This window comes from Conger conger, chromosome 18 (assembly GCF_963514075.1).
Source record: "Conger conger chromosome 18, fConCon1.1, whole genome shotgun sequence".
Taxonomy (NCBI): Eukaryota; Metazoa; Chordata; class Actinopteri; order Anguilliformes; family Congridae; genus Conger; species Conger conger.
Genome location: NC_083777.1, coordinates 10,346,717 through 10,407,794, shown reverse-complemented (window position 1 = coordinate 10,407,794; position 61,078 = coordinate 10,346,717). Strand labels below are relative to the sequence as shown.

Sequence of the window (61,078 nt, the reverse complement as noted above, 5' to 3'; positions counted from 1 at the left end):
GTAACCCTTAAACAAAACATGCCCTGTCTGGCAAAAGTAGTAATCTAATGGATCATTTGCATCTATTTTATCTTTAACTTGTTGGAATGTGGCAAATGCAGCAAACTGGCATGTATGCAAAGTGAAACGGCTGGGTATGGCTTCACAGCAAATTTAATTCTGACACAACAAATGTCTCACTTTTTCTAGTTTATTTTTCAGCCCTGCAAAATAATGCCGAAGGCCGTTGATGAACTCTTGCATTTGTTTTTCTGTGCAGTGGCCAACAAAAAATAGCAGCCTTTTAGTTAAATGTCATTCTTAACCATGGGGAATCTAGCACCAACAGGAAGAGTAAAGACATTCCATGAGACAGAGAACACAATGAAACTGTTTGCAGTTAGATGTTTTGTAATGTATTCTTAGCAAATGCTTAATTGGGTTTTTTTTTTATAAGTCAAATCAGTGAGTAACCGTTTCACCAGTTCCTTTCTTTTGGAGATGGGTGTGGATCTTACTTTTACAGTAAGTGACATATTTCTCACAGCAGATCTGGTGGACTCAGACAGACATGTCCCTACAGTACAGGCTTGGCCATACAGTAGAGGCGTAGGCTGTGTTCAGAACAAGCTGACTCAGGGCAGGTAACTTCCTGTATAAGACTCGTGGGAACATCACTCTAGTAAACATGTTGGGGATTCAGTAGTAATAATTGTTTTTATAAGTACAGACTTATTTGTAATGCAGTTGACACCGGGTAACTCCTGAGGCTCTATTTTAGGGAAGGGAGAGGGGGGTTAGGGGGCGGTAGCTTGTGAGATCCAGGTGTTCTGATGGTATACATAGCATAATCTAAAAGCCACTATTTCAGTATTTCATTCCTTTTGCATGTAGATGAGCATAAAGAAAATGTAAGTGATTACCAATGCATTGAGCTGTCAGTTGCGTGAGATGATGCAATTAGAGTGAGTAGTAGAGTGAGTGGTGATGGTGTGTAATTACAGTGGTACTATACGTGCTGTGTGCATGCACAAACATGTGTATTGTATGTTTATTGTAAATAGACAGCTTTAAAGTAAAGAATATGGTAATTCCAACAAGCCATTGGTGGTGACATGGATGGTTCCAATGGTTTATTTATGTATTCATTTGTATTCATAATGAACAATTACTGTGCGTATCTGTGTGCTTTACATGGATTTGTCATGCTCCATTATCAGAGAAAAACAGAGAGCAGCCTTCAGCATAGTGACTATGGAGCCGATTGAAAGTGTCCCACATTAAGCTACTCTTTGAGTTGTCTGTATCTACTCTTTAATGAGCGCCACAGGATATTAAGCACCCAATTTGCTTTCAGGTAGGGGGTATTTTTTCAGGGTGAAAACTCTCAGCACATTCCTCCCCTGAACTGCCAGCCAAAGCTGACTTCTGAGATTGTCGGCCAGTCGCTGGTAATTGGGTCAGTTGCAGCCTCGACTATTTCCTCTGGTCCAGGGAGATCACGCTGAGCTGTGAGGCAGCTTTTTTCGAGTTCTTATGCAGAGTGAGTCTTCCAGCGCTGTCTCACCATCACACGCATTACACATAAAGGGTTAGGAAGTGTTTATTATAACTTATCTCACACTGTCGCCAGATAGCCAGATGCATCTGCGCGGCTGCACAGCGTCGGTCGTGAAACGAAAAACAACCGAAGGCCTGTTAGCATGCAGAGCGGTGCTTAAGTTAGAGAGCTATAATTAGATCCTGATGGAAGTCTTGGCAGGAGGGGTTTGGACTAGGTGTTTGGACTCCACGGATGGAACACACAAAGCTTACGCACGCTGTGTTATTATTGAAATTCTATGCTTTAGCTGATATTATTTCTAAATTGTTCCTTTTTGTACAGGTGTTTGCATTCATTTCTTTGGAACCCAATTCCAACATTTTGTAACATTTTGGAAAATTTCAGTTCTGCTTTGCTTGTACGTATAATACATAATTTTGTGGTTGAAGTGGAGATTTGACGATTGAGTGGAGTATAATTTAGCAGCACAACAGTGGGAGAAATGTGTGCCACCTGCCTTTCACTGAAATGCTACAGTAAAATGCTTTCAGTACGATACTATATATTACTTCTAGTAAGTACAAAGAAAGTGCATTTTAAATAGCCTCTGCTCTCTGGGATTTTTTTCAGAAAAAGTATTTCAGGAATATTTTTCTAAACATCTTTTGTAAGGGTTGACAGCTCCGAGCAACCATTTTCTTGGGGTTTCAGGCAATAGCCAGATGCGTCCATAACGTGTAAAAACTTAATTCAGTTATCTGAGCCCAACACAGTCAAGTGAAATTTCGCAGTACTTGGTCACCCAAAAGTCCTTTGTTTACAAATTCCCATCAATGCACTGACTGAGAACACACACATATTTGTGTGTAGAAATGGGTAGGCTATCACACGGTAAAAGTCGGCATCACAAAAGGCATAGCCTATGTGATTTCAGAGTAGGCTATGCTATTACTGAAAACTAGCCCCAATGAGATTGGTTTTAGTAGCCTTGATATTAGTACTTTAATAATTGTCTCATGTCTAGTGATAATAAAGTAATGGACATATTATCTTATTAAATATATCCCAATGAAATGAGCACATCAACAATCATCACAACTGAAATACATCAATATGCAGTCTAAATGTTACTTCAATATGCAATTCTACTTGTCACTCAAACTTAATATTTGCCTCCTTCCTGATTTCCTATTATTGCGTATTTCTTTCACACTGAATGGCATCAGGTTTTTAGGCCCAATGCAATGTAAGACAAAAGGAACCTGAGTGTAAACAAAACACATTTTGTTTACGTATTTAATGAAAACAGTTATAAAACACCCATATCACCCCTGTAAAAAAGTTATTTGACCCTTAAACATAATAACTGGTTGTACTACCTTTAGCAGTAATAATTGCAACCAAACACTTCCTATAATTTCATATCAGTCTTTCACATGGCTGTGGAGGAATGTTAATGGTTTATGACCCTGATGTTTCCTTTGATCTTTATCTCTGGTTGTTTGAGACACGAGTGATAAGAAGTTCTGTTCCTGCCATCAGAAGTCTTCATATTTCTCTAACCAAGAATTTAGTAGGAGTGCAACCCAGGCCAGTGACTGTTATTTCTAGGATGCATAATAGTATCTGCTCAACATGAAGATGAATAGACCAATCACTGGAGGGGGGATAGTTCACTTATGCATTGTACTAAGTGGTACATGTGAAAATACATTTTCTTTTTGGTTTTGTTTTCATTCATTTCCAAAGAAAACAAAATGAAAGATAGCACATAAATACTGAATGTAATACTGTTTGGACTAGGCTTAAGCAGCATTAGTCTATTTAAGCAGCATTGGAAACTTAACCTACAATACATAGTTTTTTTTTTTTAATGTCAAAAGGAAAATTAATTATTTAGATATAGAAACATAATCTTTGTTAAACATGAATGGGCCCCAGTAAGTATTTTTGTTCTTCGTGTTTTGCAAGGAAATTTGTTTCGTGCAGAATTGTAATTTGTCATTTTAAATAAGTACATTCACAGCTCTTGATCTCCTGATGTGAGGTTAAAGGGTTGACGCTGTGGTTATTATTTAATGTTTAACTTTTGTTTCCACTTCCTCCAAGTATTCAGATTGGAGCTTGTAATTCCCGTCCTACCGGGGTTTAAAAAGGAGTGGCGCTAGCTCACGTTTATCAACGAACAACACTGAACCTGCATTACACTATTAAAAATAATGTCATTTTAATTTACAGTGGACAGTGTGCTTAATTTAAAAACAAATCTCATCTCTTTGTAGTGGTATTCATAGTGCACATTCTAATCTGACAGTCCAGTAAGAATATGTACTCTATTACAGTTAAAAGTAGTCTGGGGGAATATTATGTAAAATCGAAGTCGATATTACACTGACTATTTGCCTTAAAGAAGTACACATTTATTCAAATTGGGCATTTAACCGAGGTCCAGACTCACCGCGATCATTAAAGGTGTCACTTCACAGAGCAGGGGTGTTTCCCGGCGTCAGTCTCTGAGCCGAGTCATCCGTCTGTTTAATTGGCTTAACTATCGCTTCTGTGCCACCCCAACTGACGTGTGACGAGCGGTCCGGTGCAGCTGCCAGGAAACACCCCAGGTGCCCAAGCGAGTGCTAAAACTGGCAGTGGTGGGTGAGCTCCACGTCCTGCTATTATTATACCGAGGGAATGTCACGTCTTCGTTTTCCTCTGTATGCAACTTAGTTCAAGTCAAATCTGTTTCGCGATCATTCATGGATGGGAGGTCTAGAATTGCTGGTTCTTGTGTGTGCATATGTGCATGAATGCGTGCGCGCGCGCGTGTGTGTGTGTGTGTGTATATGCGTTTTGCAATTTGGTTGCACAGAAGTAATTGCGTCTCTATGCTGGTTTAGGTAATGCTAATTTCCAATATTTTAAAGGGTATTTTTAATATTAGGAATGTTAAAATTAATTGCCAATTTTGGCAAGCAACAGGAGGTAAGAAGTGGATATGTGAAATTCTCACATCCAGCATATTCATCAGTACAGAATTTGTATTTGTTTTTTATGCATCATACTGTATATAGACTGTACAAAAAAATATCTGTGACTTGAAATGATAACAACCAAGATACAGCATGTAATGGCAGGGGGGGTGCTTTGCTGAATTCAGAGACTGCTGAGAAAATATGGCAATATATTCCATACTGTAGGTTATGGTTTTAATTTACTTTTTTTGCATTGTCAGGAGTAAATGTGTCAAATGTGTCAAACAGTTGATTAGTCACTGTCAGGGTATCTGGGGGATGAATTTCCAAATGCCACACATGCCCACAGGACATCGTTAAAATACAACTGACTCTGTTTTAAAAATAACATTTTGAAATACTATTAATTAATTCAGGCAATTCATTACTGCCAAACTTTGGCAAACTGACAAAGTGCCACTGGGTTTCAGGAACTGCTGCTTATGTCTGGGGCCTGCGGTGGTGTTGACAAGGTTTCATGTGTAGGAAATGTGTGCAAAGGTTATACTGGTTGTGTTCTGCTGACACCGTCCTGCTGAGACTGAAGTGGTACATGTTTGCTGTATAATGGGGCTTCTGTACATGCGCTTCTGCTGGGTTTGTGCCTCACTGGTCACAGAAGGTGTTAGAAAAATTCTAATGTGACAATCCAGTAGTGTGGACCATGATGTCACTACACCGCTGACCATGATGTCACTACACCACTGACCATGATGTCACTACACCACTAACCATGATGTCACTACACCACTGACCATGGAAATATTTGCCTGTTGTGAAATGGCCACAGACAGAGGGAATCCTCTCTTATGCAGCTAATGCCCAATACGCATGAATAATTACAAGCTGATAGCTGCACAATGACACAGCATGTGCCCTTACACACTCTTATAGCTGCACTATGACCCGACTTCTGCTCTTACACACTCTTATAGCTGCATTATGACCCGACTTCTGCTCTTACACACTCTTATAGCTGCACTATAACCCGACTTCTGCTCTTACACACTCTTATAGCTGCACTATGACCCGACTTCTGCTCTTACACACTCTTATAGCTGCACTATGACCCAACTTCTGCTCTTACACACTCTGATAGCTGCACTATGACCCAACTTCTGCTCTTACACACTCTGATAGCTACAGTACGATGCAACCCAGCAAGACTGATATAAGCAGAAATATTATACTTTTTTGTTGCTAATCAAGAACAAAACACTCATAGTATTTTGATTTTAAAAAGATGAGGATTGAGTGAAAGTGAAAGGATAATAATTGTAATGGTTGAGGAAATTGCTCACTTTTTATTCAGACAATGAGATCCTGATGAAAGAGGCTGAGGAGGTAGGAGAGCGATCACTGCTTTAGTCTCGCCTGCCACATTACGAAACGAGAGTGTAAAACTACAAAACCTCAAAGTTAAGCTTTATCCCAGCCTATCCCAGCATACATTGGGCGAAAGGCAGGAATACACCCTGGACAGGTCGCCAGTCCATCGCAGGGCACACACATCATTCACTCACACACTCATACCTACAGGCAATTTAGACTCTCCAATCAGTCTAACCTGCATGTCTTTGGACTGTGGGAGGAAACCGGAGTACCCCGGAGGAAACCCACGCAGACACGGGGAGAACATGCAAACTCTGCACAGAGAGGCCCTGGCCGACGGGGATTCGAACCCAGGACCTCCTTGCTGTGAAGCGTCAGTGCTACCCACTGCACCATCCGTGCCGCCTTTATGGATTTTTTAAAGATTTTTTTAATGTTCAAGAGAGCGTAATGATGCAGCTGCATTTTGCAGAAATATCCATGCTTGATAATTGAAATAAAGAAATGTAACAAAGCTGTTATGCGCCTCTCCTGACTCTTGAATTAAATTTATTTGCAAATTAACTGTTATTAGGTGGGATGTTAATACATATTAACATGATGCTGCAAGAGTTTCTGAGGCTACTCCTATGATAATCATCACAGATAAAACAATTATGGATCTTATTTTAACCTGCCTTTTAACTGGCCCAAGCTTTAATTTTGTTCGCCCTTGTTTGTTGTTTGTTTGTTTGTTTGTGAAGCAGTCAATCAATGAGAGTTAACCTATGGTCATTACTGCATATCCCAACAGAGAAAAAAGAAAAAAGAAGCGAACTTAAAGTTTGAAAGTTGTTTTGTCAATTCATAACAAATACACATCCAACTTAATAAGCAACTGAGTGAAGTAAAGATTTTACGACCCCAATTCTTTGTATTAAAAAAATAAAATAAACCATGACAGAGTATTTTATCTCTGAGAAAACATGAGGATTGGGCTTTGGTTCAATAAAGTTTCGTACAGCAGACATCTTTAGTTAATTGAGATCTATTTATGCTGTTTAACTGCCACAACTATTTAAGTTAGATGACATTCAAAATGAATTATCTTGTGACAAATGAATGATAATAATAATAATAATAATAATAATAATAATAATAATAATCATAATGTAATGTAAGAACCACTTGTTAGGTACCCAGAGAGATGTGTATGATGGTATATAACCTAAAATAAAATCAAAAATAAATTAAAATGGCAGTAACTGGCAAAGCATGCCATTAAAATGATAAGGTCAGGTAGATTTCAGCTTGTTATTAATGTCCTGAGTGTTGCCACTAAATACAAGAGAGGCAGGTGCATGCATGCCTTCTTTGGAATGATGAAAACAATCGATGCCAGTTGTGTACAAACCACCGGCCAAGACTGGCATTTCCAAATTGCTTTTTCAGGCAAAAGTGGAATTATAATTGCGTGATTTGAGGCAAAGACACACATTGTGCTGGTAACAACCACCTACTTTTGTTCAGAGACTGTGCATATGAGCACATTTAATCTTATTCACAATTAAATGTTATTTTGTGTTGGCCTAACTTTCTCTGGGAATGGTAGTTTCAGGTAGGATGAGTCATAGGAAAGTTCCAGCATAGTTCCAACTGAAAATTGTGAGATTTACAAGATGTCTGAAAAACAATCAGGTGGCACATCCTCTGTAGGTATGACGTGACTATACAAATGTTTTTTGTGTTTCTTCAATTGTATTCTGTTGCTTAAAATCATTTTTACCCCTAATACCAACCATTGTGAAGCCTGCAGGTCTTCAGAAACGTTCAGCTAATATATCATCACACACAAAAACGTTCTGGACAACCGGGGAAAATAGTGGAAAGAAGGATAATCGCAAGGAGTGCTGACAGCCATCCTATAAACATGAAACAAAAATGAAGAGAAGTTAATTAACCAGGGAAAAAGAGGTTCCATTGAGTTAGGGCCTGTTAAAGTGCCAAAGAGGAGTGTCGCAAGATGGCCGACATCTCTGCTGTTCTGACTGCATGGCAATCTCATTACACCACCCATGAGCCAGGCAGACAGCAGGTAGGATTGGAAGGTTTTACTAACTTAAAATTACTTAATTTAATCATTTTCATAACATAATATCATTTATAATATAATATAACAAGTCAATAATTGAATTTGCATTGGACACATGGAGTTTAAAAAGTTGATTATTTTACATTAATGTGAAAGATATATTGTGCCTTTACTGCCATGGCCTGTCTGAAAATAACTGGACTTGGCAGGCACTGTCATCATAAACTGGCCACCATTATTATACGCACATTATTCCCCATAATGAATGTGCAAGTAATCTGTCTCTGATGCCAATATGGCTGCTGGCCGCAAATTCCCTGGATCTTATCAGTATTATAATCAGTCTGTACAATGGTAGAATAGCTGCCGGGATGGAGAGATCAGGAGTTAACGGACGTGCTAATTCTGTCACACCACGGTGGCCAGTACGAGACGGCCTGTCAGAATACGTCTCATGTATTTCTCACAGCTGCCTTTCCTGTAAATAGACATCATTTTCATCAAGTTCCAGAGACCTTCCTGTTTTTCTTACAAATGTTAGCATATTGATTCAGGTGCTCAAAGTAGATCGAACAGATTAAATAAAACACAGACGGTACAGTTCCATGTTTTGCTGGGCATCAAATTTGCTGTGATGCAGTCAAATCGAAACTATTATTTTAACACAGATGTGTCTGCATTATGGCAATATGAACAAACTAGGAATTATTGGCTGGACTATTAACTGGGGCAGACTAATGGTGCTTACTCTAGTTGAGCAGAAAACCTTTTGTACCAGGTGACATAAAATGAGGTAGGGCAGTCACACTGAAGCATCCATTTACCCAGAAATCCGCCTAAAGCCAGGATTATCCTGCATTTACTGTATGGGTCATACCATTAAACTGGTGCGTTGGCATTGAGCGTTATTTTGTGAAACACGATGAAAAAAACAGATTATCATTAATGCATACGCATGTGTCAATGGTGTGATGCCAGATTGGTGGACATATGCAAATACATTCATTTTATTTTACAATCTGATGCAATCTAAGACTGCAGCAATGGTTAATTTTGGGTTTGATAGAAGAGGCACAGACCTGCATCAGGGAACTAAAATGATGAGGGACAAAGTATTTTTCTACTCAGACGGCCCTCTACCAGCTGTTAGGAATAAAAGTTTATCTGAACACCTGAGAAATATGCATGAGATGGCATAGAACAGCACAATGGATAGAACCGTTTGAAATGCACGACAGCTCACAGCGGAAAATACCTAGTTCCTTTTCATCAATAGAATACATGGGCTGTCACAGGGGACAAATATTCTGTTTGTGTGAGACAAAACTAGCAATTTCACTTCCACCCAGGGGCATTTGCATTCGCGTTGTGACCAAAACAGGACCCTTTGTGCGGATATATCTTTAAGAAAAATAACAGCGTAAAATAAGAGATGGTTTGGCAGCACTAACCGTCGCTGGCAGTCACGCAGTGTCATCATGTAAATTAACAACAGGTTACAACAATGACAACTTGTCGACAAGCTTTACTGCACACTGAAAAATAGAAGTGGCATGAATAGTAATGCGGACGGGCACCGTGTACTGTACCCAGTGAAATAGCTCTGGTGAATTCGCTGTGGGATTACAAGGGGGTATAATCCCTGTGGGATGAGAGCTGAGAGGGCCTTTCAATTTCATTAACACCACTGTGGTGAATTCCCGGGGGGACACCCAACTGTGAGCACCAGAGTGCGAAAACAAAATCATGAATCATCACAATAATGACATTAATAAAAACACAATAATGAAACACTAATGGGGAAAATTATAGCATTACATTACATAACTAAAACGTTTACACAACGTGACTTACACTTGATTAGACTAAGCAGGGGACAATCCACCCAGGAGCAATGTTGGGATAAGGGCGTAACAGCCGTGCAAATCTCATTACAAGCACACGGGGGATAGAACCACCAACCTTGCAGGTGGCAGTCAAGCACTAGGCTACAGGTAGCTCCCTATATCAGGTTGGAAAGATACAGAGCAAAACTAGTGATTCATAGTCACATTGTTTGGCAAACATCCTGTGGTGAACATGTGGTACAACCACATGTTGAAAACCCAACATGTGAAAAGTGCACATGAACTATAAAGACAATCCAAGCATCCATGTGATTAAATTTCAAGCATCCATGTGAATTTTCATTCACATGTAAAAATGTTACATTTACATGGGAAAAAAGAAATATCACATTATTAACACATTAAGGGCACTGTGCCTTTACTGTATTTTTTTAAAAACGTTTTTTACGTTCCATTAAGTGTGTTATGCAATTACTGCCAATTCCTGCCTAGCACAATGACAAATCACTGGTGGTCATTGAGATATAGCGGCTATACTGTACCTTTTGTCTGATAATCACCCATAATATGTTTGTCATTTTTAGGCAGCTATAATGTACCTTTTATCTGATAATCACCCTGAATTTGTTTTCTTTTCTCATGTTTTAATAAGAAGCAGAAGGATGTGGTTGCAGCATCGGGCCCCATTCAATAACCTTTGAAATTAAGTGTTGGGAAATCTCTTTGGAGCGGATAACGCGTTTTCTTTTCTTCATTAAAACTATAATCACTTTGAATCAAGTGCATAAAGGCCAGCTGCTATTTCATCAACATCAGTGCTTGCGCTGCACATCATCTTTTGGGATTCGCTTCAAATGCATATTCAACAGAAACCTTTCCGGCTCTGCTTTGGGGCGCATGTTGCAGTGTGATTATACACGAATTCACTCCCAAAGAGACATGTCTGGGCTCTTCTGCCGGAAACAGATGCTAGGGCCAGGGCAACGGAGGCATCCACAGGGACGTACTGTAACAGGTTGCGTTCACACAATGAACAAATACATTTGGTACTGTTTTCGCAGTCAGGGTACAGTTGTCAAACGTTAGCAGTAACGTAAGGCGGGCGGCCAATTAGGATCAATTTCGGTTATTTGGTGACTCCAGGCTTTAGCGCGACTGCGGCACAGTTGTAAAAGAGGCTGGTTTGATAAGAGCAAATTAACTGTGGGTGTGTGGTGGGGTTGTTTTCATTAATGCCAATCAGATCTCCCCATTTCTTTCCCGTTAAAAACAAGCGTATTATGAGAAGTATCTGCACGAACTGTCAAATGCGATATCAAAAGAAGGTGAGACTTAATCGTTTTACATGGATTTTTCCAAACCAAGTATATTTTCTATGTATGTGCCAGTGCTAAGAACTAGGATAAAGTGTTGCCATGAACTGTTTCTCAGGGTGCATATTCTCAGACAGGCCATGAGCTGGAGGCCGTTGGCAGACAGGTCCAGTCGGCCTCTCCGCTGCGCTGGTGCCGTTACTGCTTCAACTTGGCAGCCGTTACGCTCACAGTCCGAACCAGAGAGTGGGGAAATTGAAAAATGATTACTGCATCAGTCATTATTTGGTGGTATTAAACCTTTTAAAAACTTTACACCTTTAAGCTGAAAGTTTCAGAAAAAAGTTGTCCCAGTCATGTTGCATGCAAGGAGATACGTAAAATTAAGTAAAAAGTTATTTTAACCCGCTTACTCTTGGTAAATAGTTTGAGCTGTGTTGCCTTGAACTTTCTATAAAAGCATTAGGTTTGTTTTACACATTCAGAAAAGTACTGATCAGATTTATCTCATGAGTACTGACCAAAAATGTGAATCAATAAAGATATTGGAAAGTTTATTTATGAGTGATGAAACCAATTTTAGGAGAATTTTATTTCGTTCTGCCATCACATTTATATCAATGGAAGATGACACAAATATATGATGATAAATGTCTATGTCATTTATAAAAATATAAATGATTTCTTATTCAATAAATGTTGTTGGCGTAACACAGTACTGTACTATGTTTAATATGTGTTTTAAAAAGCATGATACATAACAGCATGGACCAAAACGCAGTCCGACATGAAAACAAATAAACATAGATACATGTTTGTATGTAAATGCATGTACTGACATTGCGTCCTGTCATTCCTTGGCCCTTCAACCTTTACTCAATGAAATATCACGGGGGCTAAAGTCTGTAGAGTGAATGTGATATTTACAATGTCCTCCATCTTCTCAGACTGTTCTAATACTGCAGCGGCAGTATATAGTCAGCGGCATAGCAAACATCAGCAGGTGTGAATGTTGACAAAACATTATAAGAAAATGTTTTGAAAACTTTTCCTCCTCCTGGTTCTAGAACCCATGTGGCAGTCACTCAGCCTGGTAAAACCAACAGAAGTGCAGATGGAAACCTGAGTCAAGCTTCATTTCCCCAGCTGCTGTTTAGCAGAGAGTGTAGAATGGTTTATAAACAGAGGGCACAATTCAACAATTCATACTTTATTTATTTCTACCTTGATTTGTATTCTTTGTGCAATCTCATGTGCCGTCTGCATTCATGCAGGCCGAACTGCTACCATTGATATTTTAGCATTCTAAACTTAGTGAAAGGCCAATCAAATGTCACATAGCGAGGTGAAAAAGGGTAAAACTGAATGACTGTTGCAACTGTAATCTTTTTCAAATTGGGAATAATTATTTGTTAACATGATAAGATGGCCAAGGACTGATGAGAATTTTTGCCCTGAAAACATATCTGTCGGTGCTATTCTACTGGGCTTGTGCAGTCAATGGTGTTTTGGAGCAGGCAGGGAAGCAGACCCTTGAATGAATGACCATTGAAATGATAAAGTCAATGACACAGCATGTTTTGAGTCTTTTGCTTTTGAGTCCGCAAAGCACATTTCACCAAAGTTAATAGCTTTACTGTATACACTTTTCTAATTTTGGCAGGCTAGCTGGGGCAGGGCTTTCTTGTGGGGAAAAAAACTGGAGGAAAGTGGAAGGAGAGACATGTTATATTCTGAAGCTTTAGTCATTTTTAATATAAATTTTCTGTTCAGGTATTTTTGAGTGACAGCTATACATATAACTTCCTTGACTTCGGTGATATGGCATAGTCAATTTGGGACGTGTCAAAAAGCTGAGAATTTCTGACCCCCATTTTCTTTTAATCCTTCATTTTGGCAACAGCTCATTTCAATCAGAAGGAAATGTTGCATAATGAATTGACTATTTCCAAATAAAATAAGATAATGTAAGTATGTGGCATCAGCCTGGCTGTGCCTAGAGGAACACTTTGCCTCTTAGTTAGTTTTAGATTACTTCTTTCTCAGAAGGAAGAACTTTTAATCTCATTATGGATCATCAGTGGAATCACTATGAAGCGATGATGCATAAAGTCATTTCGAAGTGTGGGGAAAAAAGAGGTTTGAAATAAAATATCAGATTAGGCTCACTTCAAACTTATTAAACTACAAAGTGTTACACATAGTGTCAACCTGGGATACTTCTAATTCTAATAAATGTATGTTTCCTGCTGTGGACTCATAATCACACAGAGAGGAAAATAGTGTAATACTAATTCATATAAGCTTAGAACACTGCACATCCACATACAATACAACAATGGAGAACAAATAGTATTCTCCATTAAATAAAGCATTTGAAGCCTCGGTAATGGCTTGCATTTTAACCTGAAGAATGAAATTAGAGTACCTTGTCTGATGATGCACGACATCCTTCTCAAATAATAACAAAAACTAGGTACCTGAATATACCATTTAAGATGTTTTAAGCAGTGATTCACAGTATTCATTGGAATAAATTTGTGGAATGAAAACGTGTTCACAAGTCTATTCTAGAGGTTCTATTTAATTGGCTAGGGGACATCAAGAAATAGGAAATACTCTTTGCTAAAAACTACAAAATAAGCAGGTGTGGAATAGGAAGGAGACTGAGGGAGAGACTTTGTGTTGTGTAATGAGATGTTGTCATCCCAGCTGACTGGAACCGTCAGAAAATCAAAGAATGATATGTAATACAGTTTTTGTGTTCTGTAATAGGACTCCTTAACCAGATTTCACAGAGAGTAGACTGGAATAAGCAATGCTGGAGCCCATAGAGCCATAGAGCTCCGAGCAATAGACACGGTTTAATGAATAGTAAGACATTGTGTACGAGTGTGTGTGTGTGTGTGTGTGTGTGTGTTTTACCTCAGCACGTAAGGGTACAGAATGGAGGTACATCCAAATCTATGCCACGTTGTCCAATACCGGTCATATTTAGAGCAGACAGTGATGCCTTACCTACTCTGATGCAGAAATTAGAATTTATAGAGGGCTGACATTAAGGGCAGTGGTTGTCATAGTTGCATTGCAAATAGTGTATATTTCTATGTCTTAAGGTAATATTTGAAGAAGGTTAATAAAAATAAGAATGAAATGTTACTTACCTGAATTATTCATTGGCCTCTGATATATATATTTTCAGATATTAATCATTCCTCATAATATGAATTCTATACTTTTTTTTCTCCAACCTTAACTTTGTCAATTCACATGCAAATCTAAAATATTAATACCCTTTAGGCGTCTTAGCCAGTACAAAAGATCAGCAGACAAGATGGTTTTATTCAAAAGCCAATTTATGTGTCCTTCAACATGACGTGTCCTTAATTAATTGAATACAGTTACATAATAGATAATGATATGTTCTACAGAATCAAACTACAGTATTCAAAATTCAAATTATAAATATGCAGTAAATCAAGCATTGGTTAGTTATTTGCATTTAACACAGTGGCAGATAATTATCTCATCCAACATAACTGCCTCCAACACGATAGACAGCTTATTTATGCAATAATATCAATGTAGCTTTATTGATGGGTTTTCTTTGTGGAAGGTCAGACATACAATAAACTGCTTTATTTTACAGTTTATATTCACACTGATAAGAACGTGATATTGGAAAAATGAACACTTTTAAATTATTTTGATGTACCACACTCAAATAATTATTCATCCTTATTCTATATTTCTGTATTGAGAAATATGTTTCTGTGTGGGTTTTAGCCAGTGTGTACATCAGTGATTTTGTGATTTTAAAATGAAAAAGTAAAGTCCATGGCTCAGAGACATGGATTCATTTGTCCTTCATTTTCACAATGGCATTCAGTGGTAAGAACTGATCAAAGTCAAAATTAATGACAAAATGTTTGCTGAGTTCAGGTCAGGGTGTTTGCAGGTACCTTTCCTTTTCCAAAATCAAAAACAGTATTATTCAACAAGGCAACTGTGTTTTACATTCTACATAAATACTGACTATAATAATTTTTTTAAATCAGATGATTTGGATGAGTTTGATACGCCATCCAAAAATATTTGGATATGCTAATATGTAGTATATTACATTATTAAGTACTCGCACATTCAATTTGGAAATTAACTATAGTTTCAAAAGTTAATTACACCTGGAATAATCTTTTAATGTAATTTGAAAGTGTTTAGTACATGTGACACACTCAAGAATCCATTAGTACTGGATAAAACTCTACATTTTTCTTTAGAAAATGACATGCTGTTAGTATACGGTATGCTCCTGAGGGACAGATATATAAAGAGTAATAACTGACCGCTGATAGAAGGCTTTTTGTCAGCAAAATGCTTTTCTGTTTTAGAGCCAATTCACTAAAACATCTTTTTCAAAGCAGGCTATTCACATAAAGGCAAAATGTTCATGTTGGTCACAGCTAGCAAAGACAAAAAATATATATATAAATAGCGTAGCAATTTTTAACAAAGTCTACGTGTGACTATGAAACAGCATTAGACAGCATATGTACACACACAGTGTTGGGAAGCAACAGAACAACCTGCTATCCATATCAAACTGGTTTCTGTGCTACCCCAACTAAAGCTCTAGCTTTTGAACATTGTTGAAGGGAGTCATTAGACATGTGCAGTAACTGTACAATATATTTACTTTTTATGTTTTTTATATTAGGAAGTAATTATAACACATCTATAGTACCAATTGAGTCTTCAGCTCATTGTAAATCTGTTTGTGTCTGTGTTGTTTTGTCTTGAGGCTGAAAAGCCATTAGTCATGAAACATTTTGAAGCGGTGTCTCCTGCTAGTCTGTTCTGTTGACAGTGCTCTTATGAAGGTGTTTGCATTCTCAGTCTGTGCTTCCACGGCTGACAGTAAACTGTTGATGTATTCTCATGTGCTAAGCACTGTTTCTTTACCCTAAATTGAAAGGTAAATAAAAATGTGTAAAATGCATATCAAATGTTCAATATGTTCTCAGCTCAGTTTGTGGTTAAGCAGATTTTTTTCATGGATCCACCTCCAGTAGCTCTACCTCTGAAATAAGGTCCTCTTTGGTCATTTTGTTTTCTCTGCAAATCATCAAAAGTGACCAAAATCACATTTGTACACATACTGTATATGTACGTAGGTGTAATTAGTCTCAGAAATGAGTGGGAACACTGCATGGGTTTTTAACCCTTCGCTATAAACATCTCATCAAAAAAACTCTTAGATAAAATAAAGAGGTTTGCCCATCTCACCACTGCTCTGTCCTCACCCTGGAACCACCTAAATGTGAGTCTCACGAACCTGCCTTTTCCCTTGTGCTGGGTTGAAGGAGGCTGTTTTTGAGGCCCCTCCTGCCATGGGCGGCGTGCCGGAATCTTCTTTTTCAGTTATCAGAAGGAGCGTTTCATCGTTTCTTGCGATATCTCCCTTTCTGAACGTGGGGCTCCCAGACTCTCTGTGCCTCTCAGCCAGCTGTGCAAGCTGGCCAGCTGGGGAGCTCACAAACTGTAAAAAAAAAAAAAAGAAAAAAAAAATTCATTAAGTATTTATTATGTTATTGAGAGGAAATGAGCTGGAACCCAGTGAACATATTGCTTTCAGGACAGCACTTACGTACCAACTAAATATAACTACATTAAGAACTGGATTTTATTCATCCTTATGTCTGATTTACAAGTGAATGCAGGCATTCATTATTTTTTTCGCAAACAGATGCCTGCTGAAATCTTGGCAGTAACTACTGGACATGTAAAGAAAAGAACATCTGCATTTAATTTTGGGACAAATGGACAAAATTGGACTACTCAATCCCTTAGTTTACTCAAATAACCAGCGGCATTAGTTCTCGGAAAACAAAACTTGGTCTTGACAATCAATCAAATCAAAGTATGCTGAGAATAGAATTTTAATGGCAAGACCGAAGGCATTTTTGCACATCTGAAACAGAAAAAGTAAAAGTAAAGTTGTATTAGGGTAGTATATGATAGAAAAACTGTTTTCTATATAGCTACTATTTATAGTTACTATTACAAACTACTGCAGCGTTTAGCGACATGGAACATTCAGGTCTCTCTCTCCCACTCTCTTTCCCACTACTGCCAGTGAATGCTGTTTACTGAAAGATAAAATAAGTGCAAAGACCCATCACAAGGCTGCCGGTGAGGAATGTGGAGAGAGTTTTCATGAAAGTGAAAGCACTTTAGTGTGACATAAGAGATTTAAAGAACTGGAGGAAGCACTAGCACAGATCAAAAAGAGGCATGTCCTAAATCAGTTTCTGTGTAATGAAGCTGTTAAAGCAACACAAGCTGACAGAGGAACCAAAACCAGGCAGAGATAAAAAACAATTTCAAAAACAGGAATCAAAATAGGGCAGATAAAGATGAAGGTGAAGGCACGGGGAAGTGGAGGCTAGAACCGGGGCAAAGGCATGAACGGGGGGGGGAGACTCGGATACTGGAAAAGACAAACTGGCAACAAGAACTGAAAAAGACAGGCTTAAATAAAACACTGATTAACAGACAAGGAGAAACAGGTGAGAGACATGACAGAATGACAAGAAGGAAATATATATGAGGGGGGTGAGGCAGAGACACGATATGGAGAGCAGGTGAAACAGGTGATTGGGGATGAATGGACAGAAAGACAGACTACGGAAAGCACAGAGGGTAATAAAAGGCAAAACGCAAGAGAGACAGAAAACACAATGGCAAAAGGGCACAGATGTGACATATATCAGTGATCTGGACTGAACATGTCAAAAAACAGTCCTGTGGCAACAAAGTTACCATGAATATCAATTATTGATAATGAAGCCATTCATACATTATGATACATTACAGACATTTAGCAGACGCTGAGATCCAGAGCAACATGCAAAGTGCATACCCATAACCAAGGACCCCAGAGGTACAATTTCAAGCACTAAGAGTACAACAAAGATAAGGACTAGGGCCAATTTGATTAATCTGATTAATGGAATATAATTATATTTAAAAACTGTTTTTATACAGCACAATGCAATGGAATGACATACACTTCCATGTGAACAATAAACAGCTTACAGTGCCAGATAAAACTAGCAAAAATATCATCCTAGCACAGGTCTCCAATGTATCTGAGAGAACTATAGTCAAACTGTAAACTCTGTTTGATTTAATTTAATGATGCACAGAAGCAGCATCAACATCAATTATCAATTATTTTAATTTATTTTATTTTAGATAGTCATGACAGATTTGATTAACAACCTTGCACTTAATTGCCATGTTCCATTATTTCCGTTGTTTTATTTTCGAATTTTCTTCCCTTTTTCTCTCAATTTGGTAGCCAATTGTACCCCGTCTGATTCAATTAGAGCTAGTATTAGATACACCGCCCGCACCCCGTCCCTCAGAGGCCCGAAGGAGAGCGACACGCCTTCTTTAAGCCGTCTCGTCTCCTGCTCGTCTTCTGTGATTCCAAGGCGCCCGAGGTGCTTGTTGTGCGGCGATCTACTAACCCTGCCAAGTCCCTCTCTCTGGAGCAGTGAGCCAATTATGCTGCTCCACGTCCAGACTTGGCTTTTGGCAGGACTGGGAATCGAACCCCGGTCCCCGGTGTGCAACTGCAGTGAACTGCAACCACAAGTCTGCTACGTCTTAGCCTGTTGCGCCACCGCGGCCAACACCATTAATTTTAAGAGGTTAATAATCCAAGTACAGGAAGTTAGCAAGATGTTCCTGTACTGCCACTTCATATAAATTGCATGCTACAGTTTTTAAATGAACACAACAGTGTGTTAGTAAACGGTATTTGATCTAAATATCACTGAGAAAGAATGTCTTGCCATACACAGGGCTGTGTTGACTTCCTGGAGAGGCCATTTATTGGCCCTGTCCGATGGTTCCACACAATGATGGACACCAACTTCAGGATCGCCCGGTGGGATCTGGCCCACCAGTCATTTTGATTCAGCCATTTTGTGCAATCTGGAGCAATCTGGGCCAATGCCTACTGGTTGGCACACATACTGAATCTTTCCCGCAGTAATTGTCAGAGACCATTGATTTATTTTTACTTTAGTTTGTTACTGTTTATCGGGAAAGAATGCTTTTATTTTTTAGTTTTACTTGTTTAAATCACACTCCATAGCTCTCAGCAGAATTCAGTGGAAACCACAATGATATCTCCCAAAGTGCAGCTATCCTACCCTCGCAGTGCTGGCACGTGGCATGGGACAGTCATTATTTCACTTACTGTGTATTTTTTACTATGTTAATCCCTGAATATGGGCATCATGCATTGTGGGGGTGGTTTAAAGACTTCATTGACAGACGAACACAGTTTGTGACACAATATGGGGCGAATTGTTCATTTCAACACAAGAAAAGCTCAGAAAATGCAGTTCTTAATAATAAAGCAGTAAGCCTACAGTTTTAGGAGGCCATAGCCTATTATAGCCTATAAAAGAACAGACCATTCAGCCCACATAGACACATAATTCTGCCTACAGCACAGAGAACACCCCGCACTATGTCTAGCCTTCGAGACCTGGTAAGCCATTCATGCCTGAATGAATCACTGTGGGCTAAAAATAAATAAATTCCATATGTCCAGATATCAGTGACAAAATTGACCTCTTACAGTCTGTAATTATAACCTATGTCCCTTGCTCATGTTGAATTGCCATAACTTGAAATAGCATATAAAAAACACATTATTCACGCCGTTTAAAAATGTACGGCTATTTTATCACACCAAGCGCAGGTAGCCGAAGTAGAATAGTTTCTGCAGCTGAGACGTGTACTGTAGTTCTGTTCATATTTACAGTACATGTGATTTACTGCTCGCTCTGGGGATACAGGCGTGTATATCGTGTACAGCTTAAAATTAGGTGATGTTTTCTTCATATGTTTTCTTCATAACAGTGAGCGAATCTGACAGGACTTCATTTCCGATGGGATTGTGTCTCCACTTCCAGTGATGGGACACGTGCTCTTTCCAAAGCGAGCGGAGAGCGCAACTCATCGGAGCTCAACCCCCCCGTGTTTGTGGACGGTCCCTATCGGGTGCTGGGGATTGGTGGGAGGGGGATGAATGGGGGAGTGACACAGGTGAGAAAGTCTAGAACATTCTCAGTAACAGCACCAGCGAAACTTGAAAAGTGGCACTAGTTGTGATTCGGACACTGGCCTTGTTATGCTAATTGTTCCACCAAATAATACACGGGGCTTAGGTGACATACTGTATTGACAAAGAGCATGCGTTTGCATGATATGTTGAGTACTTAATTTGGGTTATACTATTGATATTATGGGCAAGTCCAATGTGAATGGCTTGAAGCAGCCCAAGAGAACTGCAATGTTTTTACGAAAAGGCTCCCTTAGTTTTATTATAGTGAATTCTGCATTATGACTGCACAATTAATAATAAATATATTATTATTATTATTACATTTACTATGGTTTTTTCTTAATTAGTTCATTGTCCACCGCCGTAACGCCTAAGATGCCTAAGGTATTCCCATCAAGAAACAACAAGCAGTCTACAACTGTCAAAACAAGGGAACATAATTAACTTATTTTATGAGAATTGGTAGAATTATCCAACTAAAGATACATCTCGTCTCTGGAGAATAAACATAATTTGCACACACACACACACACACACTCTCACACACACACACTCACTCACACACACACACACACACACACACTCACACACAGACACACACACACACACACACATTTTGGCAGTTCTGTCTGTACGAAAACAGTCCCAGTTATCATTCAAAGCGTGCAGGACTGAAAATGGGTTCTCCTTGGCTGCAATGTCACGATCAGTCATAAGACTGCGAGTAATCAGACTGTCCCTATCAGAGTCAGTGAGAGTGACAGGCCGGCATGAGGGTGTCTCTTCTCAGGTCAAGTGCACTCATCGTCAAGAACAAGAAGCCCGTTCTACTACAAAACAGCTTTTTTGATCACGGAGGCTGGGGGTTTGACAGGTACATATGCACAGCAGAATGTGGAAGACTTTCCTGGGAGGCCACTGAAGTGTCAAATTATCTTTTTATGCAGTCATCATTCATGTATTTATTTATTTATTCATGTATTTATTGTCAGGGGAGCCTGTGGTCCAGTGGCTATGATACAGGACTGGGACTGGGAAGGCGGGTGGCTGAAGCCCCGGTGTAGCCACAATAAGATCCGCACAGCCGTTGGGCCCTTGAGCAAGGCCCTTACTGCAACTCTACATTGCTCCAGGGGGGATTGTCCCCTGCCTAGTCTAATCAACTGTCAGTCGCTTTGGATAAAAGCATCAGGTAAATAAATGTCATGTGATTTTTTTTCATAATAACGCAAATCAAACAGAATCAAACTAGACTTATAAGATATCAGAACAGCGTTCTAATGTGATGGGAGAGAATCGGTCTGTGCACTAACAGGTAGGAGAGAGCATCATTTGACTTGAACAGAAATCCAATGGCATAGAAGTGTATGTCCACAGGTGGCTTCCATGATACCCGTGACGTGTAAACACATTCCTGTGTATTGATCTTTTCTTCCTCATTTTAAAGATAAAAATCCTTCCCTGTGTATCCAGCTGTTACCTGTGATATCATGTTAGGAATGTGCAATGGATTCCATACCCCACTTGAGGCGATATTTTCTTATCCCAATAATGATTGACAGCCATACATCCCCTGTGGAGGACAGCTTGGTGAGCCCAGTATAGAGTTTATCCTTATTGAAGAGATACTCAGCTTCAGCTGTGAATGCAAATGAGTACCCACACTCAAGAGAGAGTCATAGACATTTTTATGTCAATTAAAATGTCAAGCTTCTGGTGAGCCGAAGATGCAGTCACATCTAAAATATGAAGACTTTTACCCGTAAAACCTCCAGAAGTCTTCAGAAACCAGTCGTTTGTATCTTTTTTTGTCTGTCACTTTCAGGAGACAACTTTCGATACTGGCCCAAAAAAAAAGGACTGTGGTGTGAAAGCTTCTTTTTAGAGCGTGTGGGCTTTTGTGTGTCAGAGAAACTGACATCGCAGACAGTCTGTCACAGACGCTCTTTGAAAGGCGTTTTTTTTTTTTTTTTTTAAGAAATGTGAGAGGGCTCATGCTGTGATTATTTCACACCTCACATGTTTCTCCCGATTGCTCAGCGAGGTAGAGAAGGTGAGTTATACACGCTAAAATAAGGGCGGGACGTCAATGGCAGCCGTAATGAGGAAGCAGTACAGCAAGGACCGGTGACCCTTCTGTAAAATCCAGCTATGACCAGCTTGAAATGATCAGCTACCAACTGTTTCAAAACCTAGCTTAAGCTTTTTTTTCAGCAGGGGAGCTTTTTGGACAACCCCACCCCAAAATAATACCCATGTAAAAAAAATACACAACTCAGAGAGAAGTGGAAATGAGCATTTGCTTAGAAAGGTCACACAAGGGAACTTCTGAGCAGTAAATGCACTCACCATGAATGCCATTAGCTAAGGCCTCTCTCTACAGAGCTGACCCAAACGGGTCCATACTGTATGTGTCCATTAAATGAAAGGCACTATATTATTCAAAATGGCTTCTAATTAATATCCAGCTGCACCTAGTGAATGGCCTTGTCCATGCTGAGGTGAGGAAAGGGGAAATAATGTTACGTAAAGTAAATAATAATGTTGATAATAATAATTTTAAAAGAATGCTATGTAAAGTAAGGTTTACACACACGCAAGTACGTGGACATACGCGTATATTACAGGCCTTTAAGCATTAAAGATGTTAGCTCAGCCATAATAACTCATTAACATGAATACATTCAGAGTGGTGGCTAGGGAAACAGTGAACTTTGTCTGATAATCATCTCGACCTGGTTTAGAGTGTTTTGATGAATGTCAATACCATTGGCAGGTTGATTCATTCTCTGATTATCCAATTGCATCTCATGGGCAAGCATTAATTTTGTGCACTTCACATGAAATCATTATAATTATGAGGGGAAAAAGCAGACCTGGTAAAAAAGACTTTGTTGACTTCCTTGTAGTCATTAAAATTATTATTATTATTATTATTATTATTATTATTATTATTATGATGAAGTACCCAGTGCTGTGAATTCTTTATGCAATCAAGTAAAATAGTGCTAACGGGCGACACACAGTAAATTATAAAACCTTCTTCAATCATCTGCCATTCAGCTTGAGTCAATTTATTTTTCATTACTAATGACAACCGAAAAATCATTGCTAATTCAAACATCTAATGGCCTTATTGAATAATGACAAAGAAATAAGTCATGGTTTTACCCTGCTGGTGAAGTATGTTTCTCTTTCCTGATAGATTTTTTATACATTTCACAGATGTACTGGTGCTCGCAACTTTTAATTTATTATTGAAAGGCCAAATCACAGCTCTGGGCACATTAGCCCTACTCCTAGTACATGGTTAAAGGATATATTATTTCTGGAATAATATTCCTTGGAGCCTTCCTCTAATTACAGTATGCAGACACCTGCGCTTTAAGCCGACCCTGATCAATCAAAGGGTCGCCATGACGACCGCAGGCCTAATCCTGATCAATGAGAGTGGTGGGCAGGTTGTGTGTGGTCAGACCCCCCCCATCCCCACACACACGCATACACACTTCCGCTGCCATCAAAACAGTCTTTCAGTCCCCTTCTTACATTTCCCTGGGGCAGATATCCAGCATAAATATTCATCAGCGTCGTACGTGTGTAGGTGTATGTTTAGGAAGTCAGAGGAATCAATACTCTGAGCTCTGACTAATAATAATAATAATAATAATAATAATAATAATAATAATAATATACTAAAAATACTATAAAAACAAAAACAATGGAGGCACGGGTGGCGAGAAGGCAGTGGGAGGCAATGTACTGCCACCATATTGATGTGCACATAGGCCCAGATGTACTAAGCCTTTTGTGACGATTTTGTGTGTCATCTAATTCGTTAATTATTGCTGTCAAGCTGGGTCACAGTGTTTATCACGGAAAATATTTACTAAATAATGTATTACATTTGCCAATACCAATGACTGAAATAACATGCTCAACTGTAGTAACAAGTCACAAAACATTTTTACATCAGAGGCATTGTGTGGCCTGTCGTAAACACTGTTCTTATTCAGCGGTTGAAGTTTCAAAAAATCAGTGTTGCCAGTACAAATATAAGTAAATGCTTTTCGCCTTTAACGGAACTTTGTTAGAAACAGAGCATCCTCAAATTGCATTACTGAAATAATAAAAACGGGGTTGTGTATTTGTTTTGATTAGTTATCCTCCAAAACAATCACAGAAAAGAAACAGGGAAAGACACGGAAGTGCCAAAAAAGAGAAAATTTCCCCCCCGGCTTCCGTGACAAACACCCAGCCATACAAATAATTACGCTTCGGGGAGAAATAAAAGATGTCCTGGAACCGCACGCACAACGTTCCCGCTCTATCCCAGCAACAGTCAAGCTCACTGCAACGTTATATCTCCCATTTCTGCCACAGCTCAAATATCTACACATTTTGTCCTGAGATGGATTTGCACCCCTTGCCTTCCGACCTTCCTGTAATTTCTAATTAGCCATGTAAGCTGTTTATTGTAATTATCATGCTTGTGTATACTTATTTCATTATTGCTAGCTTTGTATTTGCCACAACTGTTTTATAGTTGATTCTTGGTTGGTTTAGTCTCATCAGATTCATCTACAGGGTTCAATTTCTTATCTATGTAAAATGGTAAATGGTTGGAATTTATGCAGCACCTTTATCCAAAATGCTGCACAATTGATGCGTCTCATTCATCCATTCATACACACACTGACACACCAACGGCGATTGGCTGCTAAGCAAGGCACCAACCAGCTCATCAAGAGCATTTGGGGGTTAGGTGTCTTGCTCAGGGATACTTTGACACACCCAGGGCAGGATCGAACCGGCAAACCCTCCGACTGCCAGACGATTGCTCTTACTGCCTGAGCCAATGTGGGCACTTCCGGCAAATGGAACTGTACTTCCCACTAGGGTTTTCAGCACACTTGTCCCTGGTTATGCACTTTGTTGTACATTGCTCTGGTTAGGAGTATCTGCCAAATGCTTGTAATGTAATGTAATGCAATGCACCAGAATGGACATCACCACATGCAGCAAAGATATTCAATGCACAAAACAGTTTCAAGAGTTTCAACTGCGGCGCTTAAGATCTGCTTCCTTCGTAAAATGCGATTAGTAGGCAGACCCATTCATTGATTGCATAATGAGCTGCGTTGGCGTTGATTTCCGGCAGACAGTGACCACACTAATATACTCTCATCCACCTGCATTTTTGGCTGCAAGTTTCATGTACGTAAATCTGGCCCACAGAGTTCAGCATTGGAGGTCTTAAGCATTGACATCATAAGCATGGCTAATGGTGGGGCGGCAGTTGTGTTCTGTAATTGATTAGAACAGACTGACCTTCAGATGACACCAGTAATTACCATCCAAAAGTCTATTTTGAAAATTATCAAATCACAAACACATTGCTGATCACTCCTCCCCTGCTGGTAAAAACATGATGACAGTATTAATTAGCATCACTCTTAACTATTAATTTCCTTTCAGGCTAAAATGTTCATTTATTAACAGAATAAATCCTAAAAAACGACAACTGAGGAATGGATTCCCAGATTCAACTGTGACCACATATTACCTAGAGTTTCTTTCTAAGCAGGTGCTTCTGCAGAAAGCAAAATGTAAATAAAATGGTGATCAGTTCGTCTAAGCATGTATTTATATGAAATTATATATTAATAATTTATGTTAATCTTTATATTAAACAGCCAGTGATGCAGTAAACAAAATAAATCAGCGCTACAGTTCATAGTTTTTTCTTACCCTTTAAAAAGCCAGTTTCAAACAGACCATGTGTTCTCAATTCCCAAAAGAGACACAGCGTAGCAAATGACGGCATGTCAAGTCAAAACAGAGAAGATGGAATGTGCTATAGCTACTGGGGGTGCTGTCATATCTCAATTATGTTACAGTCTTACTGGGGGAAAGGACTCAGATGTAGCATTCAGCTATACAATTAATACTTCAAGAGGTCACTAAAAGCAGCTGTAAGGAGAGTGGAACCCGACGTGTTCTTCAGCCGTTGTAGCCCATCCGCCTCAAGTTTTGAAGTATTGTGTATTCTGAGATGCTTTTCTGCTCACAACAATTGTACAGAGTGGTTATCTGAGTTACTGCAGCCTTCCTGTTAGCTCAGACCAGTCTGGCCATTCTCTGTTGACCTCTCTCATCAACAGGGCGTTTCCATCTGCAAAACTGCCACTCGCTGGATGTTTTTTTGTTTTTCGCACCATTCTGAGTAAACTCTACAGGCTGATGTGCATGAAATAATCAAACCAGCCTGTCTGGCAATAACAATTATGCCGCGGTCGAAATCTGCCACGAAGCTGAGATCACATTTTTTACCCATCCTGATGGTTGATGTGAACATTACCTGAAGCTCTTGACCCGTATCTGCATGATTTTATACATTTTTATGAGCGTATATAACCAATTCTGCCACTTACAATATGTATAAACATTGAAGTAAATTATTCCAATATTTTATAGCAGATTTGAAACATCATATTTTATCTAACTCAACGCATTATGGTGGTCGCTTGTAGCTGAATACGGGAAAACGACACGACAGGTTCCTGATGGCAGTAAATCACAGTCGCTGACACACACCTAAGCCCGGGGCGGGGGTGACATGTCATGTTGACGGTTTAGGTTAAAATTATGCTAATACTGGCCTGGTTATTCTTGCTGAATTAGAGTGCACACCGGCGTGGAATGCAAAAGAGGCCAGGCCTGACACAAGAAACAGCGTCAGGCAGAAAAAAAGAGTGCTTTATTATTCTTTTCCCCGACACCTCCACGTAAATGCCCCGAAGAGACGTGGTTATCGCGGCTGTCTGTCCTTCCGCCGTGACTGACGTCTATCCGTGGACAAAGACTCGACCCCTCTAGATCTCTGCGGGTCTTAATCACGGGGGGAATTAAAAGGACGGACGAGCGAGCAGCGCTGGAAATAAGCTTGAGAGGGTCCTGAAGAGGCTCCGACAGAGAGGGAACAATCCAGGTGTGCCCTGTTTCCTGCGGCCTCTTACGCTAATATCAGAGGGCTACCCGCGGGGGCCCTCTGCCACACAAATGCGAGCTCTGGGGAGGGTTCGCTGAACCTTCAGCCGGACCCTTGCAGATTTCAGAATGCCACGCACCGCTTCATTCGTACTTTGCACCAGATATGACAAAGCTTCGGTCAGACATTTGCCTGTAGCTCATCAAATAGCTCGTTTACACAGAGTACAATTCACCAAAAGCCAGCCATTTGAGGAGATGAAGGTTTCACTGTTAGCCGTTTGTGATGGGGTAATTGGTCGAGATGAACTTCTCCAAAACGCTGCACAAGTACATGACAATGCGGTACTGAGAGCTCTCCGCAATCTATTACAGCAGAGCTGTGATGAATCATAGCTGGCGCACAACACCAGCGCCACAGAGGCTAGTCTGGGTGGAGGATCACAGGGTTTAACGACAATAAAAGATGTGTAACTGAAATGTGACTCATCTTTCGCACTGAGCAAATTAAATGTTTAAGTGTCACGTCCATTTTTTTTTCTTAAAAAATATTGTATGACACTAATTTCACCACTCACCAAGCAAACAGCAGCAGGTAAGCAGAGAAGTATATAACTGAAGCCCCAGTCACTGTAGTGGATGACCCAAGGCTTACCTTCTGGCTCTGCTCCTCAGATATCTCCTTCAGGTATTGCTGTCGAAACGGGTTAGGGAAGTCCTCTTCAGCCTCTTCCTCAGTTAATCTTGGTATAACCATCACTGGGCGTATGACACCTGGCTTCGTCTGTTGTTATTTTTTTCATGGGAATAAAAATATATAATGAATACTGACTCATACTGACTAGATTGACTCAAGTCAATCTATTTTAACAAAACAACATGGAAGTGAAGATGAATTTTGCATGATTTATCACAAGTTTGTTTTGAAACTTTGAGTTGTCTTTCAATTAGTGAAAAACTGCAAAGCATAGACGCAGAAAATTACCAACCAGAGTTCTTTCAGCAGAACCAACGGGCTGTAGGTGGAAGGCTGCCTGTTGGGATAAAAATAAAATTCTCTGATCAGTTGTCTATTTCAGTCCCTGCTGATCACATTTTCAACTGTTCCACAGTACCTGAAAGGAAAAACAATGTTAACTTTTTGCCAGAGTATTCAATCCTAGCAATCATGCATTGCTCTTATTTGATCTGGTTACAGATGATGTTGCATTTAAGCAGACAATGGGGGTGAAGCCTAGTGGCTAAGGTCCATAACTGGGACCCGGAAGGTTGGTGGTACAATCCCCTGGTGTAGTCACGATAAGATCCGTGCAGCAGTCGGTCCCCTCAGCAAGACACTGAACCCCACATTGCTTAGTCTAATCAACTGTTAGTCACAGGTAAATAACTATAATGCAACAATGGGTTCTGCATACTACACTCTCAGAAAATGGTTCCAAAAGGAACCCTGGGATTCCATGGAAGAACCCCTTCTGATTAAAGGGTTATTTATTGTGCAAAATGATTCTTTGTCTGGGAGCTTTCACACTTCACACCTATGACAGATAAAAACTAAAAAGGGTTTCTCTACGGACACAATGGTTGGCATTTATATAGCGCCTTTATCCAAAGCGCTGTACAATTGATGCTTCTCATTCACCCATTCATACACACACTCACACATCAACGGCGATTGGCTGCCATGCAAGGTACCAACCAGCTGGTCAGGAGCATTTCGGGGTTAGGTGTCTTGCTCAAGAACACTTCAACACACCCAGGTTGGGATTCGAACCAGCAACCCTCCGACTGCCAGGCGACTGCTCTTATCACCTGAGCCATTGTTGGCCCTAAGCAAACAAGCCGAAGCACGCTTTTTTCTGAGAGCGGTATTCTAAAAGAAGAGGGTGCTCCAGTGATGTATTTGACATAGAAGGACAGTGGGAATGTGAACCCCTATTAACCCTTGTTGAGTGGTAACAGCTGCACAAGATTATAGTACACGTGTTTGGCCAAGATCTAACAGCAACTGCATTCATTAACAAAATGAGGGTTTCCCCTTTAGCCTTTCATTATCACCTGGAACTGGCACATTTTTATGTGTTTTCAGCAAGTGGTGACATTATTCACCAGGTGGGCAGTTATCGCGTCAAAAGGCTGTCCTGCCAGTGTGGGTGGCACAGGCTGACCGCAGCGAAACGATTGGCCAGAGGAGACTGCAGGTGACGCACATCATCTCATCAACCGAAACCCCTACCAAAGTGCTGGCGTTAATGTGGCCAATTATATGCTAACACTTGCAGGGCTTCTGACGGCAGAATGTTTTAATAGGATGAGCTTCTCAGCGGTCTCTACCAGTTCTACATTCTAGTTACTGCTCTGCAGGCACTAGCCCGTATCACCGAGAGAAAAAACACGGCAGCAACCTGAGGAAACATCGTTTCGAGGAGAAGGCTCTCGAGGGAAAGGGCAATGTTAGCTGAGTAAAAGTCAGCGGAGGCAAATATAGTATAGCTCCCCCTTGGATGTGAGTGCAGCTTTCGATACTGTGTATCATTTGTTTTATCAGGGAATAGAAAAGTCGATTGTACTGTGTTTAAGTTTTTCTGAACCCACTTAACACAGAGATATCCTTCGGGCTCACTCAGAGTGTATATCCACCCCTGCTCCAATCACTTCCCCAAAGGCTACACGATGGGGCCTGTTTCTCTATTTATATCTTTTAATTACACTTCTAGGAAAGCAACATATAACTCTCCTCATCAGTGAAATGAGGGGATGTTAATAGGCTACTGATGCTCAAAATGTCTCCACATTTTACTCAAGAGAACTGAAGTGTTGTTATTGACTATGCAGATACACACATATTTTCTGGGAGACAATATAAGCATCTTGCATCCAAATGTTAAAATAGAAGTACGAATATTGGTGCCATTTTAAATCTGACCTAAATCTGAGAGATAAAAGGGTAATAAGAGCTTGTTAAACTGACGCAACTGGCAGTTGACTATTGGCAACTATAGTGGAGCAGAGTGCACCAATCAAGATTAGAGAGCAAAACAAGAGACCAGGCGGTGTTTGGTCAAATAACTAAGAAGAAAAATAAAATTCCATTCTGTTAGTTTGAAATCAATATCGCATTCATTCAGTTCAACATTGTTTGATCAGAGGAAAATATCTTTGTGTATTTTTGCTTTGCAGTAAATCAAGCAAGACCTATTTCAACAAATCTGTTTTAAATTCAAACACTGTTTACCAAACGAAAATCACATTAGTGCTTTGCTCAAGAGCTAATGAGATTTGAAGCTGCAGCCGCCACTTAAGCCAATCTGCAATCCCGTTGTTGTCACTTGTGTTCCCAGGAAGTGTAGCCAGAGTTTCAAGGAAGCGCATTAATACTCACATATTTCGTTTCCCGTCCGGCAGACCGTGGTACAGGTGTAAGTCTCTAAAGAGGTCAAAGGGAAACAGTAATAAGACAGTGAAACTGCATGAATCTATGTACCCTGGTATACCCTACAGCATAAATATATTTTCTAAAAGACGAAACCAATGTTTAAAAAGCTTTATGATGAATGTGTGAAGTGTGCTCTGAATATACATGACAGGTTGTTCTGTTGGTTTTTGGGGGATTTTGGTAACAGCGAGAGGAAGTGGCTCAGGTTTCTCTCGGCGTGAAATGGCGCTCAGTGGTTTACCCTCGGCACCTCGACCTCTGCCAGGGTCACCAGGGACAGCGGAGCCGACTGCGATCGGCGCTGAAAGACACAGAGAGGCGCGTGAGGAGGCCGGAGGGGGTGTTCATCAGGGGCAGAGGAGAGGAGAGGAGAGGAGAGGGAGGAGAGGGCAGGGCCTGGGGGGCAAGCTCAGAGTAGGTGGGTGACTCACCATGGGGAGCGGATCTTGTAAAACCTGGTCGATGGCAGCATACAGCTCTTCTGACTGCTGCCTCAGCTGGGCAGGAGAGCACATCTGTGCACAAAGTGAGAGAGAGATAGAGAGAGAGAGAGACCAAATGGGGGAAAGAGGAATACCACGATCTGGCTCTGTTGGAACCTCAGCAATCACGGAAAGCCAGAGAAAGAGAGAGAGTTGCACCCAATCATGGAGTGGTTTTGAATCATAATAAACATTTACTGTACTGCAGGCATTCATTATTTGATAATTTTGATGACAACACCAGTGTCTGCAAACACATTGAACTACAGTTGCAGTCATTGAACCACCAATACATCCTGAGACATGCACTGCTTCTGTTTGAGGAAACAGTGCAGACAGACCTCGGTGATCCCACACAAACAGAGGAAAGCAGCACTACCTCTGAGTGTGTCTCTGTCACCCTGACCACATCTACATCCTCTAGGGGGCGCCCTTCTTTCTCCACCTCCTCATCTATTGCCTGCAACAATCAGAGAGGAAGCTTATGCCACGTTCAATATGCAATAAGTGTGTATCACAAAAAGGAAGTTGTTTTGGCCTTCTTTGTACTTATAACTAACTAGAATACATATGTTTCATCTAACATTGTTTTTTATGTGCAATGTCCTCCATTGGAAAGGCACATAGAGTACTTCCATGCATAGTCAGCATGCAAAGCAAAGCATTATATTGTACTGTATATGACTGTGGATGGCATGATGAGTGCATTCAAAAACATATCACACTATCACAATGGCAGAACAGGATGTGACAGTCTGCTACATTACGAAAGGAATAGGGTAGAATTCAGAAAGCAGAGTTTTCCACCTAGATTAAAAAAAAAAGTTTAAAAGGGCACAGGGGAACAGGGGTTTCAGGAAGATGAGTCAGATCAGGTCAGTCTGCCATTTTATCCAGGTCACAGGTGATTATTGCCTTCCTCTTCACACCAGCCACCATTAGTCATCCTGCAATGTCTATGGGACACCGAGGTGTTGGCCCTGTCTGAACTGGACGTGCCCGGGTTCTGTGGGTTTACGGTCAGGCTCTGTGCTGTCCACGGCCTAACGTTACTCTTTCAATCACTCTCTCTGGGTTTCTCGGTTTCTGGTGGCTGACGTGACTGTCACAGAACGTGCCCTGCATTGTAAACTGGCTTTAAGCTTTGAGGACTTTGATTAATCTCGGAGCCAAAAGATAGAATCACTTGAGAGCAGCATTAGCACTGACACGAAATTAATGGGGAAAAAAAACACTGCCTGCACTTGTTGACATCAAGAACAGCATGTGGTAGAACCGGCAAGAGTACAATGCAAAAGATTTAAAGTATGTGGAATAAATTCAATTACAATCCACTTTTTTGAAAGGTGTAAAAAGTCCTTTCACGCCACACTTACACACCGTCTAATGCAGTGAGAAGTGCCTTATCAGCACTGGGCCTGCGTGTGAGTATTGAATATGAGAGGCAAGTAACCTCACCTGCTGTTCCAACAGAAGAGTGTTTGTGGGAATTGCTGCAATGGCCTTGTAGCTTGACTTGATCTTGTACTGTGGGGGTTAAAGAAATAAAGTAAGAAGAAAAATCAGAGGAAAAACAGAAGCGACAGGAGATGTGTGCGTGTGTGTTTGTGTGTGCGTGTGTGTGTTTTGTGTGTGTGTGTGTGTTCATGTATGTATATGTGTGTGTGTGTGTGTAAATCTGTTGTAAATCTTATTTCCAGACAGAAAGGGAATTAGCTTCATCATCAATCAACATCAGCTGCGTTCACTGTTTAAAGAGTTCATTATACACAGTATACGCAGTATTTCGGAGATTAGCAGACAGCCACAATCACTAGAAAATGTCAAATTGCCTTTTTCAAGTGCTCCCGGCACATGGACGAAAGCGCATAAGCTTTAAATCTGATCGTAACAGAGCTGGCCTGAAACTTTGCACCCCGCTGAATTAGACGCCATTTGCTTGAAGACAGAAAGACCGGGGGGGCTCAGAGAGGGCAGGCTACGGAGCGGCATGAGGTCAGAGGTCATGCACTGAGATGAGTTTTTCAGCCTTGCACATGCACCGGGCATGCAGTCACAGCACGCACGGGTACCTTTCTCTTTCTACGCGCCCTGTCACTGCCGCTCTTGGGAACAGGAGAGGAGGAGGGCGAGAGAGAGGGGGAGAGAGAGGGCGACGGGGTGAGGAGGTCGCGGCTGGAGGCGGCCGGAGAGGGGGAGAGACTCAGGCAGTCGGGGGTGGAGCAGTGCGAGTCGGGGAGTGGCGAGAGCAGGGAGCCCAGGGAGCGCGGGGACGCGCAGGGGGAGGGCGACAGCGTGGGGGTCCAGAGGGCCGGGGACAGGCGGCAGGCGGGGGGCTGGGGACGGGGCCTCTCTGGGAGGGCGGACATTTTGATGCTGTTCTGGAGGGGATGCAAACACCTGGCTTCACTGCAGCTGGGCACCTGAGCCACTGTGAGTTTGGGCACTGCAGAGGGTGCTGGTGAAGATTGGGCTTCATCACACCTGGGAACTACGGATGAAGTGAACTTGGGCTCTGGGGTGCAGGTGAGTTTGGGGACTGGGGTGCAGGTGAATTTGGACACTGGGGTGCAGGTGAATTTGGACACTGGGGTAGAGGTGAGTTTTGCCACTGGGGTGTATGTGAGTTTGGGTTCTGAGGAGCAGGTGAGTTTGGGTTCTGAGGTGCAGGTGAATTTGGGTTCTGAGGTGCAGGTGAGTTTGGGCTCTGGGGTACAGGTGAATTTGGGCACTGGGGTAAAGGTGAGTTTGGGCTCTGAGGTGCAGGTAAGTTTGGGCTCTGGGGTGTAGGTGAATTTGGGCTCTGGGGTACAGGTGAGTTTGGGCACTGGGGTAGAAGTGAATTTGGGCTCTGAGCTACAGGTGAGTTTGGAATCTGAGGTGCAGGTGAGTTTGGGCTCTGGGGTGCAGGTGAATTTGGGCTCTGGGGAGCAGGTCAATTTGGGCTCCGGGGTAGAGGTGAGTGTGGGCTCTGGGTTGCAGGTGAATGTGAGCACTGCAGAGGGTACAGGGTTGCCCCTTGTGGCACAAGGCGACTGGGAGCGGAGTTTTAAGAAGGAGGAGGACAGCACTCTGTTCGACACAGGGGGCGGTGTCTCCTGTGGTGTAAGGTTGAATGGCAAACTAGGGAGAGCAGGGGCAGCCGTCGTGGTATAAGCAGAGGGAGAGACCGGCAAGGCAGAGTAGCTTTTCTGGGTTGGGGAGGGGAGTCTACGTTGCTGGGTTGGGGAGGGAACTCCATGTTGTTGGGTTGGGGAGGGGACTCCATGTTGTTGGGTTGGGGAGGGAACTCCATGTTGTTGGGTTGTGGAGGGGACTCCATGTTGTTGGGTTGGGGAGGGAACTCCATGTTGCTGGGTTGGGGAGGGGACTCCATGTTTTTGGGTTGGGGAGGGAACTCCATGTTGCTGGGTTGGGGAGGGGACTCCATGTTGTTGGGTTGGGGAGGGAACTCCATGTTGTTGGGTTGTGGAGGGGACTCCATGTTGTTGGGTTGGGGAGGGAACTCCATGTTGCTGGGTTGGGGAGGGGACTCCATGTTGCTGGGTTGGGGAGGGGAGTCTATGTTCCTGGGTTAGGGAGGGGACTCCATGTTGCTGGGTTGGGGAGGGAAGTCTACGTTTCTTGGTTGGCGAGGGGACTCTATGTTGCTGGGTTGGGGAGGGGAATGTACCCTGCTGGGTTAGAGAGAGGACTCTATGCCAGGTACAATCAGTGGAATCTGGGCATGAGGCAGACTCATGTGAGTCAAAAATAGTGGACTCGGAATCGGGAGATGGAGGAGGGGTGAGGGGCGGGGACTCGGGCTCGTGGGGAGCCGTGTGCCGGGCTGGGGTGCGGGGCCCTCGTATGGCGGTCTGGGACCGCCTCCCGGCCACGCCCGGACAGATGAGGGCCAGCTTGGCGGCGGCGTTGCAGGCTCTGCAGGAGGACAGGCTGACAGCACTGATGGGCCAGCAGGGGCAGTACTCCCTCTGCTGGACGGAGGCTAGAACGGGCAGCCGGCCTTTCCTCAGGATGGCGGTGAGCAGCGTTAGCTGGGTGGGCGGGGGCCTCTGCCACGCCCTGCTCGTTCTGGGGGACAGGGTGTAAGGAGAAGGGGCGGGGCTGCCGGAAGCCGGGGAGCGGCAGGGCTGGAAGCTCCACACCAGGCTGGAACCCGGGGCCAGGGTGTGGCGCCGAATCCGCACCACGGCCGGGGAGAAGGCCCCGGACCTGACGGAGGAGCAGGGGGAGACGGTGCGACTGAGGGAGGCGGGAGACCCATCGGAGGACAGGACGCGAGAGCCAAACCAGTCCTCCGACAGCATCGACTCTCTCGACGAGGCCGGCGTTTCCATGAGCTCGGGGGAGCAAGTCGCCGCGCGCTCGGAGACCAGAGTCGTCCCTTTATCAGTCGCTTTGCTCAAAAGGAGACCGGGAGACGGCTCGCTGTTGAGCGAGGTGTCATAGCCACGCGCGTCCGCGGGCCAGCGTTTGTCATTGCCCCTTTCCGAGACTATGCGTTTGATCGCTGGACTGGTGTTAACAAAGAGATAAGCTGAGCTCTCTGAGGACGCAGCGATTTGAAGAGGATTGAGTTGGCCTTGCGTCAGAGGTTCAGCAGGCAGCCTCAGCTGAGAAGAAAAGGAAGGTGGAAGAAAGATCAAGGGGGGAAAAATGTAATCTAAAATACTTTTTTCTCCATCCTTTCAAGCCCAATTTTAGGTCACGTTTTACAGTAAGGTGCATGAATTGACTACAAAAAACAGACATAATAAAACTGTAAAACGACGATGCCAGATTGTTAAAAAGACTCTCCACTAGAGAGAAAAGCAGTTTAGATGCTTATCAGCCTCTTATTCTTTTCATTTTGTATAAAAATATCTGTTTTAATAGAAAAATAAGCTTTTCTGATCTCTGGTCAAAAATATATCCAGATGTTTTGTATTTGGAGAGATTTGAAGACACTTGAGGACATCTGGGTGCAGTTTTGGGAAAACGATATCGATATCTTTACCAAAATGCATACACCATCATCCAGTTGACATCCATTTTGTGCACAAATATAAATAAGTTCTGGGTTGGTCCTTGACTTAGAAATTGAGATATTCAGTGCTAAATGATGAAAACGTTTTGTAATTTCTTTGTATTTTTGTGTATCTTTTGTGTACACTGTATGTACATGCTCTGACATAAATTTGTTCTATCTCAAATAACTGTGCAGTAAATCGTTTTCTTAATATTGACCCGTTATTGGAATAGTACAAAATAGGTGGAAATTGCCCTACATCAGTTCATGCTAGTTCATGTAACTTTGTAAATTGTTATCACATTTTCAGAAGTGAAGGTAGCCCTGAACTTTTGTGTTCCACTAATGTATTGAAAAAAACCTGAATGGTTATAGCTACGGTGAATTTTCATTAATTTATTATATACCTTGCTCATAATAACAACATTAATAAATTAAAGAAACACACTAGAGATTCATTGAAATCACAGATCAGTTGTCAGAGACATTGAACCCTCTATATTTAATTTCCTTACAAAACATGTGATCAAAGGCAGTGAATCCATGCATTTTTGTGAAAAGACATTTCTGTGTGGCTCTTTGAAGAAAGTAGACAAGTAGACAGGTTTTGATGCACAGCATAGCAGCATGGTTATTGACTCATTAATAAACTGCACACTTTCCCGAGATAAATTCAGATTTTTCAACATTACTGTTTATTGGGCGGTCAAGGATGAATTATTTATTTTTCTAAACATACCGCTGTAAGAGTGAATAAACGTGAGTGAAAAATATCAACGATTGCTATGAGCGTCTCAAACCCTATGACATAGAATATATGTCAGATGTAAATATCTGAGAATACCTGTAGGTCACACAGTATGCAGGCCTTACTTCTTATGTTTTCACCCCACATTCCTGCTTTGTACCTTTGATCTTTTTTCAAATTGGCATCTTCAAAAGCCCGTTTTATGAAGTTTCCTGTGAGTAGCCATGTTCCTGAAATGATGAAAGCTCCATCTTCTCTGCAATCTGTCCGCTGAGATTGAGCTGTTTTATTCCCCACAACATTAGAAACGCTTTCAGTTCATCAGAGATACGGCCTGCCACACAACAGCGTAGTGCCATCTTAAATATGTTGCCTCATTTTAACACCACAGTTATACGAATAATTATATATTTTTGATGGGTTGTCTTTGACTGCAGTTGTGGACAGATTGGGTGCAGTGATTGATGGGGGGCGTGTTGGCTGTTGGCTGAGTTTATTTTGATTTCGGGGGGGGGGGTTCTCAGGCATAGTTTACGTGTATTTCTTAATTTGGGGGGGCAAGCCTTGTTGCTACAGCCTGGCTCTAATATTCTCCATTAAGCTGGATGAGGTGGTGGAGTTTAATCTTTTACAACAGGTGCAGCTTCAGAATGGGCCAAAAAGCCCGTTAAAAAGCCCTGGGGGGCTGCTGAGTGGCTCATTGGCCCGTTTTGGCACCACGCTGTGAACCTCACAGCCTGCGATCAAATCTGGACCCTCCAGCACAAACTGCAGCTGCTGGCTGCATAGGGCAACACGCAATTGGCAAATGCATCACCCATGGTATGGTTCACTCAGTTAGGGATCCATGTTAGCCAACAACACCCTGGTGTTATATCAGGTGCCTGTGGTGCCCTTACAAAAGCCACAGGTGAAAGGTCTTTTTCCACATGTGAAAGGCCAGATTGGCTGCAGCGTGCGAAGAAGCAGAACGGTGTTTTGGAGGAGAACCGTGGATGTCTACGGGAATCCTCAGAGGTGCCGTGGTTGAGGGCGATCGGCCGTTTAGAGTTCTGTTGGGAATTGGAGATGCTCGGCTCCAGGATGGGCATCAAATACATTTTTAAAAAGAGCTCTGACCTGAGTGAGCGCCTCCTGTCTGAGTGTGGTCTCTCTGGCCAGCTGGGCCCGGCGAGCCCCAGGCTCTCTCTCATCCAGGTCGCCGCCGACGACCACAAAATCAGCCTTGAACACCCCGTCCCCCGGCATGGTCCGGCCTGCAGCTGCTTCCTTCGGCTTCTCTACATACTGGAGAACACACACACAACCGCGTTAGGAACACACACACAACCGCGTTAGGAACACACACACACATACAACCGGGTTAGGAACACACACACAACCGCGTTAGGAACACACACACAACCCCGTTAGGAACACATACACACATACAACCGCGTTAGGAACACACACACAACCGCGTTAGGAACACATACACACATACAACCCCGTTAGGAACACACACACAACCGCGTTAGGAACACACACACATACAACCCCGTTAGGAACACACACACATACAACCGCGTTAGGAACACACACACATACAACCCCGTTAGGAACACACATACAACCGCGTTAGGAACACACACACATACAACCGCGTTAGGAACACACACACATACAACCGCGTTAGGAACACACACACACAACCCTGTTAGGAACACACACACAATCCCGTTAGGAACACACACACAATCCCGTTAGGAACACACATACAACCCCGATAGGAACACACACACACAATCCCATTAGGAACACACACACACAATCCTGTTGGGAACACACATACAACCCTGTTGGGAACACAAACACAATCCCATTGGGAACACACACACAATCCCATAAGGAACACACACACTCACAATCCTGTTGGGAACACACACACACAATCCTGTTGGAAAAATGGGACTAATCGGGACAGTACATTTCAACCAAAAACTAAGAAGGGATTCTCCGAGCAGTTCACCACTCTATGCTGTTATGGCCCCCTCAGGGACTATTTTCCAATTAGTTTTTCTTACCGTTAGCCGGTTAGCAATAATATGCCACAGTTCCAATTAATTTAATAATTTCTGGGGGGAAAATGTCAACCTTGGTGAAGAGAGTAGCCTGACATACCAAGGAAGATCCTATTGACATACCATAAATATTCTTCTGGGTACAGACAAAAACATAATTCCATATTTCAATAAACAGTGAGTGAATTTGCCTACAGGGTTAGTGACAGAAAAAGTATTTGAGTGGGCCTTGGTCCTGAAGCAATTCTGGTTGACTGCCATCTCAAAAATATGACAGCATTGCCCCTGGGTTTTAATTGTGCATATACAAGAACAAATCCACAGATTACAAATTCAGTCCCATAATCAGGCAGAAGAGCTCAGAATAATTGGCTTGTCTGCTTGGGGAAGTTTCATCACAGTGCCTTGCGGTCTGACCACTCGATTCTGTCCACTTTTCTTCATGGAGTCTCTGCATATCAAGCTGCCCTTTATTCCAATCATGATTGCAGTTCTGCCAGTGTAACACATTCATAATTTTGCTAAATAAGAGACTTATGAGGAATTTCCCTCTGAGGCCAGAGCATGTTTGAAGAAGATAACTAATGGATAACTAAATCATTTACCTAATTGTAATCATTCAGATGAGGTCTCAGGCAACTAATGCCTTAGTTTTACATAATACACACTGTATACGCAAAATAATCATTTTAGAATACAGTTACATTTTTAATTAAAGCTATTACTGCATAAACTGAAGGGAAGTCAGGTCTGGCCTTACTATGCTGACGCCAGAGAAGAGCAAGCCCAAAGCTCACTTAACTGGCCAAAGAAAATTGGTATTTTCTTGAAGTCTAAGGACAAACAAATGTTTTAATTATCCTTAACTGAGCAAGAGACTGAGTGGTTTTGTGGTATAAAACTGTTAAACACTGAGTCTAAGATGCTGTAATCCAAACTGCTGTCACCAGGACTAAAATAAGCAATATGTCATCACCAATCCTCATCTTCACTAGTGCCCCAACTAAATATGAAATGATGAATCAGAATTTAAATGTTCTGCTCCTTATCTACAGAGCACTAGGTGTGTCACCTGTGGCATACCTGCCCAATCTTCCAATTCTAGTTGGCTGCTGGCTACATATTGGACATTTATATGAGGCGCCAATGATTTTTGCTCCAGGTTCTTTCAGTAATTAAATCATGTCCCTGGCTGTCTGCAGAAATATATGTCCCTGAACCACTTTATATTCAACTCAAAAACTCAAAAACCAATCAGGATACTCCAATTCTGTATCTGCCCAGAGCAGAGATTGGCAACTCCAGTCCTGGAGTATGCAGGATTTTGCTGCCACCAGTTGCCAAGGGTCTATCAGCTAATTAGCCACATGCACCATGACCTATTCACTCGTAAATTAGGCCACAATAAAATGCTGCAAGATGATAACATTTATCAGCTGCTGTTTAGATCCCAGAATGTGGCTATAAATGATAGATCGTGTAAATGACTGGGCTAATTAAATCATTAATATCAGAAATTGGTCGGAAATTCAGAAACAGATACACCTTGCCCATCCCTGGTCCAAAGGAACTCGAAAATCAACCAGTAGACTCCACTCCCTGCCCAGAGGAACTAGAAAACAGTACAAAAAATCAGTACAGAGGCCCCTTTCTTGACCAGACTGCAGTAGGACTAGGACTACAGCGTGGGGACGGATTGGCTGAGAAGACAATGCGAGAGAAAGCCAATTATCTCTGTTGCAACATATGTTTTTGTGTGGGAGCTTGCTTCTGTTTATGCTTTTAGGAGGTTGCCATAATTGTGACTCATTTCACATCTGCTGTCTCTTTGTCTCTTTGTCTCTTCAGATGGGGTGAGTAAGTTTTCCATTTGTACTTTCATTAACATATCATTTTAATTTCCATCAGGCAGTTCTATAGTACAGTCAGGGCCATTACAATGTACAATTATAGTAAGCGTAAAGTGGAGTAGTACATCTTGTACATCTTGTACTGCCCATGCTAGAGCACAATGATTTTTATGGCATCATTATTGATGATTAGTTCTCGGTCTATCTTTGCATTTGTATTGCGATCTTTGTGCAATGCTCTGACAGGTCCTTGATTGATTGATTGGTTTCTTGATTGATTATTCAGTATGCCTCAGGCGCATGGGGTTGACATGATGTATTCACGTTGCATAAGAGCAGGGCACAGGTGTTGCCTTACAGGTAAACAGGCCCCACAGTGGGACACGTGTTGAATATTTGACGGTTAAAGCCCCAAGTGGGCACTGCTGTCGTACTCTTGAGGAAGGTATACATAAAATAAGAGTGGGTGTCAAGTAAATAAATATTAATAGTAACTGCAGTAGCAGCTGTGGCATTTTCAGGCCTTTAATTACTTTCATGGGATCTACAATTTGACTTAATAACCCTTGGTGAGCGTGTCAGTGCATTTCTTCAAAACCAGCGTAATTATAGCTTTCCAGTGCCTACTTTAGGTCTGTCACAGGAAGAACAATCAGTGGGAAAGTGTCATTCATATTTGACTTATGTCTTTGTTGTTGTTCATTTTGTTTAGTTTTTTCATCCACAAATGCCCATCAATTATTTCCACTCATATCTGAACATATATGAACCCCTTGGTTCAGAATGTTTTCATGTTGCGTGTAATATTTCTTACTATTATTTAAGAAATATTATGCCAAATATTTTCACTCAAGATATCTCAAAAGTCAAGAATGCTAGAAGTCAGTGTGGCACGGTGGTATGTTGTTAGCATGATGTCCGTGGGTTTATTTTACACATTCCAGTTTGCACTCGGCAGAGTATTCTGGGATACGGTCTATACATGCGCAAACAGTGGCGCTAAGCCACGCCTCGCTGTCATCTCTTCATCTACAATTGCCTCATTGTTTACATTCCGAATTCTTATGTGAGGAAAGGACTCTGTCCATATTTATCTATTCTATGCTCTGTGCATGTACAGCAATGTACATTTGTTAAGACTGGCTGATTCTGACAGTTTTAAACAGACACGTTACACTTTCAAACCTATTCCATAGCTCGTGAATATCGTTTCGCTTTGGCGCGATTAACATATATTTGGTAAAGAAATGTGACGTGCTCCAATTTAAATGCAAATGTTTGTTTCACATTGAGATTGACACCTGCTAATAACTCTCGGAATAAAAGTGCTACTTGTTGTGCATTGTTCTGTCAGATGTGGATTGTATTTCAAAAGAAAATGCCATTACAAAAACAACACATTCAATATGAAAAACAATGTTAGGTAAGGTTATGTGTTCATCGCTATCCAGGGGGGCAGACTTGGACGATGAGTTGCCTTGACCTCCTGCTGCATTGATCTGCAATGCAATACTTGTGATGGGTATTTATCGTTCTGTTAAGATAAATTATTTGCATTAAACAAATTTTATCTTTTAATATCTGACCATTGAGCACATTTTATGCAGCTGTCCCAAGTTTATTTAATTTGAGTCCATAGTGGAATAACCAAATCGGAAAGAAACTTTACATTAGCAAATAATTTCCCATTTTGTATTTTGTGTTGCCGAACTAGCAGTAGATCCCCTTCATGTGATGACAGGGTTCCAGATCAGTATTACATTAACAGCTAAACCAAATGTAAGTAATTGAGCTGATTAGGAGTGGAGGCTGGGGAGGAGGTGAAATGTATGTTGCTTTCAAAAAGCATTGTGGAAATATATTTAATATTTATATATTTTATTTTATATATTTTAATATGAATTGAAAACTTGCTCTATACCTCATTTGTTCTCTGCATTGGCTGTGTCTCCTGTTCTCCCACAGCTATCTTTCCCTCAGATGGCAATTTCCTCAGGACTGGCACAAAGGAGAATGGAACAAGCCGGATGGTGGTCGCCTCGGATGGGATCTATAAAAGGCCAGGGAGAAACTTTTCACGCTGAGTAGACAATATAGCAGTACAATAAGTGATCGCCCGTGGAGTAACCAATGGTGTTTCCTGTAGCGTACTGCATATCTCCCCCACAGAAAGGTTACCAGCCCATGGCAACAAAATCGCATTTGGAGTAATAATTTCCTGGGGGATTTTACTGTGTATTTCCTGTGCATTTCTTACTAAATAACATTTTGCTGATGGTTGACCTGTTGCTAATCATGTTAAAGATTAAGTATAGAATACAGTTTACATTTGGCATATCCTTTGCTTATCACTTTTTGAAAATACAGTATCAATGGTCATAATTCATTTCACATTTGAGTATATGTGCATGGGTCTAGAAATAGAATTAAAACAGTAGTCAGTTCAAGACCAACATGAAAATAAGTTGGTACTGTAACCATGAGAACAATCACATCTCCCACATTTCTTTAAATGATAGAGCCCTCATTTTAATGTTTTATTTCATGCTTTCTGTGCCAATTGAATTATATATTGGTATTTGCAAATCCCCAACACATTGCAATCATTCTAACTATTAATTCATCATCTACTGCATAAGTAATCAATTATAATGAACCATGATTCAGCAGAACAATGTAAGATAATGTATCGGTGACATTCTGCTCTAAGATCACGTATCTAAGCCACAAAGCACCGCGCGAAACCCGCTTCTTCCGCCTTCTCCCCCGTAAGTACAACACGTACACTAATTGAGCCTCCGAACGCGCATATCAATATAGATTACATTCATTCACTGTTTGGAACTGAGGACTTGCTGTGTTAATGACTCCATAGTTTCTAAGAGAACGGTTTGTTCTGTTGTTATGCTGCTCAAAAGGAGGACTTCCTCTCAGTTCAGCTCAGTCATATGCATTACAATCAAGCCTTGAAGGCCCAGGTCAGTGAGGATATTGCTGTGAATTCAAAAAAGTTATTAATCGTATAGTTTACCTTCAGCTTGCTCTGGAAGGGCAGTTAGAGCTGCGGAAAATAGCCTCGTGATAAAAAAACAGAAGTTGTATTCCTTGACCCTATTCAGCACAGAATGGAATGTTCCAAAACAGATCCTCCATTCAAGCATTATAAACATGTAGGAGGACAAAAACTCTCCCCAGTTCATACCCAACGCATAAACTATTGAGAATAGTTGGAAGACAGACTCATGCGGATACTGAATACATATTGGGAGATTTTTCCAGAGTTTTCATTTGCTCTGAAAAACAGGCTAAGGCTAAATGGCCAGGGGCCTCATTTATAACATGGCCTTAAGATAAAATCATATCGTAAATAGTGGCTTACACAGAAAACCATGACTAAGTAGTTATTTATAAAATCCATCTTAACGATCATATCTCTACGTAAATAGACATGCTGTTTACGTGTTGGTTTGAGGTCTGCACACAAATTCCCAAAGTGGACTGTGTTCACGCTTTCAGAACATTTAAGTGATAATCAATTCTCACCATAGAGCGCATGGAATGTTGAAATGCAACCTTTTTTTTTCTTAAAACATTACATGAAGTATCCTCAACGATCGGGGAGTGAGGAGAAATGATGGAGACATCACATCCTGCAGAAGATCACAAGCTTGTCTGCGCTCTCTCAAACTGACAGCTGAAGTGGCCAAGTGCATCGCAGCCTAAGCATGATCGAGAATTCCAGATTAGGGAGAATAAAGGCGTATTGTATGTTTATATTTTTTTCACCACTCATGAAAATGCTTCTATTTTGCATTCTTTTCTAATTCAATACAAACCTTTTAACTATAAATGATATTATCAGAATAACAATTTGAGTGAAAAGTTGAATATTTGAAAAATGTACAAGAATTTCAGAAGTTCTTAGTATTTGGTATGTCCCCCTTTTGCTTTGATGGCAACTTGTACTTGAGCTGGCTTGGACTGCACAAATCTGTTCAAAACCTGATGGTCCATGTTATCCCAGCATTATTTGAAAATGTTCCAGAGAGCTTCTTGTGATGTTACTGAATGCTTGGCTTTTGTCAGTCTTCGAGTGCCCCACAAATGTTCAATGGGGTTGAGGTCAGGCGATTGTGGATTGTGTGCAGCACTCCTTGCTCTTCTTTGATCTGCAAGTACTTACAAAGCTTTGAAGTAACTTTAATTTGTTTCAAATGTTTCAAAATCCTAAAACTTTCTGTTTATTTCCAGGATTACATGGAAAGTGTGTGCAGTGTGGTCTCAGACTTTTGAAACCAGCTGCACGTCTGACTTAATCATTCTTATCTACACTCAGTGAGCACTTTATTAGGTATTTATTAGACTTATTTTTAGACTTATTGGTCTTCTTGCTGCTGTAGCCTGTCCACTTAGAGGTTTGACATGTTGTGTGTTCAGAGATGCTCTTCTGCATACCACTGTTGTAGGAGTCAAAGTCACTTCGATAACATTTCTTCCCCATTCTGACATTTGGTCTTAAAAACAAATGAACCTCTTGACCATGTCTGCCTGCTTATATGCATTTAATTGCTGCCACATGATTGGCTGATTAAATATTTAAGTGCTCATTGAGTGTATATTGTCTGCGAAATAATCTTTATCCATTTACAGGAGTTGCATTCTTGGTTGAGCTTCAGGACTACAATTTGATTTCCTCTGCCATCAATCTATCAATCACGTATCCAAGTAGCTGACAGGAAACTGAAAGCAATACCTGTGTGAGAATAGGCCCATTTAATCAGTTTATGAATATGTACGATATTAGCTCATTGTAGGTGCATGTGTCTATTCCTGACATAATGTGACCTTACAGAGGAGATGGCTGTAAATTTCATACTCAGACCAGAAAGCTGTTTCCGGCTCATTACCCTTGAGGGGGTATAATTTCAGTTGGAATTAAAACCAGCACATTTATAGTGTACTTTCCAGAGAGAGGAGGGGGATGCTTGGGTCTGAGGGTGACATCACTGTCTATAGTGGACTTAGTTGCATACACACAGACACACACATACACATAGACACACACACATACACACACACAGACACACACATGCTGAGGCACAAACACACACAGACACACACATACACATAAACACACACAGACACACACACACACACACACAGACACACACATGCAGAGGCACAAACACACATACACAGACACACACACATCCAGAGACACACATACAGAGGCACAAACACACATACACAGACACACACACACAGAGACACACACATGCAGAGGCACAAACACACATACACAGACACACACACAGTGAGTTTAGGATGGGACCAGGCCATGAATTATTGGTGAAACCCGGAGCACGAGTCTGCAGAATTGCATAAATATATCTGCTTTCTGACACAAAATGTTAAATCAAAACCGAATCCTAGCATGGCTTCTCTTTTTAAACACTCTGTGCTGTGAACCAAATGTCATAAAAGAGCATATTTGTTAATTAACTCAGCATGAAGCAACCCTTCCAAAACAACCTCCCTTCCCACAAGACAGGATTAGTCTGGTGGTTTTCCTTTCCACTCAGAAAGCAAGCGGTGCAGGGGGCAGGGCGAGGGGGGGGGGGGGTTACTGGGCTCTAAAATGATTTCGGTAACCTTCTGGAACTGCCTGCTCCTGTGATGTTTATTAAAAGCTGTGACTGAGTTCATAAGGGGTTTCCCCCAGAATTAATGAATGTTCCCTTAAATAACCGCATTCGCTCACTTCTGAAAGGACTGTTGATTATTGTCTTGTCCCGAGATGAGACAGAAAGGGAATAGGTTGAGTAAAATCTACCACGGGGACACATCTCAGGGCGCAGGGTAATATGCACTTCAGCCAGATTCAATCAAGAACTAGAGATTTGAGTGAACGGTGAACTTTACCATTCTGGGGTCTTTCGTTTTTATATTGCAGGAGGAATATGTCAGACCTGTTCTCCTGCCAGTTACTGACTGTGCATTGATATGAACATACTATAAATATATAAAGACAGAATGTGTGCACTAGGCTGTTTTTTCTTGTGTTTGTTCTATGAGGATATGACCTTTGACAGAGAGTAAATGGGTCAGCACACCATTGTCCAGCATTTTAAATGAAGCATTTAGTTGGGTTCCCTTTACCGCACCCCACAAGAGATGTCTTACTAAATATTCTGACTAATTCACCACAAATTGATGCCATGAAACAAATGAAATACATGAATCCATAAATAAACTAGTACATAAACAGTGTCCAATATAAAGTCAGTAGAATTTATATTCAACTCTTTGATGATGTCAGGTTCAGTTTTTTTATCTTTTCAAACACTTCATTTTAAAATGTTGAAAAGGGGCTAGATTTTTGATCTTCTTCAAAAAAGAATGCTTTGTGTTTGTTTGTTTTCATGCAAAATAACAAAACCGTTTTGTTTTCAAGTCTTAAGTTAAACTCTGAGATTGATATTTCTCAGCTCTTTGGCTTGTAATGTGATATTCTGGTGAGTTGAGCAACAGGGCTTCCTCACACCTAATTTACTCACACCTTAAAGGGTTAAATAGGTGTTTTCAGTCTGTGCAGGTGCAAAGCAGTGACTGGACTGTTCCGGACTGTTCTTAATCAAGCAAACAGCACTGCCGCAGTGATAAATGCCAGGCATAGCTACAAGTTGAGATTTCTATATCGAGGCCTATTAGATTCTCTCTGTTGATTTTGACGTACATCTGGGGTGAATTCAAGAAATATCTGACACTTCGGTTTCTGAATCTGCCCTCACCACAGGCAGACTCAGAAACTGCCTTTACAATGAAGTGTCCCAAATGACCTGAATTCACCATCTGATTGTGCTCAGGGTGCATAGACACAGCTTTTTTCAGCCGGGTGATATAATATCCCTTCATCTGCCACACAGACTGAAATATCTGCTGGCAGAGATCACATTAAAACATGGTTTGTGGGGGTGTCTCGGTGGCCCAGCCTGTAGAGCACTGACCTCATGGTCATTGTGAGCCGCGACGTCGGCGGATTGAATCCGACCGTCTGACATTTGTCGCATGTCTTCCCCTCTCTCTCGCTCCCATTCTTCCTGTCTCTCTATACTATATACTACCCAATAAAGCTAAAAAAAAATATCTTTAAAAAAAAACATGGTTTGTGTAAATATCCTCATTGGAATGTCTCACTCCTGGCTCAAGGCTCATGGCTCATGGCTCAGTCAACAGGTGGCCATAGTTACAAGCAGAATTAAACACTGATATGCGTTGGTGAATGTCATTTCTTACCTAAAACTGGATGTGGCCACATATTAGCCTGACGCGGCCCACAAATCTGCTGATCACCCATAGGATGTCAGCTTTGGTGTCCTCTGAAAGCATTAACAAAACAGTCCAGTCCAATTCTGTGATATAATTATTTGTGTTGTGGAAAGAACAGCCAGAGCACAAACAGTGCAGGAAAACAATACTTCCAATTTCTGCAAAAACAAATGCAGCCAGCCATTGGGAATGTGGTTGGAAGGTAATCAAAATGGAGGAAAAAGCAGTTTCAAATGAAAAGTAAAGTTTAGTAAAGCTGAGAAGTTCACAAGAGCACACCAGCGCGGTACTTATTTGACCTTTGTCATGGCCGTGCTTTCAAACTCAAACTTCCTTTCAGAGAGTTGCCTGACTGTCGGTAAATTAATTTGGGTCAAAATGTGCCGACCATTTTGCAGGTGAAAGGGTGGCTAAGGCAGGTTTGGAAAGTTCTCCCACATCCTTCATAGTGGTATTGTGTTGAAGATTAGATTTTCATTGGGCTGAAAAGTTGTAGTCAGACAGTAGAAGAGAGATGGGGAAGCTGTGTAGTTCTGCAGCTGTGAGACATATAACAGGTGTTGTGGATTTATTCCATTTCAATTTCCCCTAAGGTTTATTATACTACAACAGACAAACACACACACACACACACACACACACATGCGGCGTTGCTCATACACACGTGCACATGCAGGGCAGCTGACTGCCATTGGCAATAGCACGGTCCAGATTTCATACAAGACTGCGGGGCTCATCCATGCGCAATGAGTTTGAGATTTGCCAGATTTGTTAGACAAACGCGTTACCAGTCAGTGAAAGGCAAAATCGCCCCTTAGCCAAGGGCAACAACGTTAATTTGAATTTGAGGGTTATGTCACCAGGGAGCGTTGTCACGGTAACCTGCTACGAACCTTCGCCGCACTTCACCGTGCTTACTAACGAACTAGCCAAGCTAACCACGCTACGTTTACACTTTTTCAAAACTCTTAGCACGGTTCTCTTTACCAACACGCAGCTTTTCACTACAGTTAATTTTGTGCACAAAATGCACTGAGACTACCAAAACACAATTAATTCTACCATAACACTGGCTCACCCAACAAGATCACTATCACTCATAACAGAATGATCTGAAAACATTATAAAGAGGTGCATCATTTTTCTTTGAAGCATCTTGACAATTCCAGTACCGTATTAGGAAAAAACACACACATATGGTAACACACACAGTGGATATAGCATATATAATCATTGATAAATATGTACATGAAAGCTAGTCAACCTGGTCCTCTGGATTGGGCCACAATTCCTCAGATATGTCACACCTTATATTTTTTCTTGCCATACACCTGGGAAAAAACCCTCTTTGAATGCCTGATCCATCCCAGGCAATCTCCAGCAGATATGTCCTGGCATGCAGCATTCATTGCATTTAGCAGGGACATCTGGTCATGTGGACGGTGGTCATATACCTTCCACCTCCATGAGGAAAAGAGTTCCTCTCTGGGGTGGAAGAATGGTGTCAGATGGGATGAAAAGTGACATCATCCTTGGACAGGCTTTGAACCGCTCTGTGAGGGCACGGGCATGGTGAAATTGTCCCATATGATTATGAATGTTTGCCCATTTCGCCTCACATGCCCCCTTTCTTCACCTGGGACAAGCCTTCCATAGAGGTCACCCAGAAATGAGATGAGGCGCTTCGTATTGTATGGGCCAATTACTGGTCTGTGTAGCAGCAGTCCATCGGTGGATATTGCTCTGCACATTGTTATGTTGGCTCCCCTCTGACCAGGCGCATCCCCTGGTGCTCTTTGTCCAATGATGAGGTGAGACGTATAGACATATTACCTGGACATATTGGTAGCTCACTTCCTTTACACGCTCCAGTTCATCTCAAAGGGGACTGTATAGAGCTGCTTCATCGAGACTTGATGTTTTCTCAGGAATGGCTGTCAAACTTACATTTGCAAATGTAGCATTGTGTGCCAGGTCCCTGTGGTGGACTAATTTTCTTTTGTATTTTTTGTACTTTTAGATTTTCAATATATTTCAATATGGTATTATGGTGGACATGTCAAATTGCTGTCTAATTAAATCGTGTTGTGTTTTGAAAACAGTGCTTTAACAGGAGCCAAAAGTGCTGGAGATACACAGACTTTTGCTGGTGGTTGTATTTGAGTGAGAAAAGAACTCATGAAAGATGTTGTCATTGAATGCATTTTGTGTGAAAGCAATGAAAAATGATCCACAGTTTAGCCCACACAGACTGCTGTTGTGCTACCTGTATTAAGAGTTTTGAAAAGGCCTACTCAGTATTGGGACATGGGTATAACCTATTCTAATTTGCCTAAAATGAACCCCTCTAAATATTTAATATGAAGTAACATTTACATGACATATGTTTATTTACATTTTTTGTGACTGTAAGCATATTTTTGACTACAGCACTCCGGATGGAAACAAACAGGACTTCTGAGTCATGACAATTTCCTCAAGCATTTACTGTGACAGGACAGATTGTTTTAGATTATATTAAACATACCTCCCAGATTCTGAGCAAATATATTCATAAATTAGGCTGCCCAGGAGCAGAATGCGGCTGTCAATGTTTGTTACTGTTGAGTGTGCCTTTGTCCCAGTACAAGACATGCAGGGTGTTTTGTTTTGTGTGAGTAATGTGGCTTAAATCACTTTAAGAGCAATCAGACACAGGGGAAGAGCAGCAATCAGGCCATAGTTGAGGGTACATTTAAAACGGCGACCCCACTCTCTAATCACAAATAAGATCTGGATCTAATAGTGATTAGATCTTTGATTTTGCTACTTGCATACTTCTTTTGGGGAGTGCGCTAGCAAGCGAGTCCTATTTTTGCAATAGTGAACAAGTGTACAAGAAATGTAAATGTAGTCTAATGCCCTGCAATGAAACGTAATGTCTGGCTTCTGCTTCGAACAGAAAGAGAGGATAAATTGTGAGTTGCTCGGCTCCCAGTGAATAGAAATGGCGAGCAGAGGTGTACATGCCCTGGACCCTGAATTAAAGCTGTCGGGCTTGACCTCTGCTGGGAGCAGAGCTGCACGTACTGTACATGCTGCTCTGAGCACTCGTTCTCTAATCACACACACAGTGAGATGTGCCTATTTTCACATCACGCCCGGGAAGCAAAGCAATCAGAGAGATGGAGGCACGGTGCGTGCCATGAGATTAAATCCAGACATCCAATCACACTTCAAACCCCAGCGCTGATGATAGGTTCTCTGGGCTGGAGGGCGCAGGTCTGGCAGCTGGGCACCTGCACCAGCACCTGTATACAGGTATACTGTGGGATGTGTTTGTGTGTTTGTGTGTGTATGTGTGTGCTTGTGTCTGTCAGTGTTTGTGTGTATATGTGTGTGTGTGTGTGTGTGTATGTGTGTGTGCATGCATGTTTATGTGTGTGCGTTGGTGTCTGTCAGTGTGTGTGTGAGTGTGTGTCTGTCAGTGTGTGTATGTGTGTGTGTGGGGGGGTCAGTGTGTGAGTGTGTATCTGTCTGTCAGTCTGCGTGTTTGAGATTGTGTATGTGGGGAACAGCATTATATAAATGCTCCTATAGCCCCTTACATGGATACACCAACTCACAGGATTGTCCCATATTTCAACATATTAAGTCGATTTTCTCGGGGCAAGGGCCATGAAATGTATTTCTTTCCATGCAAAATAATCAGTTCTTTACAGACACAAACCATGGATATGGTAAGATGGTGCCCTGACTACACAACCTGTTTTACAAAGGGAAGCAGCAGTTGGAACTGTTTAAAGGTTTGAGTCTTCATCTTAATAGTAATTAAATGTAAAAAATAAATAATTGTTGATGGAACATATTACCAAAGACACACACTTAATTTAATACAATTAGATATTACTGATTATACTTTATTTTGTTACGACCTGGTTTATTCATGCAATTGGAAATTATTCAGTCATGGTAACTAAGGAATTATGGCACAGTATTTTAATCTATGGAATCATTTTAATAAGCATAAATATCCTGCCATCAATAACGGCATAAAGATGGATCTTAAATGAGGGCGTCTTCTGTGTTCAGGACGGCATAACTTCTGAACTGTATTTTTGATAGGATGATTAGATTTTTGATAGGATGATAGCAGCCAAGGTTATGATTCAGAACATTAACCTGTGTACCCATGAACCACATTCAAAATGGCTTTCTTGTTCACTCTTTGCTGATATTGAGATATTTTTACACATTCTCTCATAGCATTGCATTGTCAAAGGCCTAATTTCAGGTAGGTTAGGTTACCATGCTGCAGGTGCGATTGCTATAGGGAGCCAAAGCAGTGATTTCTAACAGATTGGTTTTGTGAGATAAAGGCAAAGTAGACTTTTTTACTTTTGTTTGGGATATCCAAACAAATTATTATGATAAATTGTTCATTATTAATTATAGTTATTTATTGAAGATAAAATAGAAAAATAGCTTCTTCTTTTTATTTTATTTTATCTAATGATCAATGCTAAATCTAGCCCTGTATGGCAGGCAAGTTTTCTCATGATAAAATTCTGAAGTTAGACAAATATCCTTTTGCTGTAACACCAATAGAAACATTGTCTTGATAAAGATAAAGACAGTCTTAAGATGCTAACAAGCAGTACTAGTAATTGAAAGCAATGCTCTCGAACACTGAGTTTTTGAATAATAATTTTAAAAAACACACATTTCAAAAAAGCAACTCTTCAAAGGGCTAAACTGCACCTTGGCTCCCCTAATGCTGAAATCTGAGCCCCACCTAAACTTCATCTGAAAAGATGTCCCCTAAACCAGAGGTGGGCAACAAGGGCTATATCTGCTGCTCATTATTTTCATGCCAACTTCATGAACATAATTAGCCCTAAAATTTACCTCATCTGACATTTTAGCTACTCATTTTAGCTATTTCTTGACAAGCACATGGATGTCAGCTGAAGACTGGCCTTGTGTCCCAATGTAAAATGTTTTACTGTGAACTAATCAACAAGCGAACCAGGTAGTATACAGTTAATTAAATATTGTCAAATTAGCCAGGGTAACTGGTAGAAACAAAAACCTACCTACACAATGGCCTTCCAGGACCGGAATTCCCCACCTCTGCTCTAATCCATTTGCCTCTTAATAGCACTATATATATTGTACCTCCCTCTTGCGCAATCTACGACATTTAACTGTGTGTTAAGGTCAGTCTCCACTCGAGCACAATCGTTAGAGTGGTGACTGCAGACCAGGGGTGGGTGTTGGTTGTTGTGGAGACAGCTGTCTAAGGTGTGTGGATTTCTATTTATTTATTTACTCTTGTTTTTCCGGCTCATTTGCACTAACCCCCAGACCCCCACCTGGGGAGCACCCCTCCCGCTAATGCGTAGAACCGGCTCCCTGTGACTATTGGTTGTGATGCTGGCCACTTGGCGTCGGAGTTGTTTGTTGCCTGAGGGCCTGTGTATTTGTACTTAAATAAATAGCTCTGGGTAAGAGTGTCTGCTAATTGCCCGAATGTACATGTAAATAAGGTCTGATAGTAATGAGCCAATGCTCTCCCTACTGGCTGGAGAAAATGTAGATCAGTGTCAAGCCTGAATGCTTCAGGGTGGCTCTGCGCTTCAAATCCCCCAGATTAGCCCGCTTCACTTATGTTAATGTCGCTGTTAATGACATGAATAATAGATTAAATTAATTATTCCGTGGTCTCACAACATATGAAACCGAGCTAAAAAAACAGCTAAATGCGTGAGCTCGCCCGACACGCACCGCCAAGGCCGCGTGTCCCTCTCAGCCTTCACTCTCCGCCCCACGCCCCTGACCCCGCTCGTATTTCCTTTGTAGCTATAGCGATGCTCTCAGCAGCGGTAAACAAACACGTCGGAGGCCCGCCGTCCCCTTGGCCTGTGTGCCAGTAAAGCGCCGCTCTCCTGGAGGCTACGCGGCTCCTAATACCACCCGGTGCTCTCACGCTCGCCCCGCCTAGATCACATTTCAGCTGGCCGGCCCCGCCCGCCCGCCCCCCGACGTGCCTCACCAGCCTAGCGCTCCAAACACCGGCCTCGTCCTCTCACAGCGACCTCTGGCCTCAAAGCCCCCAGAGCTTTACGCGCTCTTAGGTCGCTGAGGGACCCAGAGCGCACACGTTAAATGAGATGCGGAAGCACGGGGGGACCCCGCCGGGCCCCGGAGCGGTCAGTGCTTCTGCAAATTGCTCGATAGCGGTTTTATCCCCTCGTCTGCTTGCTCCGTGCCCTTTAGATGGACACCGCGTTACCTCTGGCCTCTCCAGCAGACACATAATATCACTCATCCAGGCCCACAGCTCTCCCGGACCTCTCCAAGATGTCACTTGAAACTGGAGCATTTTTTTAGATCTATTTTTTATCATACTCAGGCACAGATGATAGCTAGCGCCCGTGTATTTACTCGAATGTGAAAAGTGGCATTTTAGAAACGTTATAAATCGCGTAAATGAACTCACATAAAGGATTTCTTACAGTCAGTTCAAAGGAGGAGCACAAGGTAGCCACAGTAGCATGAGAACTGGAGCTCTCGAGGCCTGCAAACCTATCACCTATGTCTATGGCTACAGGTACTATTGTCTATTGGCCCATTCTGAAAAGCAGAAAAGGCCAATTATCTTAGCCCTCAGAGTTCAGGGATTGGTTGTAAGGTCCAGTGTGGGCAAAGCTGTTTTCCTTCCAGACGTATATTAAGTGGAAAGATATGAGCAGGACCACGTACCACATATTCTCCACACTAAGCTGATGGTCAACCCTCTTCATTATATTACATTATTGGCATTTGGCAGACGCTCTTATCCGGAGCGACGTACAGTTCATCAGACTAAGCAGGAGACAATCCTCCCCTGGAGCAATGCAGGGTTAAGGGCCTTGCTCAAGGGCCCATCGGCTGTGCGGATCTTATTGTGGCTACACCGGGATTAGAACCACCGACCTTGCGTGTCCCAGTCATTTACCTTAACCACTACGCTGCAGGCCGCCCCCTCTTCTCTCTACTATCAGTGCTGCAGTTTTGAAGGTGCTTTCTGTGATCACAAAGTAGTATTCATTTGATGCATCAAATTGGAAGCTTTGGTGGCAGAACTTTCAATGTTAAGAATATGCTGACAATCTAGTCAATGCCAATGCTGATCTAAGACACAAAGAGAAAAATAAGGTTTGACTTAATGTTCTGCATCCAAGGTTTTCCTTGCATCAAATGGTAATGAGTGTCTCCATAGCTCTGCAAAGTATTGAACTATTGTGCGGCTCTGTTCAGCTAGATTCCAGTGGTAATTGACAAGTTTCGACTGAATCAAAAGTTATTCATCAATCCACCCACAAACAGTATCTTTTGGAACAGCCTATTTGAGCTAAATAGGTAAACATAATTGAGACACCCACAATGTAAAACTGAAATAGGAACACAGCAGTAAGGTGAAACCAAACAAATTCACAAGCTCAACAGATAGTGTTGCTAGGATGTGACTGGTCTGTGAACTATGGGTAGCAGGAGATTCAGTTCCCCCCTGTTTTGTTCTCAAAAACGTTCCCATTCAGCCTCTTTCCGCTGTTTTTTTCCCCTTTCCTTGAACGGGAGAATTGCCATTCGCCATAAATGATGGATTCACTGCAGGTTAAATCACAGTTTCAGTGATTTCAAAACCCACAGAAATATAGATGCGATAGGGGAAGGGCTTTGCAATAATTTACCCAGGAAAAAACATCTGAACCACGATAGAATATCTATATTCTCCTTCAACAAAGAGAAAGATCGAGGCAGAGAGACTCCATTAAAAAGCCAAATTGAGAACATTTTGAGAAGGGGTAAACTGCATTTCAGGTGATGTCGGAAGATTTGCAAGCTTGCAAGTGCATTGATATGAGACCATTAAAATGGAAATTTGTTTTGTGACTTATGGGAGTTTCGCCAAGAGCCACCTGTCACTATTACCTCAAAGAAATTGCTTTGAGAAGGCTATTCTGACACTTTCAGGTAAATGACTCAGTTCATACAGGGATAACCTGGAGAAAGGCCCTGATAGCATCCTTATCGGTGTTGTCTCATCCATTATTAATAAAATATAATTCAAGTTCACATGTAATGAATTTAAAGCCTGTTTTTGTAAATTACATATTACAAATTGCAGACACTTGAAAGCCATTAAAAGCCCTATGTTTCCCTGTACACGGTTCAGTTTTTTTTCTATCAAAGCAAACATTCAATTCAACTGAACATTCAATTCAGCCTACTGGCGCGGTTGCAAGGACTTGGCTCTGGTATTTAATTGGATTACTGTATTACTGTCGATATTGAATGTACTGATGTATTTGTTAAAAATGTTTTATCCTCTTGATGATATGGTAAAATTTTTAAGTTTTCCAAGACCAAATTAGTTACCAATGGCTTTGATAGCTTGGGAAGAGAATAATACAAACCAAAAAAAAAATTGTAACTTTAAACACGGCACACGGACACAGGGAACGCAGATCACAGATTAGATACCCTAAGGTTTTCAAGCAGAATAACTGTTAACCCATGTACAGTTGTGTACATTCTTATTTTCTTAACAGAAAACAGACACAAACGCAGTGAGCATTATGCTTAAACACCCAGACATTGCAGTACATTTCCTTGCCAAGCTGTGTCTGGCGGATGTAAAAAAATACCTTTGCTCATGTCCCCTCTCTGAATTTTCTCCTTCTTTGAAAAAAACTAGCGTCGTGGCACAACACAGGTCCTGTTCTGTGTATCTCGGCCGCCGTCTTTCCCCAACGTAAACCGACCAAGGCCAAGTTTGTATCTGCTCCAGCCACCCACGAGAAGGGAGTAAACAAGTAGGGGGGAGACACCCACCACCCGTTTAGTATCTGCATTCCACCACACCCACTCAAACGAGCGGTCTGTAATCTCGGTTATCCCTAATGAAGCAGTGCGGTCTCGCAAACAGGACACGGCTAACTCGATTGTAGAGCTTGAGAGACCTTTACAGCCATGAAGGTCAATGGCACCACAAATCCATTACAGTTACAAGATCACATGCCGAAGGCCTCCATTTACTCAACCGCACACACGCTATAGCATACACATACATGCACACACTTAAACACGGGTAAACATACTCCCAAGGCTTAGCTTCAACACCCCCGCCCCCCCTTATCCTCTTTCACTTTAGGAGCACATATTAATGTCTGCTCCCTCTCTCTCTCTCTCTCTCACTCTGTCTGTCTCTCTTTCTCACACTCTCTCTGTCTGTCTCTCTTTCTCACGCTCTCTCTGTCACTCTCTTTCTTTCTCTCCGTCTTTCTCCCTTTCTCTCTCACCTTCAGCATGCCCTCCTTTGGTCGGGGTTCCTCCATGTGTGCGCGTTTCGTCCCGCAGTGAAAGTTTCCCCGGTCGGCGGTGGGAGAGTCCTCTCGTCTACATGCTCAAGCTCTGGACAGCGTTCAGCACCCCCTCCCTGTGGGGTCCACCCCGGCGTGGCGACGATAGCTTCAGAGTGGCGCAGGTTTCCATTTATAGCAGCATAAAGGCCGCAAATAACTCAGAGACAGCAGCGCTCCTGTCGGACCCTGATAAGCGCGATAATCACGGCTCCAGAGAGCCCGCGTCACTCGCTGGGCGACCGGGCTTTGTGCGGCTCCGCACGGACCCAGAGCCGTCCGCCCTCCCCGCGTCCCACGCCCACGCAGAAACGACTTCCTCCGACCTCTGACCCCCCTCCCGTTTTTTGGCTGGGCCTGTCCTGTGAGGCGTAATGGCCGGACTAGGCCTGGGGTACTGCAGATAACATTTCCCACATGTAAGCAGCCACTTCCCAGCCCCCGGGGGAATTCAATCCCAGATGACACGATAGAGCACGCCGGCTTCCGCGAATCAAACCCGGGGCCGCTTCCGCCTCGTCGGATATTTCTGGTTGAATGTTGTCGCAGCCCTGTAGGAGTACGGCCGGGGTGTGTCCCCAGCACACCTACTGGAAAATTTGCGAGCTTCGATATTACCCTCAGTGAGGCCAGTGTGATTTAACACACGACTCAGCTTGGCTGTTATCGTTCTTCCTACGAGCAAATTGCTGAGCAAATTTCAGTAGAAACGAAAAACGTGGTGCATACATCAAAAAGGTTTCTTTTTGTCACATTTACTTTGCTCTGCGTTATCTTTGGTCGCGAATGACAGGCTGAATGTCCGGCTGAATGTCAGGCTGAATGTCAGGCTGAATGTCAGGCTGAAAAAGACAAGCGGCGGGCTGTAGAAGAGAATCTGTAGTCAATTGAAGTAAAATGGATTCCAGCTGAAACCACCAGATTTGAAGATGAAAGCTTTAAGTGCACAGTGTAAATCAGCCTTTCCATACACCAGCGCTACTCAAAAAGTATTTTCCCCTAACGTGCGCTACGCCACCTGATTTCACCAATTATTTTACCTGCTCGGTTCAGATAACAAGCTAGTTAGTGAAATGATATGGTGTAGCGCACGGTAGGCCTTCAGACACTGCGGCCCGCAGGACGTGGAGTTGAGTAGCGCTGGGGCCCGCAGGACGTGGAGTTGAGTAGCGCCGCAGACACTGCGGCCCTCAGGACGTGGAGTTGAGTAGTGTTACTGGACGTCAAAGCAAAGTTCTTAGAGACTTATTTCAAAGAATATCTCACAAAAAAGATCAATCACAGAGCCTGTTCAGCCCTATTGGATTGGATAAATTTTTTAATTCTTTGAATCAATTTAGCCAGAATGGCCTATGAAGTTTGTATTGCATTATAAAATATTAATATTATAATTTGTAGAACATTTGTGGCGAGAGAGAGTAATCAATCAATTCTTCCGGGTCTGACATTAGTTCATTCTCTTTACCAAAAGGTTAATTCCACAAAGGCTAATTCTTTAAAAATGAACACGGTCCAGGCAGAAAGGGAAAGCAGAGAAGGCTTTGATGTTTGAGTGGGCTTCTGATAAAGAAAGATGAGGTGAAACCGATTGCGTCACCAGAGAATTGACTACATTCAGAGAGTGAAACTTTCTAAACTCTGCTGAATGGAAATTAAATTGTACCAGAAAGAAGAACATTTGGACACTCCAATTCAATCCAGCAATTGCAGGCTCAGCTAAAATAGAACATCTAAATTAGCCAATCATAGGAGTAATCAGTCACTCTCGAGATTAGAGTACAATTTTTTTGGCGAAATACTGTAGCTAATTCATGTACTTATGAATGTAAAGAGCATTGATGATGCAGGTTCATTCATATTGTGAAAAAATGTTTTTTGAAAAAAGGGGAAAAAACTGTAAAAATCTTTAAAAAATCATTCCCTGTCCCCCAGCAGAAGCGGAAGCAGGCAGGGGCTACAGCGGGAAAGCTGAAGCAGGCCTTTCACAATCACTCCAACATGGCAATCATCTGGATGGGCTGAGAGTGGGCATTAAAGGCACCATTACCTAATGAATTTGATATAAGTGTCTGTGGACCTGTGCCCTGCTTACTTTGTGGGCAGGTTACGTCCCTTAATCCAGTCACAGCTATGCATAATACAAAATTACAAAAACCGTCTGGTATTTCTGGTGACTTGCAGTGGGATCAAGTGTACAGACAGTGATATACACAAGTCCATTACCAAACAGTGCAGACACACACGTTCTTTATAGCCTGACAGCTGAACGTTTTGAACATGAGCTACACCTGCATTCTAACAGAGAGAGAGAGAGTGTGTGTGAGTGAGTGAGTGAGTGAGTGAGTGAGTGAGTGAGTGACTGAGTGAGTGTGTGTGTGAGTGAGTGAGTGAGTGAGTGAGTGTGTGTGTGAGTGAGTGAGTGAGTGAGTGAGTGTGTGTGTGTGAGTGAGTGTGTGTGTGAGTGAGTGAGTGAGTGAGTGAGTGTGTGTGTGAGTGAGTGAGTGTTTGTGTGTTTGTGTGAGTGAGTGAGTGAGCGAGTGAGTGAGTGAGTGAGTGTGTGTGTGAGTGAGTGAGTGTTGTGTGTTTGTGTGAGTGAGTGTGTGAGTGAGTATGAGTGTGTGAGTGTGTGAGTGGGTGAGTGTGTGTGAGTGAGTGTGTGAGTGGGTGAGTGTGTGTGAGTGAGTGAGTGAGTGAGTTTTGTGTGTGTGTGTGAGTGAGTGAGTATGTGTGTGTGAGTGTGTGAGTGGGTGAGTGTGTGTGAGTGAGTGTGTGTGAGTGAGTGAGTGAGGTGAGTGAGTGAGTGAGTGAGTGAGTTTTGTGTGTTTGTGTGAGTGAGTGTGTGAGCGAGTATGAGTGTGAGTGTGAGCGTGTGAGTGAGTGAGGGAGTGTGTGTGTGTGTGAGTGAGTGAGTGTTTGTGTGTTTGTGTGAGTGAGTGTGTGAGTGAGTGAGTGAGTGTGTGTGTGTGTGAGTGAGTGTGTGAGCGAGTATGAGTGTGAGTGAGTGAGTGAGCGTGTGAGTGAGTGAGGGAGTGTGTGTGTGTGTGTGTGAGTGAGTGTGTGAGTGAGTGAGTGAGTGTGTGTGTGTGTGTGAGTGAGTGAGTGTTTGTGTGTTTGTGTGAGTGAGTGTGTGAGTGAGTGAGTGTGTGTGTGTGTGTGAGTGAGTGAGTATGTGTGTGTGTGAGTGTGTGAGTGAGTGAGTGGGTGAGTGTGTGTGAGTGAGTGTGTGTGTGTGAGTGAGTGAGTGAGTGAGTGAGTGTGTGAGTATGTGTGTGAGTGAGTATGAGTGTGAGTGTGAGTGTGAGTGTGAGTGTGTGTGTGAGTGAGTAAGTGAGTATGTGTGTGAGTGAGTGAGTGAGTGAGTGAGTGAGTGTGTGAGTGTGTGTGTGAGTGAGTATGAGTGTGAGTGTGAGTGTGAGTGTGAGTGTGAGTGTGTGTGTGAGTGAGTAAGTGAGTATATGTGTGAGTGAGTGAGCATGTGAGTGGGTGTGTGTGTGAGAGTGAGTGAGTGAGTGAGTGAGTGAGTGTGGGCGTGAGTGTGTGAGTGACTG

General features: G+C 42.0%; 1 protein-coding gene across 3 annotated transcripts; it reads right to left on the bottom strand.

Annotated features, from left to right (window-relative positions):
* Nucleotides 1–14,431: 14,431 nt before the first annotated feature.
* mlip (muscular LMNA-interacting protein) lies at nt 14,432–57,905 on the bottom strand. Of its 3 annotated transcripts, XM_061228868.1 has the most exons (13): nt 57,471–57,903; nt 56,817–56,950; nt 42,737–42,865; nt 38,025–38,192; nt 33,219–35,762; nt 32,605–32,673; nt 31,526–31,606; nt 31,096–31,179; nt 30,906–30,965; nt 30,611–30,655; nt 28,221–28,265; nt 27,887–28,015; nt 14,432–16,632 (listed from the first exon to the last, which is right to left on the bottom strand). In XM_061228868.1, the coding sequence occupies exons 3-13, from the start codon at nt 42,752–42,754 to the stop codon at nt 16,408–16,410; spliced, it is 3,468 nt and encodes a 1,155-aa protein (XP_061084852.1). In that variant the 5' UTR covers nt 42,755–42,865; nt 56,817–56,950; nt 57,471–57,903; the 3' UTR covers nt 14,432–16,407. The 3 variants fall into 3 exon arrangements, with proteins under 3 accessions (XP_061084852.1, XP_061084850.1, XP_061084851.1); XM_061228866.1 differs by lacking the exon at nt 56,817–56,950 and having other exon boundaries at nt 57,471–57,902; XM_061228867.1 differs by lacking the exons at nt 42,737–42,865; nt 56,817–56,950 and having other exon boundaries at nt 57,471–57,905.
* Nucleotides 57,906–61,078: the final 3,173 nt, after the last annotated feature.

What these genes read in the sequence shown, in the direction of transcription:
- mlip (XM_061228866.1), bottom strand. Translation starts at nt 57,506, where the DNA reads ATGGAGGAACCCCGACCAAAGGAGGGCATGCTGAAG. An exon ending in CAATGCAGAGAACAAATGAG is followed by an intron (nt 38,193 to 42,736) that starts GTATAGAGCAAG and finishes TGTGTTCTCCAG; the next exon opens with TATGTAGAGAAGCCGAAGGA. An exon ending in TGACAGAGACACACTCAGAG is followed by an intron (nt 31,180 to 31,525) that starts GTAGTGCTGCTT and finishes CTTTGTGCACAG; the next exon opens with ATGTGCTCTCCTGCCCAGCT.